This window comes from Ipomoea nil, unplaced genomic scaffold (assembly GCF_001879475.1).
Source record: "Ipomoea nil cultivar Tokyo-kokei standard unplaced genomic scaffold, Asagao_1.1 scaffold2144, whole genome shotgun sequence".
NCBI lineage: Eukaryota > Viridiplantae > Streptophyta > Magnoliopsida > Solanales > Convolvulaceae > Ipomoea > Ipomoea nil.
In genome coordinates, this window is record NW_017618572.1 from 4,754,731 (window position 1) to 4,826,819 (window position 72,089).

General features: G+C 38.2%; 3 protein-coding genes across 3 annotated transcripts; all 3 read left to right on the plus strand.

Annotated features, from left to right (window-relative positions):
• The first annotated feature begins 9,173 nt into the window (after positions 1-9,173).
• Positions 9,174-18,591, plus strand: LOC109148855 (suppressor of mec-8 and unc-52 protein homolog 1). The gene is made up of 16 exons (XM_019296610.1): positions 9,174-9,380; positions 10,634-10,844; positions 11,890-12,042; positions 12,122-12,170; positions 13,207-13,290; positions 13,926-14,029; positions 14,315-14,401; positions 14,491-14,544; positions 15,044-15,139; positions 15,457-15,584; positions 15,767-15,893; positions 15,978-16,037; positions 16,150-16,257; positions 16,826-16,926; positions 17,696-17,747; positions 18,231-18,591. Exons 1-16 carry the CDS (start codon positions 9,349-9,351, stop codon positions 18,327-18,329), a joined length of 1,545 nt encoding a protein of 514 aa, XP_019152155.1. The 5' UTR covers positions 9,174-9,348; the 3' UTR covers positions 18,330-18,591.
• A 9,200-nt stretch (positions 18,592-27,791) lies between these two features.
• Positions 27,792-30,064, plus strand: LOC109148569 (GDSL esterase/lipase At1g71691). The gene is made up of 4 exons (XM_019296304.1): positions 27,792-28,175; positions 28,274-28,401; positions 29,077-29,316; positions 29,448-30,064. The coding sequence occupies exons 1-4, from the start codon at positions 27,887-27,889 to the stop codon at positions 29,916-29,918; spliced, it is 1,128 nt and encodes a 375-aa protein (XP_019151849.1). The 5' UTR covers positions 27,792-27,886; the 3' UTR covers positions 29,919-30,064.
• A 2,820-nt stretch (positions 30,065-32,884) lies between these two features.
• On the plus strand, positions 32,885-35,851 carry LOC109148711 (GDSL esterase/lipase At1g71691-like). The gene is made up of 5 exons (XM_019296447.1): positions 32,885-33,265; positions 33,665-33,792; positions 33,899-34,138; positions 34,685-34,934; positions 35,424-35,851. The coding sequence occupies exons 1-5, from the start codon at positions 32,941-32,943 to the stop codon at positions 35,657-35,659; spliced, it is 1,179 nt and encodes a 392-aa protein (XP_019151992.1). The 5' UTR covers positions 32,885-32,940; the 3' UTR covers positions 35,660-35,851.
• Positions 35,852-72,089: the final 36,238 nt, after the last annotated feature.

Genomic DNA, 72,089 nt, shown 5'->3' on the forward strand with positions numbered 1-72,089 from the left:
AACAGCAGGGCAAGATTTCTTAGAGACATTAACAGTCCCAGACGGAGGCAGAGCAATATTCTCAGAAGCATAAACAACTAGACTTAGTGGATTTGGCTCATTAGAGGACTTTGTTTTCTCATCAGACACATGCAACGCATCAGATTTTTCACCAGCAAAATCAATCACAGGCAAAGATAGAGGATCAACAATCACAGGGGACTTCTCGGAATCCAAAGCAGATAGATTTTCAGGCATAACAGACATAGACGATGGAATAGAAGAATCAACAGGTCTATCAGGAGAAATTTCAATAGGGGTTTCAGAATCATTTACCCGTTGTCGAAGAATCTCCTGTCTGTGTGTTGCCTCTTTTTGAGCAGCTGCAAGATACAGAGGTTGCGCCTCCGCTTGCCTTCGAGAGGCCTCAACCAATTCTAGGGCACGATGTGCAAAGTATTGAAGGAATGCCCCGGCCCGATTTCCATCCAAGGGTTCTGGAATATATACTGGAGAAACTTTATCACTGGCTTCAGAAACCATCATAAGCAGTTCAGTCGCATCATCTTCAGACCATTCTGCATAAAACTCTGGGTAATAGGTCATCATAGTTACTAAAATCTCGTCGCGAAGAAGAGGATCAAGTTTGAGCTTCTTCTTCATAGCAAACTGCAGCAGCGTCTGAATGTGCTTAAGAGCCACCTCCGGAGAATGTGTCTTGCTTCCAAGCTTGATAATGATGTTTCTTACAGGGTCTGCCATTGAAGGTTATGTGCGAGGAAAAGAGCAGATCACTGAAGGCTGATTTGCAAGAGAGATAGAATGTTGAGAGCTGAGGTGTTCAAGGATGATATGTTCTTCTTGACCCGGTATCATATAGGCTTAAGGGTGATGAACCCTAATTAATGCGGCTTGTCAAATATCATGCAAATGCGATTGATTGACACAACGGTACAGCTCCTTTTTAGGAAGGAAACGGAACCCAAGGAAATTTGAAATTCGAAAAAGAGTTAATATCTTTTAAGATATCTCTGAGAAGTATATGGATAAATAATTTTCTTAGCAAAAATAGAGTGGAGTCTTTTAGGAAAAGTCAAATCATAACACTGACCCGTATATACCAACTCCTCTCTGACGGACCAACTGCTTGAATCAGTCAATTCTGCAAATTCCCAGAGCAGATCTGAGAATTTCAAAACGATTAGCATCCAATGGCTTAGTCAGAATGTCCGCCAGTTGTTTGTTAGTCTGAATGTATTCTAACTCAATTTCCTTGGATTCAACCAGGTCTCTGATGTAGTGATGCCTTATGTCAATATGCTTCGTTCTGGAATGTTGAACAGGATTCTTGGAGATGTTAATAGCACTGACATTGTCACAAAAGAGTGTCATTGTTCCTTGTGTAAGACCATAATCCAGAAACATCTCTTTCATCCAAACCAACTGAGTACAGCAACCACCTGCGGCTATGTATTCTGCCTCTGCAGTGCTTAGTGAGATAGAGTTCTGTTTCTTACTTAACCATGATACTAAGTTCTTTCCAACAAAGAAGCATCCTCCAGAAGTACTTTTCCGATCATCAATATTCCCTGCCCAATCAGCATCACAATATGCAACCAGATTCAGTTCACTGTCCTTGGAATACCAGAGTCCATACTGTATCGTTCCTTTCACGTATTTCAGAATGCGTTTTGCAGCTATCAGATGTGATTCCTTTGGGTCAGATTGATACCTTGCACAGATTCCAACACTGAACATTATGTCTGGTCGACTGGCTGTTAGATACAACAGACTGCCTATCAAGCTACGATAGACTGTGTTATCCACTGATATACCAGTTTCATCTTTCGATACTTTTGTAGAAGTGGAGATAGGTGTTTTGGATGGTTTACATGATTCCAAATCAAACTTTTTGACAAGATTCTTAGCATACTTCTCTTGTGAAATAAAGTATCCTTCAGAACTTTGCTTGACTTGTAGACCTAGGAAATATGTCAGTTGACCAACCATGGACATTTCAAACTCTTCCTCCATGACTTTTACCAACTCATCAGTGTATTTCTGCAAGGTTGATCCAAACACAATGTCATCAACATAGATTTGAGCTATGGTTACATGACTTCCAGTCGTTTTGACAAACAGAGTTTTGTCAACACTTCCGCGTTTATACCCGTGCTGGAGCAAATACTGTGTCAGACGTTCATACCAGGCCCGTGGGGCTTGTTTAAGGCCATAGAGAGCTTTTCGAAGCTTATAGACATAAGAAGGACGTTTTGGATCTTCAAAACCTTTAGGTTGAACCACATAGATATCTTCATGGAGATACCCATTCAGAAACGCTGTCTTGACATCCATCTGATATAATGTAAATCCCAAAATGCATGCGACAGCCAGCAAGATTTTGATTGACTCGAGTCTAGCTACAGGAGCAAAAGTCTCGTCATAGTCAATCCCTTCAATCTGTGTATAACCTTGAGCCACCAACCGAGCTTTGTTTCTGGCTATATTCCCTGCTTCATCAGTTTTATTTTTAAAGATCCACTTCGTTCCTATTACGTTAACACCATCAGGTCTTGGTGTAGCTCCTCCTGCATTGCATTTATCCACAGATCATCCTGTAGAGCTTCTTTGACATTTTTGGGTTCTATCTTTGAGGTATAGTAGTAAGATCCAGATATTTCTGTCAGATTATTTCTTATTCTGCTCCTGGTTTTCATTCCATCTGAAGGATCTCCAATAATGTTATCTGATGGATGGTTTTTCTGAGTTCTGGTGGGTTTATCTTTACCAACATCATTCATGAGATTTATCTCTTGTTCCGAACTTTCTTGATCTTCATCTGACGATTCTTGTGGTTTGAGCTGACTGTTGTTATTACTTGCATCTGAATCACTTAGATGAGACTCTATCACAGTTGAGTCTACTGGTTCTTCTGGATTGTCATCGACAACCATGTTTACTGACTCCATCACAGACTGAGTCCTCTTGTTGTAGACTTTGTAGGCACGACTGCTCGGAGAGTATCCAAGAAAGATGCTCTCATCACTTTTGGGTTCGAACTTCCCTCTTTGTTCTCTGTCAGCCAGCACATAGCACTTTGTCCCAAACACATGAAAGTATTTCAGATTTGGCTTCTTTCCCTTCTAGATCTCATATGAAGTTTTCGTAGTTCCTGGTCGAAGATAGATCCTATTGATAGTATGACACGCCGTGTGAACTGCTTCAGCCCAGAAACGTTGTGGCAGATGTGAGGCATGTAGCATAACTCTAGCCATTTCCTGTAACGTTCGATTCTTTCTTTCCACTACTCCATTCTGTTGAGCAGTTCTAGGAGCTGAGAACTCATGTGAAATACCAAGCTCGGAGCAGAAGTCTGAATATAGTGAGTTCTCAAATTCCTTTCCATGATCACTCCTCAATCTCTGGATTTTTATAATAGGCCCATCCTTTTCCTTCTGAACTCTTATGGACAGAGTCTTAAAGGCCTTGAAAGCTTCTGTCTTTTCTCTCAGAAAGTATACCCAGCTGTATCGAGAGAAATCGTCTACACACACAAAAATATATTTCTTTCCTCCAATGCTTTCAGTCTGTGTTGGCCCCATGAGATCTATATGGACAAGATCTAGACATTTCTCAGTGATGATACCTCTTACTGCTTTGTGTGGAGTTCTGATTTGTTTCCCAATAGCACATGCTCCACAAATTTTCTTTGGATCAATTCTGATCTTCGGTACACCTTTTACTGCTTCCAGTTTTATCAACTTATCCATATCTCTGAAATTTATGTGACCCAGTCTTCTATGCCAGAGTTTTGATTCATCAGATTTGGATAGGTGACAAGCAGTTTCATTTGTCAAAACATAACAGTTGTCTGAAGACCGAGTTCCTTCCATGACAAGTTGATTTGCTTTGTCACTCACTCTGCAGCAGTTACGATCGAAGCATACATTCCAATTTTGATCACACGTACAACTGACTGATGCTAATAAGATTCGCTTTCAACCCACTGACTAGCAAGACTTCTTCTAATTGAGGTAAACCTGGTGCATTTAGGATACCTTTCCCAACGATTTTACCCTTTAGTCCAACTCCAAATGTTACAGCTCCACTGCTAGGTTGAACAGCCATCAGACACTTAATGTTTCCTGTCATATGTCTGGAACACCCACTGTCGAAATACCATCTAGCATCAGTTGTAGATGCAGTCAGAACAATGGTGGGATAGCAAATAACTTCTGACTTTCTGACCCAAACCTGTCTAGTGAATGGTGTAATAGTCTTATTCTGATATTTTTCCTTCCTTTGATCTCTGTAGAAAAAATAGCACTCGGGACGTGTATGACCTTTTGTCTGACAGTAGTGACAAATGGGAGTATAATATCTAACTTTGACAATCTTATTTTTGAACCTCGAATAATGAGATTGATGAGTTGATCTGTCCAGGTCAGTGTTAGTACCGTATCTCCTTTCCTTGGTTTGTACTGACTGAGATGACTGTCCTTGTTCATACCTGTGATTGGCTGTGAGCTTAGACATTCCCTCTTTGATGAACTTTGGTGCGTTATTCGAAGATTCTCCTTGTTCAAATCCCAGACCCTTTTTATCATTAGGGTTTCTGCCAGAGTCTAGAATCTTATCTAAGGTAGATGTGGTGTCCATCATCTGTATATTTTTCTTCAAGCTCTCCAACTCCTTGATTAATTTACCTTCTCTGGACTGTATCTGAGTGATGAGATCTTCTGTTATGACCAGTTCAGCATTCAATTTCTTTAGAAGATCATCTCTTTGCTTTAGATTGTCATTCAGATTCTTATTTACTTTCACAAGTTGTTCCCAGCTAGCGACAAGTTTTGCAAATTCTGCCTCAAGTTGAATATGTCTCTCTTCAAAATCATCTGTTGATATGTATGATTCTCCATCTGATTGATCTCCGTCTGATTGAATGTTTGTGGCAGTGAAGAACGCTACAAAGTTTCCTACATTATCATCTGATTGATCATGTGAAGTTTCCTCCTCATCATCACTAAGAGTAGCTATAGACATAGCCTTTTTCCTTTTAAGATATGTTGCACATTCAGCCTGTATGTGACCGTATCCTTCACATTCCCTACACTGCACTGACTAATTGAGGGGTTTTCCTGTGTCTGTGGCACTATTTCTGTTTTGTCTCGATCGCCCAGTCTGAGATTGATTGTTCTGTGAGAAGGGTGCTGTTTCAACCTTTTGATATGAGGGGTTGTTGCCTTTGTATTGTGTTCTTGTAGACTGACCTTGACCATTTCTGTTGAAACCTTTTAAGATTTTCTTGAAGTTTTTAGTTAGGAGAGCTAAGGTTTCATCATCTATGTCGTCTGTGTCAGATTCTCGATCAGCTTCAGCCACAAAAGCTACAGACTTTCCTTTCTTGTTGCTTCCAATATCCTCATCAGCAAGAACTTCCAGTTCATATGTGTGCAAGCTTCCCACGAGTTCTCCAACAGTCTTCTTTTCCCAACCTGTGTGTTCCTGAATAGCCGTTACTTTCATTCGAAAACGTTTAGGTAAGGATCTGAGAATCTTTTTGACCACTCTCTCATCAGTGAATGGTTCCCCAAGAATTGAGGCTCGGTTCATCAAGTTCTGAACCCTACTGTGGAAGGTAGAAATGGTTTCTTCTTTAGTCATTCTAAGAACTTCGAATTCTGACAGAACCATTTGCAACTTTGACTGTTTGACATCACTGGTTCCTTCAAATCTGGTTCCAAGAATCTCCCATACCCGTTTAGCCTCTTTTACCCCTGTAACAAGCGTAAAAACAGATTCATGTAGTGATCCAACAATTGAGTTCAGTGCTTTGTTGTTCAGATCAGAGGCATTCATTTCATCGTCTGTCTAAGTCTCCATGGGTTTTTCTTCAGCAACTCCTTGTGCATTCGGAGTAGTAGGTCGAATCCACCCAGTTAGGATGGTGTGATAAACCCTGGTTCCTTGTGCTTGAAGATATATCTCCATACGAGCCTTCCAGAAAGAGTAGTTGTGACCATCTAGTTCTGGTGGTTTCATACTTGCGTCCATCCTAAAAACAACAACCAGCCAACGAACACACAGACAGACTTCCACAGAAATAGAGAGAATGCAAAACTAAGATAGCCCTTCGGATCAAGTCACTATGTAGACTTAAAAGCTCTGATACCACATGTAATTTTGCATTTCCTCATTTTACGTAAAATATCAGAAATAGTTGGCTGACTTAGAATACTGATTGATTCAGTTAAGCGCCTACTCAGTAATGATAGATCATGAAGAGAACATCAGAGAAATAAAAACAAACACACAGAACGAACACTCACAATGTTTACCCAGTTCGATACGGTGTGTATCTACGTCTGGGGGACGATCACATAGGCGTCCAATCCACTAAATCATAATCCAATGTACAAAGGTAGATATACAATAATCTTACCCAAGTGCCCCACACAAGGTACAAACCCAGTCTACACAGGTTTAGTGGATTGTTGAAGATGGAGAGCCATGCATACAGAAGTCCAATGAAATCCCTTCACTTGGAGAGCCCACTCTGATGCAGTCCACTTCAGTGACGCTCTATAAGGTTGTACCCACAACAGTCTGATCTTAGTGTCCTTTCGTTTAAGCAGCAGTAACTCTTCTCAAGTTCATCATCTTAATCACCGTGAACATGTTGTATTGAGAAGGTGCATGACAATCAAGGATCTAGTATCATAAAGCTGATATGGAGTGTTTCTTCTTCTTATTCGGCGTAACCCTAGTTCCCTTCAAGAACTGGTACTTATAGATCATTCAATAAACACTCTCCATAGATATCTTTGATTGTAGAAGGTAGGACTATAAAAGGGAATGTAATCTTAGCAGATTAGGTCCATTACCTTCTTTGAAGATACGCTGATCGTCTTTCCATACTGGGCTGATAATACCGCGTGAGCCTCTTAAGGAAACTGCTTCCCTAAGTCAGATCTTCAGTGTCAGTTCTTCTGTTGTTGCTTCTGATTGATCAAATATCTGTAGAACCAACCGGACAAACTCTAAACCTATCTTAGTATGCCATAATAATATTGCCAATTATAATATGGGGTTTTTGAACATAAAAACACTAACATACCTAGGACACCTTTTGCCGTAACAATCTCCTAGCTACATCGCATTTTGAGGTTGTTCACTGTTCGCTCAAAGAATGTTCGAACAGTAGATTACGAGAGGTCACCTTTTACTATTTGGAGGTTAACCATTTGTAACACATCTCAGCAACCTTTCGTATTTGACTTTTCTTAGTGAATCATTACACTTCATAAATTAACTTCTCACTTAAGTTGACTTTTTGTGTCCCCTTACTATCCGATTAAGGTTGACCCTTCAACTATTCGGTCAAACAACCTTTTGGTCTCGAACTCTTCGACTCTTCGTCTTTTACTTCTCGCTGTTTGACTCCTCGACTCTTTGTAGCTTGACTCCTTAAAGGTCACAATTCTGACTTCTCTTACGTTTACTTCTCGAATTTATTTGACTTCCTGAATAAATTACTTCCCGGTGGGGTTAGATTCATTCTTAAAGTGACCTTTCAAAGACGGGAAAAATGTTTAAGGCTACTTTTCAGTTGGTTTCATTATCTAAGTGACCCTTTGAACTCCAATTCCTAAGTAAAAATTGGGGACTAAAAACTCATAACACTTTTGGTATCATTAAAATCTAAATTATAATGTTTCTAACACCATTATTAAATTTTCAAGTTTACAATAATTATAAAATAAACTCCGTTCTTAAAATTTTCAATAATTATAAAATTGACCCCGTGTTTTTTTTTTTTAACTAAAACTCTCAACCATTGGTAAACGTTAAAATAATGGTTGAGATTAGTCTTTACTTTGTGGACACATTCACACCTTCCATCTTGAGAAATAAAAGGTTAAAAAACTTTCAAGTTTACAATAATTAACAAATGAACTCAATTCTAAAAAAATGTAATAATTATAAAATTCACCTAATATTTTTTTACAAAACCTCAACGAAATCTATCTTCACTTTTTACCAGAAAACTCTATTATCATTTGAATCCCCTCTATATAAAGTTTATTTGGTAAATAATTATTTTTTCCTTAACCAACAGTTCTTTTTTTTCTTTTTTTTTTTTTTTTTGTTTTTTTGAAAGGAACCAATAGTTCTTTTTAATGTACTATAAACGTAAGTGATAATAATAATAATAATAATAATAATAATAATAATAATAATAATAATAATAATAATAATAATAATAATAATAATAATAATAATAATAATAATAATAATAATAATAATAATAATAATAATAATAATAATAATAATAATGGTGATATTATTATTATATTATTATTATTTAAAATAAAGAGTATTTATATATTTTGAAAGATTTTTTTTTCCACTTCTATTTTTAACCCAATCACATATTAAAATATAAATTTTAAGTTTATTTATTTCACAATGAATATAATTCATATTATATTTCTTATCTAGGCTTATTCTATCCCTATAAAATAATTTTTTTTCTTACCTAGACTTATTTTATATACAAATTATATTGTAGATAAATGTTTATAATACTTAGGATAGATACAAAAATTAGTATAATTGATCAATAATTATTATGTTAATTAAGCTAATAATTACATGAATATTTATATAATTACAATTAAACATGAGTTGTTGGATTTATTTTTATAATAACTACAATTAATTTATTCAGATATGGAGGAGAATGAAAAAAGTAAACACGATATGGTGAAAAGGAATATACATAAGGTATAAAAATATAATTGCACATAATTAGTTTAATTGTATAATAATTATTATGTTAATTAAGCTAAACATGAGTCACTGAATTTATTTTTATAATAATTACAAATAAATTATTTTTTATTTTTTATATTTATTTTAGTAATAATATAATTACATAAATCATATTATATATCGATTTTTTTTTTTAAAATAAGTGCAGACAAACAAATCATATATTATTTGTTTATAATTAATTGAGTAATACTTTACATTTATTTATAATCAAATAAATGTACACTTTCAAATATTAAAATTATTTATAATTTAATCTTTAAATTTATTATCTAAGTATATAATAAAAAAATTTCATCCGTCCCGTCGCACGGGTAAGATACTAGTTCTATATAACATTGGACTTAAGCTCCCAAATAAAACGGGAATCTGATGTTGGTACTTGGTGCGCCCCAGCTAGAATACTAACCCGAACCGAATGCCAAACCCGTATCGAAGAATTGATTACTCTTACTCAGTTAAAATCTGTTTCGTTGAAGAAGACGAGAGCAATTTAGGGTTTTAGTGTTAAAGTCGATTCTCCATCACTCAACTATGTCGTCCACCCTTGAAATAGAAGCTCGAGAGTACGCTTTCTCCCTCTCATATATTTCATATGCTCTATTTATGTGTATATGTAAGTGTATATGCGTAATGCTCTTGTTTCGGGTGAATATTGGGGAAAACCATGATTGTTTGTTGAAAGTTCGAAATATGCATCAGAACTATATTCTTTTCCTTTATGAAAATTTAGTTTTTTCTGTTTACTGAACAAAAAAAAAAAAAAAACGTTTTCTCGACACTTTATAACTAGACTAGAAATAGCTAATGCATATCTGAAGTAAGCTGACAGAGATTCTATAGTATTTTGAAAGTACTTTGAACACTTTTCTGAAACAATTTGAATGGCAATAACTCAAGTATTAAATTTTGTTTGGCTTCTTTTTTCGGTTCTGTGTAAATTCAGAGGAATTTTGTAGCAAAGCTGCAATTTTTACATGGCTACTGTTTTTTGAAGTTATGGAAGCTCAATTAAGTAAATGTGCAAGCATGTAATATGTGTGTGCAGTAGGATGTGTATATTTGACCATCAGGGGTTGCTAACGTGTTCCGATAATAGATCCCAACGATTAAATAACATACATTTCTTAGTTCATCTGCAAATTCTGTGAGAGGGAAGATAATGAGGGAATTTTTAGAAGCTCATATAAATTTGGAAAAAGAAGCATGAATTCTGAAAAAAAAATAAAACCAATTTCAAATTTGCAGCACTATGCCTATGGCTGCCGCCGTTAATTAGGTAAATGGGACTATGAGAGATCTACTTTGTAAGTCATACTACTCAGGGTCAGGTCCAATTAAATTTGAATGGCTAATTCTCTAATTGTACTTTGAGATTTACTTTTTCAACTTCTAATATTTTTGTATTAAAAACTAATTCAGTTCCAAAGTTATTCAATGCAGTCAGAAAGTGAGGACACGTTTGTTTTCTTAAAGAAATTTAAAGAATGCCAATTCTTTTTTTTTTTTTTTTTTTTTTTTTTTTAAGAGAAGCAGAAGAGACCTCTTTTTCTTTTTTCAGTCTTCAGAATCCTAGTACAATCAATTTCTCTTTGGACTATCTTTCTTTTAAAAGAATTGTCCTCTTCTTATCTACTCTTCAGAATCCCAGTAAAATCAATTTCTCTTTAGATCATCTTAAAAAAAATCCTATGCTCTTCTTCTGTTTTAATTTTATCCTGTTTATGTTCTTTGCTTGGGAAATGGTATAAGATTGTGTTATCATGTACTGATATAAAGCGAACAAGAAAACTGATTGTGTGTCTGCTTTGTTGTGCAGTGTAATTAAGATAGTTCTTCAATTCTGCAAAGAAAATTCTTTGCATCAAACTTTCCAAACATTACAAAATGAGTGCCAGGTTTCTCTCAACACAGTGGATAGCCTTGAAACTTTTGTTGCTGATATTAATGGTGGGCGATGGGATGCAGTATTACCTCAGGTCTCACAGCTCAAGCTTCCTAGAAAAATACTCGAGGATTTGTATGAGCAGGTATGCAATCTCTGATAGGGAAAAAAGCTTTAATGCCATGTATTCTCATTTATCATTTACTTGCCAACAATATTTGTGTTTTGCATGTTTCCATTTTTTCCTTTTGAATTCACAATTCAAAACCAAAATTTTCATTATTATTGGCATGGGAAAGAAATGATAATACTGGAATGCTTTTGAGTCTGCTTTGTTAAGTGTTGAACTATGAAACTGTGTATATATCTCACTATGAAAACTGTACAAGATAGAACCTATTTATACATAGGCTAAAGACTACTAGGCCACATAATTCAAAACAGAAATGTAAGACTAAGAGCAACTCTCTCTAACAACCCTTATTCCTCTAACATGCTTGTTATTTTAGTTGGTCATTAGGCTTACAGTAAGGGTGATAAAACCTTTAGTCTACACCGTTTCCTCTTTATTTTCTGTTTCCATTATTAATTAATTTTTCAAATGAAGAAAAGCACAGCGGAATTCCTAAACTCATATGGAGGATTCATTAGTCTTGACCTGCCTTACTCCAAATCATATATATAGAGAGAAATGACAATTGGAGACTAGGGAAATAAAATAAGTTCCAGACAAGTCTTGCAAAAGAAAGAAACTGAAGTGAAAGGACATTTTTGATGATATGTAGGCTCAGCTTTTAAATACACGCACAATTTTGAATATTCTTACTAAAGTATCCATTACAATAAGTGAGAAAAAGTAGACTTAAGGATATATTTTCTGCAAGTTCTTGTGGAAGCCATGATTAAAATGACAAGATCACACACTTGGCCGAATTCAAGCCTGAGATTTACTAGTGTGCATGTTCCCATATATCACCTTGCAATGTATGTGTCTTTTAATATTTGGTTGACATGGACACAGTTGGTTTTACTTTATACTTGAGGATTTAGGTGGTATAGCCAGAGTGTTTATTTCATCTTTTAGTGGTGTATTTTAATGAACTCATAGCTGATGCTGCAATGTTGACTGGATACTTTATGTTCTTACGAATAATGCTTATTCTAATGTATTTTTTTCCCAAACAAATTAGATTGTTTTAGAAATGATAGAACTCCGGGAGATAGATACTGCACGTGCTATTTTGAGGCAAACACAAGTGATGGGTGTCATGAAGCAGGAACAACCAGAGAGATATCTACGACTTGAGCATCTATTAGTTCGGACTTACTTTGACCCGCATGAGGTTAGTGTTCTTATGGTGTGTTATGCATTGTATTATATGTACGCATTCATACTGAATCTGCTCCAAATTATGTGTGCAGGCTTATCAAGATTCAACAAAAGAGAAAAGGCGTGCACAAATAGGCCAAGGTTTCAACCATTCTTGTGGTCTTTGCTTGATAGATTACTTTGATAATGCATATATTGACCCAATAGGGTAATTTGGTATCAACAGTTTTCAGTTGTTTAGAATAAACTGATAGCATTGCCCATTAAGCAATGTTGTAAAAGGCACTATACGCTAGTTGGGCGCCTAGCGCCGCCTAGGCAGCCTAGTAACTATAAAAAAATATATAATAAAAGGCAGCGTTCCAGACTTCCAGTGTAGAAGACAATAAATATAAATCAAGTAGAAGTGCTTTCTATTCTCTGAAACAACATCCAAGGAATTCAACCAAGGGATTTTATAAGAGGAGTAGCCGATGAGGTGCAAGTGAGGCTGATGGTGACGGACGACGACGAGGCGACTCCTTGTGGTGACTGCGGCGATGAGCGGATGAGGAGGCTGAGGAGAATTGTGGCTGTGGTGATTGTGACGGTGGCGCTAAGGCTGAAGGCTCTGTAGTCTTTCGATGCTTTTGACTTTTTTTTTTTTTTTTTTTTTTTTTTTGTTTTTGTTTTTGTTTTTGAGTTTTAGCCATTTAGGGTTGGGCGTCGACTCGGCTGAGTTGGGCGCTGAGGGCGCCTAGTTGGCCGGCCAACTAAAAGCCGCCTAGGGGTGAAATCCCCTCGGCCTAGGGGCGCCTAATCGGCGGCCTAGGCCGATTTTTACAACATTGCCATTAAGTAACCTTTTGGTCGTGCAGATACTTAATGATTTATACCCTACCGTCTTTTTTGTTTGTTTGTTTGTTTGTTTGTTTGTAGTTTGATAAATAAAATACCTGATGGTAGCTTCTACATATTTCTTCCCAAATAAAAAGGTGAAAAATGAATGGGACAGAAATCACAGAATGCTAATGTATGTGTTGCTATTTAAGATTCTGGATGATATTTAATGGGACTAGACAGAATTATGGTGTTATCTTTGTTCACTCACTTTGACTGTATATGATGCTAAGCATATCTGCAGTTGGTAAGCCTCTATCTCATTTCTGTTGATACACTTTCTTTTGCTGCATTTCAGCTCTTGCTACAGAGGTTTCTGTTGTCCCTCCTTCACGACTAATGGCTTTGATCGGTCAAGCTTTGAAGTGGCAGCAGCATCAAGGTGACAAACATGAACTTGCACCTACATATACTCTTTTTTATGCAAACCTTCTTTCAAAAAAAATGCTAAAGACAAATATAAGATATGGTGATTTTCTTAGAGTATGAATTATTGTTCCAGACAATGAATTTATTAAGCAGTCTGGTATTTGTGGGAAAGTATGAGCAGGTAGAATGTGTAGTAAAAGGAGGAGGAACTCTTCAATATAGAGATTTGGGGTTACCTCCAGATCTTTTTGAAATAATCCAGTCAAGAGAGCATTATTTCCTTTGAAGGATTAATTGCTTACAAATGGTAGTGTATTCCTTAATCCTTAATGTCTCAAGTTTTAATAATATGACTTTTGGGCAAATTGGTTTTGGTCTTGATATTATTGTATCATAATATATTGATCTTGCCACTGGCCCTCCACTGCATGTCTATACACAAATTCTTCTTTAAATAAGTGATTGTTAGGTAAAAATGTATAATGCTTATTATTGCAACACCATTATTATATTGCTCATTGAGTGAATATCTTAATATCTACTCTACCAAGTTGCAGTCATTTTTTTTACAATTCATGTAGATGTTGGAATGGATTGTTGCCTGCTACTCTTTTTTTTTTTTTTTAACCACCAGTGTACTCTTTTCAGGATTACTTCCACCTGGAACACAATTTGACTTGTTCCGGGGAACAGCTGCTATGAAACAAGATGAAGAGGATATGTATCCCACAACTCTTGGGCACACTATTAAGGTAAATAAAAAGCTTTGCTTTGACTTAATTTCTTTTATTTGGAAAATGAAGAATTTTTGTGTTGATTTTTTGTTGGCAGTTAATTCTATTGAACAAAACCATATAAACCTGAGATAATGTTGTTCAATAGGCTCCTAATATATTTTCATATACTGAGACCTCAGCTGATTGGATATTTCCTCTTGTAATAGTCTTTCTTTTTCCAACTCACTTAATGTTGTTTGTGGCTTTGAGGGAACCAGATCAAATTTTGAATATCATTTTGATAGTGGTTTGTCTCTGCAGTTTGGGAAGAAAAGCCACCCAGAATGTGCTAGGTTCTCCCCAGATGGACAATTCCTTGTTTCCTGCTCTGTTGATGGATTTATTGAGGTACTGATCCAACTCTCTCTAACATCTCACTGTTTCTTGAGTTTCTAGATTCTTTTTCTTAATCTTCTTTTTCTTTCTCTGGAGTCCAGGTATGGGACCACATAAGTGGAAAATTAAAGAAGGATCTTCAGTATCAGGCTGATGTAAGTTAATTTTTTCAATTTTTGAGTACTTTTTTGTTTGATAAAACTATAACTTCTGGCTATCTTGCTATCATGATAATATAAGTTGTTTCAATATTTTTTGGTAAATTGTTATGATTCCTTTGTCTTTGTCTTATGATTATGCGTGCCTAGTTTTGTGATTCACTATTTTGTCTTCTTGTATTTTGGTGCTCAATACTTTGAAAGAAACCAGATAATATTTGGCAAGTGCAATTGTTATTAGTGTTGTCTATGAAAATGTTTTATGTGCGACTCATTGTTGTTAGATACTTTCAGAATTAAACTATCATTCAAATTTTAGAGATACTGTTTTATGTATTCAAGAAAGAAATTACTGGTCATTTATTCAACTGAATGATGATATACATAAAGTTTTGAGCTATCTAGTTGTCCTTAATATATGTTTTGGCAAGATGGAGTTCTCCATTTATCTGGTTGTTAACCTTGTGTATTTGCTGACATCATTTGAACTTTGTAGGAAACATTTATGATGCATGATGATGCTGTGCTTTGTGTTGATTTTAGCAGAGACTCTGAGATGCTTGCATCTGGATCTCAAGATGGAAAAATAAAGGTAAACTTGTTTTTATTTCTGGGTTTACATGCCAGCATTATCTTGTCCCCTGCCAATTTCTTCCTAGTTTGTATTGGAAGATGGTTGAGTGGATAACTTGAGGAAAGACTTACAGGTTTAGGTTCAAATGATTGCTCTGCAGTCTGTATCTATTCTTTATATGTTATTGTCTACATGGGAGTGGCAATCTGTCGCGCATTTTGCTGTGGAGAAATTAAGAGAGTAAAGAAGAGGGGGAAAGAAATTAGGAACATAGTTTGCTTAACCATACCCTGTGTAGTTTATTCAATTTTATTTTTTATTTTTTTTTATTTTAGGTGTGGCGTATAAGAACTGGTCAGTGCTTGCGCCGTCTTGAACGGGCACATTCTCAGGGTGTCACTAGTCTTGTCTTCTCTAGAGATGGAAGTCAGATCTTGAGCGCATCGTTTGACAGCACTGCCAGGTTTGTTGTGGCTATGCATATATGTGATGACATTTTGTTTTTGAGGGACGGGTACCCATCTTTTAAGGGGCAAAGTCAAATTGAGGTTAAGAGTAGCTTGACTTGTTAAGCAATGATAATTCAATGGCCATTGGGAAACCTTAATTGATCTTTGCTCTTTTTTATTCCTAAATGCATTGTAGAATCCATGGCCTGAAATCGGGGAAATTATTAAAAGAATTCCGTGGCCACACATCTTATGTGAATGATGGTATTTTTACTAATGATGGATCTCGAGTCATCACGGCATCTAGTGATTGCACAGTGAAGGTAAGATTACTTTGTTATTGACTATAGAATCAATGACAGACTTTTCATATTCTATGCAAGTCTCATTTGAAATACCTAAAACAGGTTTGGGATTTGAAGACCACAGACTGTCTACAGACCTTCAAACCTCCACCTCCTTTGAGGGTATTTATCTTTCATGGCCTACAGCTCTAGTTCATGCTTGTTTGTTTTTACAATCATCTTCCAAGGCTTGCTTTCACATAATTGTTTAATTTCCATTACTTTTTCCTTATAGGGAGGCGATGCATCTGTAAATTCTGTTCATCTTTATCCCAAGAATACAGATCATATAGTTGTGTGTAACAAGACATCATCAATATACCTGATGACCCTTCAAGGGCAGGTAAACCTTTGTTTATTTTATTTTATTTTATTTTATTTTATTTTTCTTGTTATGTGATGTGACTACATAACTTGCTATGTGGGGTGATCATTATGGTTAATTTGTTGACTATCCTGAATTGTTTGATATATTCTACTCATGTTTAATTGTTTTACAAGCTCTTTTTATTTCCTTTTTCCTTTTTGCTATTCCTTTAATTAACTGACCCCCCCCCCCCCCCCCCCCCCCCTCCACCAATTCTTCCCCAAATGTTCAGCATACACCTAGTTACTTGCACAATTTGCTAGATTGTGTTTATTCTTCTCTATATTACTCTTGAGAAATCCTGTACTATGTATTCATAAATCATAAGGTCTGTGATGCCCGCTTGTCAATGCAGATTCTGATATTTTCTGAGGTCTAGTCATTCTGTAAAAGATTGGAGAGTTTCAAACTTTATCTACTATTATATTGTATTTAGTGTTCAGAAACATCTTCTACTGAATCAGACACTTTGCGAGTTTTTGAATACTGTAGTTAGGGAGTTGAAAGTTTGTGTTATCATTCTGAGCTTTGCACTGGAATACAGGTTGTGAAAAGTTTCTCATCTGGTAAGAGAGAAGGCGGTGATTTTGTGGCAGCCTGTGTATCGCCCAAAGGAGAATGGATATACTGTGTCGGTGAAGACAGGTATAAATAATTGATTCTCTTTACTGCGCCTTTTGGGCTTGCTCGAGGCTTCCAGTAATAAGACCACTTAAGTATAGATATTGATATTGCAGTTTCTTTTCTCCAGTTTTATGTTAACTGGAGTGAAGGGAAGCAAATGCATTTAACATTTATTTCAAGATCCCTTTCCTTTTTCTATAACCTTGCATTTCTATATCTAATCTAAAATCTAATCTAATCTAAATCTAAAAAATAATAAGTCTCAATCAAAGTTATATCCCTCATTTATGTCCATGTTTTTAATGCTAATCATTTTGTACATTTATGCTTTTAGAGTTGTACTATATAAATTTTTGGACAAAAATACCTCTACCGTTATAACTTCCATTATCTTTTCCATTATTGTTACCATGCACATGCATCCACCATATATTTTTTTATATTCTTTAATAATAATAATATTTGTAGACATTATATATTGGATTATTGTAATAAATAAATTTGATTCATATAGATTTTAATTAGTAGGTATTTGTTACCATGCACATGCATCCACCATATATTTTTTTATATTCTTTAATAATAATAATATTTGTAGACATTATATATTGGATTATTGTAATAAATAAATTTGATTCATATAGATTTTAATTAGTAGGTATTTGTTAGTTATTTTAAAAGATATAAATATTGGGCATATATTTTTGCGCATCGCGCATAGAAAAGACTAGTAAACATTATAAAATGCTTTTCATAAGCACATTCTTATATGCTGGCTCTATTTTGACAGAAACCTGTACTGCTTTAGCTGTCAATCTGGCAAACTGGAACATTTGATGAAGGTAAGCTCTTAAACCTTATTGAAAACTCTTTATTTTTTATTCTTGTAATTTTCCGTTTGGTCACATAAAAAAAAGCCTGCATGTATACAGTGCCGGTCCAAAAAGTCGAGGAATAACCTTGCTAATGAATGAGGATTTTATTCCATTAACATACCATGCTAGCCTTATTGGCCAACCATAATCATAGGACAACGGAAAAGTTGTTTAATATGGGTTCCTTTTCCTCATTTTATTTGAGTCATCTTTTCCATTTGTTCACTCTCTTTATTTCCTTTCACCCATGATTTCCAAAATGTGGCCTTTCAAGCTTCTTTGTATAGGGACATGAAATATGGATTTTCCTCGAGTGGCTTCTAACTCTCGCCTCACCAAAATAAATCTTCTTTGTTGTATTTTCTATTTTATTTTTGGGCATTGTATCTAGCTCTGTTCCTTAACATCACAACACACCGATAATGTTCCATTTTTAACGCTTGCTGGCAGGTGCATGAGAAGGATGTGATTGGTATCACTCACCATCCCCATATAAATCTTGTTGCCACTTACGGTGAAGACTGTACCATGAAATTATGGAAGCCGTAGTTGTCCCTCGCGTTGTGAAGTTGTGGAATGAAATTCTATTTCTAATCCCACCATTTGCTTCTCGACGACCATCTTTGATTATTGTAGTATCAAGTTTATTTTTGTACCAGTGTATACAACCATGGACCACCAACCCAGACTTCTACTCAAAATTGACAAATCAATGTACTAGTTCTGATAGACTAGATACCTGTTTCTGTAAATTAATTCATGTTATTGCTACTTTGGTTTTTGAGTAATATTACACTTGTTTTCTCTCTCTCTCTCCTTCTTGGATTAACATGAATGTTTCTTCTTCTTCTTTTTATTTATTTATTTATTTATTTATTTATTTTTTTTAAAAATACTTTGGATTAACATGAATGTTTTGATTGATTCAAACAAAAAGGGTTTACAGCTTTTGTTGTGTGTTTTGTTTTGTTTTGTTTTGTTTTTTTTGTTTTTTTTTTTGTTTTTTTTTTCTCTTTGCTCTAGAAAAGCTAGTTCTTGCCAAATGGATGACTAAGATGGACTCTTAGTTTTCTTCTGAAACAAATTCACATATGATCATTTTCGTATATGTACATGGACATGTTCAAGTGAGAACAATCTCAACCATCTATTTCTGACCGATTGACAAATTAAAAATTTAAGAAAAAAATATAATGACAATTTTGTAATTATTACGAACTTTAGATGCACATTAAATAAAATTTAATTGTGTATCGATATCTAATAGTGCCTTTAAAATCTACCAATGGTGCACTCAAGTTTGTTGTGTCGTAACATATCAGTGCACCTTATAGTACAAGCATAGTTAAGTGTACTCTTTTTAGAGTTGAGTGCACTTTTAGTTACTAGCAACTGCAATCTTAAATTTGTCCCAATGCATAATAAAAGTTCACAATATTTATGAAAATGTTATCCCCCTTTTTTTTTTTTTTTCTCTAGATATTTAACTTTGTCCATAAGATTAACTCATGTAGATGGATCATATCAGTCCAATTATTTACGAAGAAATTTGTTTTCATTTGAGCTTGAATAAGCTTTGATTATATATATATATATATATATATATATATATATATATATATATATATAGGGTCAGGTTCATGTGAGGTCATATCTTCCCGTGTGGTCAGTGCGGCATACACCATTAGGTATGCATAAATGCACCACACAGTGTTCGTAAATACACCATTATGTGTGGTGTATTTTTTTTGTGTGGTGTATTTTTTGGCATTTTATTCTGGTGTATTTTCGAACACTGTATGGTGTATTTATACATACCTAATGGTGTATGCCACACTGACCGCACGGGAAGACCTGACCTCACAGGAACCAAAATCTATATATATATATATATATATATATATATATATATATATATATATATATATATATATTTGTACCTTACGCGTTTCACTTTTTGCATTTCTCATTTCTTATTTTCCATTATTGTGCAACCTAGGTAGGTAGTCACTTTAATGTTGAGTTCAAACACATGAAAGAGGAATTATATTTTGTTTTAACTTTTTTTTTTTTTTTTTAATTTTCAAGATAATATTTTTCTTAAATTTGCGTGAATATACTGTAACACTTTCCCGTATAATATATTACGGAGTATATATTACGGGTCTTAATTATGTGGTGTAAGTGACCGGACTAGGCCCAATAAGTAGTTTGGTTGGACTGGACATCTAAGTTTAGTCTGTATTTCACCATTATGCATGCCTATATAAAGCCGGTATTGGTAAGATATAATACATACAACATATAACACCTAAAGTTATGGTACTCATACTGCTCAGAAAATACCAATACGCCATGTAGGTTCTGAGTCAAGTATGACACAAAATGACTAACACTTTGCATGTCTAGGCAAAACAACAAAATCCATCAACTATAACTGAAGATCTACATTACTTCCGTTATTACGAGGTTAGACTATATTTAGATCTAACATATATACATATATTATGATTTAAATATTACAGCTTAATATATTGTATTGTCTTTTTGAATGACCCTAATGATTTCCCAAGACGAGGCAATTAAAAGCTTCTTTTGGTCTTGGTAAAGAACTAGAGACAGAATCTTAGCAGTATAGCAGCCATGTAGCTAGCTCAAAGGGTCAGAGCTCTAAATGCAACCCAACTTCTTACCTGCCTCTACATGAAAATATATACAAATGCATTAACTTCCCGGTCAAAATCACAACCAGTACCACACAAATATATAAGTTTTTAGTTGTACTTTTGTATACTTTTTAAGGTAAATTTTACGTAAAAAAAAATACCGTATTCTCAAAATAAAAATCAAGCAAAATATATTTGTAAATTTATACATTATGCAAGTTATGAAACATGCATCACTTTTTTCTTTTTAATAGTATTGCAAGTTGTAAAATTTCTATATTTTGACTCTATTTAATAGAGTTTGTTTTAGAGCTTTTAAATTAAACTCGATCTTATTTAAACTTATTTTTATATACTATGTTAGTATGTTTGATATCATCTAGAAATAAATTCAAGATTTTAAAGTATCTCTCACAATCCTGGATTGTGCTGCAATGTAGAGGTATTTGGAGTGAGAGATTCCCTCTTTTTAAACAATTTTTAATTATTTATTTACTTTTGTCTCACTATATCCTCCCCTCCATTCTACAATACAAAAGGCATTCAAGAAGTTAACATGGGTAGCTCACTTGGTTATATGGGTGAAGTTTGGGAACAATGATTCAGGATTGAGTCTCACTCAGTTGAGTTATCATGATTTACATATTCACAGATGCTCTATTGGGCGCATTCAAGAAATTAAAAATCACTTTCGTCCTTTTTTTTTTCTTTTTATTTTTTCTCCTTTTCCCCCTTTTGTATTATTATTATTATTATTATTATTATTATTATTATTATTATTATTATTATTATTATTATTATATTTTCTTTATTATTATTATTATTATTATTATTATTATTTTATTTTACTATAGTTTGGATAGATAGATCAGTTGAACAAAAATATAGTTCACTAAAACTATTGACTATTCTTATATTGCTTAACATGATTTATTCATTCAATGCAAAGGCTTTAACTATTTTCATTGAAAAGAGACTAAAATGTTACCTTATAAACAATTGAAGGAACAATAATTCTTAGAGTAACAATTGACTGACTGAAATCACTATTTTATTTCTTTGTGTCTTTTTATTTGCTAGGGTTACAAGACAAAATTTACTCATTCTAGTGCATATTTTTAAGTCACAAAGCGAGATTTACTCAATGCACATTCTCGAATCACAAAGAGAGATTTACCTATTGGACATTCTCAAGTCACAAGGGCGAGATTTACCCAATGCGCATTCTCGAGTCACAAGGGCGAGATTTACATTCTTGATAGTTGTTACGATTTTTTCTAATTACTAAAAAAACAACTATTTTAATCCCAAATAGGAGATCATGAGCATCGATAGGAGCATTATTGATTCTTTGTACTTTAGTAGGTGGAGAAAGTATATTGAACATATACTACATTGTAACAAAGTCTAGTTTATTAAAAAAAAAAAAGATGGATTGCCTATATATACATAGTCAATATGGGAGGAAGTGGAAGATCAGACGGTGGTCCATACCCGGCCGCGGACGGCGGAGTAATTTCTTGGGGCAAGCAAAGGCAAATTGAATGAGGGCTGAGAATTCTCATGATGCCCGCCCAGCCCACCTGCAAACGGAGTGAAAATACATAATTACATGCACCGAATAGAAGAAGCTAAGCAGCGCCGCGGCTCAGATCAGATCCTCCGTCCAAACCATCCAATCACTTGTATGCATTTGCCAATATCTCCTTCACACACTAGCTTGATGATCCCAATAAACCCTAAATTTTTGTGTCGTTGACTATATATTTTCCATTATTTTTGTGGAGAATTGAATGGAATCACACTAGTCAACTCTGATGTTTAGAGAAACAAGCTAAGTAGTTAAGATTCAGATTAAAGCATTCCCAATCATCATTATATTTATCCTTCAATTCGTTATATAAAAATAATTAATAGTGATGAACATATACCATCATATTGGAGAAGGAATCAAATGTATTTTCTTTTACATTCAAGAATTCGATCTCATTCTTATGCATGTGCTTCCATGCATACCCCTTTGAGGTTCAAGAAATGAATACATACATTGCTTCTCTTTGAAAATCTACTTCAATAGGACTTGAAATCAACAGGATTTGTTTCATTAAGTTTTATTTTCTAATTAAGTGCTCAAGGACAATTTCCATTTGATCAATGGATAATACTCGCGCGTATTAAGGATAACATATCAGTATATCACTATGGTTACTGTCTTGATGATTTGGGTTATGGTGTTTGCACCAAGTGGGAGAATGTAATATTTTCCTATTAATTATTATTATTATTATTATTATAACATTAGAATAATTTATGATAATATTAAGTGTTTATTATATATAGTACAACACTAATAGCTAGACTTCAACTAGGAGTTTGGTTCGAATTTAGGAGACATAATAATGACATGCATAAAACTACCACATTGATTGCATGTGGTTATTTAAGGTTCCTAGACAATCATTCCCCATACACCATCTAGAGAGAATTGAGCATAAGTGAGAGACAAAACAAGAGCTGCACATGCATGTGAACTCTAAATACAAGCAGTCCAGGATTACTCAATCATCTACAACAGGAAGGAAGCACTATGCTGGAGGTTAGTGTTTATATTATGATATGATCCTGATTATCACATGTTTATATTTTCACTTGACATAATTTGTCTTACATTGATTTCGTAGGATAGAATGTGGGGAGGTGTCCACACCTTTTACAACTACATATGTTCTCACCTGAACACTTCCATATATATATATATATATATATATATATATATATATATATATATATATATATATATATATATATATAGACTTGCACTCGGGTGCGAACGGCTCGTCCAGGCGCGAAATAGGAATATATATAGGGACGCACTCAGGTGCGAATAAGTGCCCAGGAAGGAAATGCAAACGAATCAACGCGCGACACGTGTCCAGATATAATAACTTAAAAAAAAAAAAACGCGGTGGCATTTTCGTAAATAATTGAATATCGAAGTGCAAGTAAAATCTCTTACAAGTGCACATACTTTCACCTATAAGTGCATGTAATTTTGTCTTGTTAGCATTCACTTTCCGCAAACATTCATGCACCTGGGTGTGCTTATAACTATATGTGCAACTATTTATAACTATAGGTGCAACAACTTATAACTATAGGTGCACCTACTTTCACCTATAAGTGCATGTAATTTTGCATTGTTAACATTCATTGATCTGAGTTCAGCGAGTAGTAATACCCCTGAAAACCACTCGCAAACATTCATACACATAGGTGCAACTACTTATAACTATGTGTGCAACTACTTAGAACTATAGGTGCAACTACTTAGAACCATAGGTGCAACTATGTATTGATGCTCAGTGTAAATTTTTACTTGCACCTATAATACATTTTACATGTATTTGTAATACATTTTACTTGCACTTCGATGTTCAATTATTTACGAAAATGCCACCGCGTTTTAAAAAAAAATAAGTATTTCTCATTCATTAGATCTGGACACGTGGACGGATAGAATCCATTCCTATTTCGCGCCTGGGCGAAGTATTCGCACCTGAGTGCGATTCTATATATATATATATATATATATATATATATATATATATTTATTTATTTATTTATTTATATTTATTTATTTATTTATTTTTCAAATGTGAATCAATGCTATCATGTGAACCTGTATACCATTATGCATCATTGACTTGTTCGATCTTGTGATTGATAATGAATTTGATCCGGTAAATATACATCATTGCAGCACTGCACTGCACCAAATGCACCACTCCTTAGATCTTCACCATCCAATCTCACATCTCAAAGGGGCATGGGGGTTTAAGTTCACATGATAACAATAGTTCGATCACACCTGAAACGGACCCTCTATATATATATATATATATATATATATATATATATATATATATATATATATATATATATATATATATATATATATATATTCATAGAGATTATTCAAACTAAGCTTAATGATTATTTGAACGCCTAACCTTACCTAGGATTGTAGTTTCGTAAGTCCAAATTAGATAAGACCTTAATGTTAACTATAATATATATATTATCCAAATAAAGGTTATTTGATACATTCCTTTTTCCTTTAATTTGGGCGTGCATGGGCTAGTGATGGGTAGCTAGCTAGCAACAATTAAGCTTGTACGTATTAAAATCTAGCTAGCTAGCTAGTGAGAAATAATAAATTTGTTGAACAGATAGTAGAAGTGTTTTGATATTTATGATGGGTATGATCTCTTTAAGTGAAGGGTGGCATTAGTTATTCTTGCTTGCATATTGACATTGTAGATAAGGCAAGAAGCAAAGCACCAGCCATATCCCTTATTTATTGATACCGCCTCTCCATCACATATACTTAAAGCACTTGCGGCACTGCACATGCATGCCTTTTCCCTTTCCATATCCAATATATTACTGCGCGTTTGGTTGAAAAGAGGAAATTAGGGAAAAAATTAGAAATAAATTAAGATCTTATTTGGTAATATAGTTAGCTTATTATTCTATTTTGACTTATTTGATCACTATTAGCTGTTTGATTTGATTAAACAATCAATATAAATGTATGATTAATTACCTTTTGTAACAACTTATTGCTCTAAAATAATGCTAAAATTTAAAAAGCAGTTCAAAGTAACTTTTTCGATCAATTTTTTAAGAAGTCATTTGGCATGTGGTCAACTATCAGCTAACATGTAATTTACCATACACTTTTCTACAATCAGCTAATGATATCAACTAGTCAAACTCACCAACCCAATTAGCTAACAACTATTTACCAAATACTCCTTAAAGTGAGAATTTAAATTACATTTGTTGGTAGGAAGGAATAGAATAATTGTGAAGTGAAAGGGAATAAGTGGATAAAGGCTAAAATGCCCTTATATAATATTAATATTAATATTAGTATAATAATAACAAGGGGAAAATAGTAATTCACCTTTAAATTACAATTCATATGGAGACCCTAGCAATTACAATTTCATGATTGGAGATAATTACAGTTCCATAAAATTTTGTAAGAATGGAATTACAATTCTATCACCTCAAAAAACCTTAATGTTGTTGTGTCATTTCAATTAGTTATATCATCAGAACACCACTTAATTTGATATATCAGTATTAATGGCAATATGATATCCTACTTGGTTTATGGCATGGAGCCCGGCCATCTTCGTTCTCCAAGCATTGGATCCAAAGAGGGCATCTTTTTACTTTCATCATATTATAGTGGGTTAAAAATTAAATTAAAGACTCTGAAACTAACCTGTACTTTCAACCTGCTTTTACCAATTCACATATAATCAATACTTATTTAATTTTGATGAGTTTGACAACTATTCTGGTTTCTGAATTTTCTCCAACTCTGACTTTGACTTTTCAAAACACTGCTCAACTTGCCCCATCCGTTTGCAACCCATCCTTTCATCAGAAATGATAAGGGTACTTTAATTCCATGGAATAAAATTCGTATTATATGTTTATTTTTTATTGAGAACAAAAATAAATAAATAAAATAAAAGAATAAAATTATGGCCTACTTTTTTTTTTGTTTTGTTTTGTTTTTTTTTTTTTTTTGTTTTTAATTGAGTCAATCAAAATATTTCAAATTAGTAAAAAATAAAATAATAAGCCAAAAAGAATATATAGTATATATTATGGAGTACTTCATACTTTTATAATGTCATGCATCCATCAACATGTACTAGAGAGCATAGAGGATAGGGGTGTTACCGTCTTAGCAAACATAGTTCTAGTGTTCATGTTTGTGTTCGGTAAACGTTCATTTATGTTTGTTTATTAAGGTAAATGAACATAAATGAATAAATTTTATATATAGCTCGTTTAATAAATAAACAGAGTCTCAATATTTGTATGCTCGTTTGCTAAGAGCTAATGAACGTATTCATTTAAAAATGTTCATGAACATGTTCATTTAATAATGTTCACGAACATACTCGTTTAGTGTTTGTTTAAGACGGTTCACGATCAGACTCATTTAACTGCAATTTATTTATTTTATTTTTTTAAAAAGTTTAAGATACTACTTTGGTTTAGCTTAATTTTTTTTATAGGGGTTATGTTTTTTGTTTGGTTATTGTTTGTAAACATGAACTGTTTCTTGTTCACGAACAAATTATGATCATAAACATGTACATGCGTTTGTTTGTTTACCATTCATGCATGAATGTGTAACGAACACGTTCGTGAATGTTTTCGCGAACATTAATGAACACTAACGAACACTTAACAAACGAACACGAGCATGATTTTAAAAAACTTTGTGCTCAGATGGCATGTAGTGACCTCTCTCATGTGTGAAGTCATTAGATCGAGCCTTAGAGGAAGCGTGTTATTGTAGTAGAGTCAGTAGCATAAACATTTCATAAACGAACACGAACAACCTCCATTCATGAACTTGTTGAGTCATATCCTGCATTTCACTACCTCCACTAATCTCTAATCTCTAGGACAGGAATTATGAGAGCCCTTAAAATTGGGGTGCAATCTTAGCTTTTAAGAGGAATAGAATTGTTTCCAAATTTATGGTTGTGCAGTCGGTGGTGTAATTCATGGGGAAAGTTGATAATTTTTAATGGAGGAGAATGTTAACATGCAGTTTTTAAAGTACTTTTATAAATACTTTTAATATTTTTTTTTATCACTTATTTAAAATGGTAACATATGTGTCATCACACTACATATTAGTTGACAAATACTCTTAATATGTAATACACAACAATCATATGAATCTAAAATAAACCATCCCAGCAAAGTTTGCAAACTAGGAAGGACAAAGTCCTCCTGGAGGTATAATTAAGTTTCAGACCGTACAGTTTAAATGTTAATTAAATCTTATTTACTACTAAACAAAGTAACTTCTTATACTTAAACTCATTATCATTATCAATCTGATTTCAATACTTGAACCAAACACAAAGTTTCTGAGTGTGCATATATATGTTTAAATATTAATTAAAACCTGCACCGTATGTACCCAAAGTTTTAGGTCAAATATATTATAAAATTCAACAAAAATAACATTATATTATTCACAATGAAATTAATATGAATATGAATATAGGTGAAGGAACAGTGCAAGGAATTGAATTGAAACATTACAAAAAATAAAAATAATAATAATAAAAGAAGAAGCTGACATGAAATATGATCGAGGCAGGCCATGCAGAGGAATTCCATCCATCCTCCATTAATACACACATATATATTTACTACATAGAACAGCTTACAGCTGAATCCATTTACTACACACTAACTACCACCTTCAATTCACCCTTCTATTAAATCCTCTCTTTCCCTCTCAATTCTCTCACCCTACATACATACATACATACCTTTCTAAAGTCCTTATCTCTCAAAACCCTTAAACCTCAGCTCTAAAGAAACTTTATGTTGAAAATGGCATCAAATGAAGGTTTAAGGGCTGAAGTGTTGTTTGGGGTTGTTGTGATGATGTTGTTGTTGATTAACCATGGTGTAATAGGCCAAGATGCTGTGGGGAATGAGAGGAAAGCTTTGGTTCCTGCCATGTTCATATTTGGGGACTCTTTGATTGACAATGGCAACAACAACAACCTCCCATCTTTTGCAAAGGCTAACTATTTCCCATATGGGATTGATTTCGATGGCGGCCCCACTGGCCGCTTCTCCAATGCCTTCACCATGGTTGATGAGATCGGTAAGTAATTAATTTATATTATATTATATTGTCAATTCAATAAAATGCATATTGTACTAATTAATACGTGTAACGTTGCTGCATGTATGTACGTCCAGCTCAGTTGCTTGGACTGCCATTGATTCCGGCGTACTCTGAGGCCAACGGCGACCGAGATCGGATGCGCTTCGGAGTTAACTACGCCTCTGCCGCCGCCGGTATTCTTGATATCACCGGTAGAAATTTTGTAAGTACTGCACATATAAGCTTGCTCTAAAGAATAGAATTCACTTATATTTGGATGTTTTTTTTTGGACGGAGGCCGTTAAAGGGTCAAATCCAACTATTGATGGTTAGAGAATTGTTAGGTCAAGGCTTGTGAAAAGTCAAGTCCAACACTCTGACTCTTCAAAATATGATAATAGTATATAAGAAAATAAAGTTGTGCCTTAATTAGATGTGAAACTAGTGCTTACCCTTCTTCCAAAAGGTTGAATCCCAAGTCTAAGAGCTCCTCACACTCTGACCTGACAGAAAATTTGAGAGGATGTAAAATCAAGGTATTTATCCTTCTCCCAAAAGGTTAAATCCCGCCACTCACACCCCGGCCTGAGAGAGTATTTGGGATGATGTAAATCACTCCTTATCCTTCTCCCAAAAGGTTAAATCCCGAATCCCAAAGGCTCCCGGCCTCACAGAACATTTGAGAGGATGTAAATTAGAGTAATGCAATGACCTAGTAAATAGGGCCAAATACTGATGCTTGCACACAAGAACAAATAGGGCCAGATGCTGATGCTCGCACACTAGATATTTGTCCACTTTGATATAATCCCAAAGTAGTAAAAGAGTAAAACCTAAGCCTGGCAGGTGGCTTGAAAATGCCATTTTTTTGGATTGATAAACTAACAAATAATTTCAGGTGGGACGGATTCCATTCAACCAACAAATTACCAACTTCGAGAGCACACTTGACCAGATCACGGCCAGTTTGGGGGCACCGGACGTGTCGCAGGCGTTGTCGCACTGCATTTTCTTCGTCGGAATGGGCAGCAATGACTACCTCAACAACTATCTCCTCCCCAATTATCCCACCAAGAATCAATACAACGCGCAACAATACGCCGACCTCCTCGTCCAAAATTACAACCAACAACTCACGGTAACCAAACCACCTTTAATTCGTTCCACTTAACGTTAATAATCATTGTTGGGCAGAAGCCAATAAAGGGCCAAGTTCAGCACTCTGTTTCTCGAGTTATAGCATACTGATAAACGCTTAATCCTATGCAGAGGCTATACAATCTGGGAGCCCGGAAATTTGTGATTGCGGGGCTGGGAATGATGGGGTGCATCCCGAGCATCCTAGCACAGAGCGAAACCGGGCAGTGCTCGGAGGCGGTGAACGAGCTGGTGGTTCCTTTTACGACCAACGTGAAGACAATGCTGAACAACCTTAACACCAACCTCCCAGGTTCCAAGTTCACGTACATCGACGTCCGCAACCTGTTCCAGGATCTGCTCAAGAACTACGCCCAGTACGGGTTCAGCGTGGTAAACGAAGGGTGCTGTGGGATCGGGAGAAACAGCGGGCAGATTACGTGCTTGCCCTTCCAAATGCCGTGCGCGGCGAGGGATCAGTATGTGTTCTGGGATGCTTTCCATCCCACATCGGCGGTGAATATCTTGTTTGGCAGGAAGGCTTTTAGCGGCGGAACCGACGTTGTTTACCCTATCAATATTCGCCAACTTGCCACTCTTTGATCACTTCAATCTATTTCCCCCCCACGGCTTCGGATCTTTAGTTTTGCCACTTTAATTTGGTATGGTATATGTAGCCTAGCCTTGTTCAATTCTTAAATATTACGAGTATTTCTTTGTTTTATACTTTTTCAATTTTTCACAATTAACTATATTTTAGATCTTCATCACCTTAATCTCACAATTCGGTGTCTCATATAAAATTAATTTTCTATTTGCAAACAAGTGAGGCTACACTCTTAGATTTTTTTATTTTTTATTTTTCAAAATTTCCATTTAATCCTCATCTTATGGACATTTACCTCTCTTAGTACCTAGGTTCCTCACGAATTCACTTCTTGACGAATGACAATAACCTACTCATTGCATATCATTTATTTAGTATAATTTACCTCAGAGGAGCGGAATATATTACTATATATTTTCACAATCTTTAGTTTTGCCACTTTGGTACGGTATATGTAGCTTAGCCTTGTTCAATTCTTAAATATTACAGACTATTTCTCATTTTACTATGTCTTTTATACTTTCTTAGGCCTTGTTTGCTAAATGACTGTTAGCTGATTGTGTTAATTAGAGGGTATAACTAGTTGATAACATTAGCTGTTGTAGAAAAGTGTTTGGTAAATTAGTTGTTAGCTGATAGGTGTTTGGTATAATTTCTTTTCTAAAAAAGTTATTTGGAATAGCTTTTTGAATTCTAGCATTTTGAAGTTGCAAAAAACTAATTAACCAAACATTTACATTGATATTTTAACTAAATCAAACAATTAATAGTGATCAAAAAAGTCAAAATTGACATATAGACTATTTTTTTACCAAACAGGGCCTTAATCTTTTTCAATTCAAAAAATGAATAAGCCCACTACTGAAATCCAATTCTATGACCATCAATTTGAAATGACAATAATTATTGTCTACACCGTGGTCTACATAGTTGTGTGAACTACGATTCAAAATTGACGTCATTTTGCGTAATTTTTTTACACGACTCACTGCAACATACATTTTTATAACTCATAATATATATTATTCTAAAGCATAATGTACATTATTTTATTCTAACTCATAAAGTCATAAAGTACATTATTTTACCCTAGAAATTTCATTATTTTACTCCAAAAGTTTCATTATTCTAACACATAATGTACATTATTCTAACACATAATGTACATCATTTTAACTTATAAAATTCAACAACGTCGTCTTAAACCGTGATCCACACAGCTATATATGTGGACCATGGTCCACACAATAATTATTCACATCCTTAAATAATTAAAACGGGTTTCTCTCTTGAAAAAACATAACCAAATCTTGTTATTTGTCACAAGTTTCTCGGCCGTATAATTGTGTCTCGTAGTGCATAATATTATCGAGGTAGAACACGGCTTTATAATAAATGCAACTTTTGACTTGCATACACGGTAAAAGGAAGAAGAATGAGTATTTATTCGGTCATACTAGAGTTTGGTACATTTTGCAGTAAGCATTGATTTTAACTATCGCTCTCCTTATATAATCCTTTTTTTTTTTTTTTTTTTTTTCTAATAATAAGTTTTTGTAAGAAATTGCAGTTGAATTTTCCCAACTTCGGATACACAATTTAGCATCCTGATGTAAAAAAATAAATAAAAATTGAGGGCAGTGTTCTTTCGTTTCAACAACATTTTTACATTTGGAACTTCCCAAAACAAGTCCGGAAACGTTTGTGTTGTAATATAAAACAAAAGTTTCGAAATACAATTTTTGGACCATTTCGTAATAAAACAAAACTTGAAGTTTTCTATTATAAATATTTATTTAAGTATGACCATTATCTCATGTCACTTACTCCTATTTTAGTGGTGTTTACATTACCCTGTTTGGTAAAATAGCTGTTAGCTGATTGTGTTAATTAGAATGTATAAGTAGTTAATAACATTATTTAGCTGATTGTAGAAAAGTGTTTGGTAAATTAGCTGTTAGCTGAAGCTGTTTGGTATAATTTCTTTACTCAAAAAGCTAATTGAAAAAGTTGTTTGGAGTAGCTTTTTGAATTTTAGCATTTTGGAGTTGCAAAAAGCTAATTAACCAAACATTTATATTGGTATTTTAACTAACTCAAATAATTAATAGTGGTCAAATAAGCTAAAATTGGTCTATAGGCTAATTTTTTACCAGACAAGGCCATCATGTTGTATATATGGCTATTAGTTATTATCATGTTGTATCAGTGAGTTGGTAGAATTTGAGAGTGCATATCCAGCTGATATTCTTTCATAAATTTACTTGCACTTTGGAGACTTGTTTAAATTGTTTGACCTAGGTTAATGTAATTGTTATTAATAATAATAATAATAATAATAATTATTATTATTATTATAATTATTATAATAATAATGTAATGTAATATTCGATCTTTTGATATCATCTTTATTTGTTCATTATTTCACAAATCCATTAATTTGTTTTTTTGAAAATACAAATCCATTAATTATTCCACTAGACAATTAAAATAGATAATAATGATCTGTCACTAACTTCAATTCTTAATTAATTTTTAAAAAGAAGCCCCATTACTTTAAGAAAAATAATGCTACTCATCCTACTATTATCATTACAGTTTCACCCTTACACGGTACGAACTAATTTTAAATACAGAATTAATATAAATTGTTCGAATGTAGTGTATAATTACAATAATCACTCTTAATTATATTAACTGGCATCATTGTTATATTCTAGTTGGTCAAGTCAAAATTATCATAACCAAATGTGAAAATATGACATTCAAGTACATTACAGATTTACAGAGACATAAATCTAAGCAGTCAAAGCGTAATAAACACAAAATAACAAAAAATTAGAAAACTAAAACTAATGGATGGGCTCTTCTTTCCCAGGATGTTTTGATCTTGAATTTCCACTATATATTCTAACTCCTCTCCAATTTCTTGACATCTCAATTCAAACAGCATTTCTATACATCAAGTCCAAAAATCCCACCCACGAAAAGGAAAAAATAAATATTTCCAAACACAAAATGGCTGCGGTGTTCAAATTTTGCACGTTGTTCATTTTGTTGAGCGTTGGTGGCACAGTGTTAGGGATAGGTAGAGTTGTGAATGGAGACGATGTTACAGCTGAAATGGCGCCGGCGCCGGCCCCGGCCCCGGCGCAAACCCCCACAGTTGATGTCGGAGGGTTGGTGCCGGCTATGTTCATATTTGGAGACTCGCTCATTGATAGTGGAAACAACAACAATCTATTGACACTTGCTAAGGCCAATTATCCTCCCTATGGCATTGATTTCACCCAGGGTCCAACCGGTCGTTTCTCTAATGGTTACACCATTGTTGATGCAATTGGTATATATATTACTTCTCCCAATTAATTCATTTTTTGTTTCATAAATATTATTCTCCCTAAAGGTTGAATCCCCAAGGATCCCCACACCCCGGCCCGACAAAATATTTGGAACGATGTAAACCATGGTAACTTAATAGCTCAGTAGACAGTGTCAAATGCTGGTGCGTACAAGGGATTTGTCTACTTTGAATATAATCTCCACACTGCTACTGCCGAAATTCAAACATTGGTCTCTCCCCTCAAATACTGTCTACCGAACCAGTGAGCTAATAAGCCCGTGCGGGCACATGTCATAAATATTGGTTTTGATCTAGTATTTATTCTGATTTTAATTTTAAAATAAAAATTTCAGCCACTTATATTTTAAAAATATTTTGAACGTGGCAATATATGTGTAGGCCAGCAGCTTGGACTACCACTGGCTCCAGCATACTCTACTCCTGATCCCAGCATCGACCAAATGCGTTTTGGAGTAAACTATGCCTCCGCTGCTGCCGGAATTCTTGATATGACAGGCCAAATCTTTGTAAGTCTTATAACCATTTTAGACTTGAGAAATGAACAAGTTTTCAATTTCCTATTTTTTCAGAAAATTCAATCCTCCAATTTTTCATTTTGATTCACGTTTTCAGGTAGAGCGCGTTCCGTTGAAGAATCAGATCACAAATTTTGCGAAGACTTTAGATCAATTATCAGCCAATCTGAGTGCACAAGTGGTGAAAGAAGGGATACCAAAATGCATCTTCTTTGTGGGGATAGGGAGCAATGACTACCTTACTAACTACCTTATGCCGGGTTCCTCTACCAATATAATTTACACTGTTCAGCAGTATGCTGATCTATTGATTCAGCAATATTCCCTGAATCTCCAAGTAAGTAGCTACACAAATTTATTATCTATCCTGTACTATTCGTAACTGTGATGATAGAAACCGTAGTTACTATTTGAGGGTGTGCATTGAATAAACCCCAACTTGTGATCCTAACTGGCAAATGGTCACAAAAAGGTAAATCAGTCTATGTTACCTACAGTTGACCAGCTCAAACCATGAAAGTTAGGATTCAAACTCATGACCTTATGGTTACAAGTTTGTATTCTTAACCAAATTAGCTGGGTTACCCCTTTACTATTCCTAACTTTTTTGGGTGACAATGGAACCTATAGCTACTATCCAAGGATGTGTATGCATTGAGTAAATCCTGGCTTGTGACCTTAGTCGGCAAAGAGTCACAAGAAGGTAAATCAACCTATGTTGTCTATAGTTGACCGGGTCAAACCATGAAGGTTGGAATTTGAACTCGTGACCTTATAGTTACAAGTTTGTATCCTTAACCAAATTGGCTGGGTTACCTGTACTATTCCTAACTTGTCATCTCATATTCGAACAATTTTTTTTTTTTTTGAACAATGATTGTAGAGATTGTACGATCTTGGAGCCAGGAAATTTGTACTCGCTGGGATTGGAGAGCTGGGATGCATTCCAACAATGGTGGCCAGGAGTGAAAATGGGCAGTGCTTAGATGAAGTGAACCAAGTGGTTGATCCATTCAATGCCAATATGAAGCAGATGGTCACCAACTTCAACACCGCCCTCCCTGACGCCAAGTTTGTCTATCTTGACACCCAAAACATGTTCCGGAACATCATTGCCAACTCCAAAACATATGGTACTATACATACAAATTAAATACCCATTCCTATAATTTATGTGATGGATTAAATTGACCAGGGTGGCCCGTATCAAAGATTGGATTGACGTTGGTGTAGTGCTATGACAGTAGATCTAATTATGTCTTAACAAGACAATTAGGTGGATATTTATACTAAATGTCTTATAACCGTCCTCCTAAAAAGAAGAGATTAGTTGTAACTACTTGGACGACCACGCCTGGTCTCGTGGCCGGGCCCGTCTAGGACCGCTGGCTGAAGCCCAAGCCGAGGCCTAGGCCAGCCGCGGCCGGGGACCTAAGCTGAGGCCCAAGCCAAGCATGGTCTGGGGCCTAGGTCGAGGCCCAGGTCAAGCTCGAGCTCGGCCTAGGTGGCCTGGGGTCGAACGCGGGACTCCACCTCGGGATTCTGGGTCCATCTTCAATATATCCATCAGTATGATTACTCTCGGTGATAGATTGACACTCGCATAAAACTTTAATTTTCAGGGTTTAGCGTTGTTGATCGTGGGTGCTGTGGAGTTGGGAAGATGGATGGGGAGATAACATGTGTTCCATTTGAGACGCCATGCCCAAACAGAGAAGAGTACGTATTTTGGGATGCATATCACCCCACATCTGCAGTGAATGTTTTGGTTGGGAAGATGGCTTTCAGTGGAGGCTCGGATCTTGTTTATCCCATCAACATTCAACAGCTTGCCAGGACTGAAACTTGGCCATATTAGAAAGATATATAGATGTGAATCAAATTCCTTTAATTAATTATTATCTTCGTTAAGAATAACGTGTGATGCGTGAGGGTGTGAAGGCCAGAGAGCGTTTGCTATTTATGTTACATTTGATATGACAATTAAATTTTCTTTTACTAGTCCAACCGATTTATTGGTATAATTTTCTTTAATTTATTATTATACTTATATTCACCGTGTGTTTATTTTTATTTTTAAAAAAACCTTTAATTGTAATGTTATTAAATTTGATTTATAATTATCATATTAGTTAAACGGGTATCATTTTTAATTAAATATTTATGAAGGTTAATCATATGTATTTTTAATTTATTTTAAACTCTTTTTTTTTTTTTTTTGAAAGGAAAACTTTTTTTTTAGTACTTACAAACATTAGAGTAATTGAATTAAATAAAACATAAAAAAAAAATCAATTTTATAGAAATATTTTTCATTATTGTACGATACCCGAACACATCACTAGATATTGTACGTATTACAACTTTGAGGACCTATTGTACGATACCCGAACACATCACTTAGATATTCTAGCAGGATATAATATCTATCACCTATATGTGTGTGTATGAGATACAAAAAGTTACTCCCTCCGTCCCCAATTAATTGTCTCATTTGTTTTTTGCATGGTTTTTAATAGAATATAATAAAAGTTACTAACTTTTCAATTTTGCCCATCAAAAGTAGGTGTTATTTGTACAAAGTACAATTATACTTACCTCTAGAAATTTGAAAAGTCAAAAGGATAAATTGGGAAATGTAGAATGATAGTTATGTTCAATTTTGAAAAGATGACACTATTTTGGAACAAACTAAAAAGGAAAGTAAGATAGGTAAAATGAGACGGAGGGAGTATATATCTTTAAAAACGGAGAAGAGAAACTTTTTTTTTAGTACTACTGACTCTGTTACAATGTAGAGAGCCAATAGTCTACCTCTACTAAGGCTCGAACCACAACCTCCCACAGTCCCACATAGGGAAGCAACTTGGTACTAATTGGCTACAAAGTCCTTGGGGAGAAAATAAACTTATAATAATATTAAAAAAAAAAAAAAACATCCACCAAACTTTGCTAACATCATTAGAGGGGGAAAATTAAATTATTGTGTGGACCATGGTCCACATAGCTACGTAGACCGTGAATGCAATATACATTTTTAATATATTAAAAGTACATTATTTATCTACTGAATGTATATTATTTAATAATATATAAATGACTATATGCTCTCAAATAATGTACTTTATGTATACTAATAATGTACTTTTAGTATATTAAAAATATATATTTTATTTATGGTTCACACTGTAGACACTGAAAATTTGAACCCAACAAATGGACTGATAAAATTGTTATTGGGCCGTTGTCGAGATTGATGATTAGGTCAGTTTAATTAATTGGATCATAGAAGTCAATTTAATTTAATTAGCCCAATTAAATTTGATTTGGGCCATTGAATTAATTAATTAATTGGTCCAAGCTCACTTCATATTTGAATTTGAATTATAATTATATTTAAATATAATATAATTTTATTATATTTGAATTAGATAATTATAATTTAATTTGAATTAGATGATAGAATAGTGAACCTAGACTTGATTTTGGTAAGGTTCATTTTATTAGATAATTAATTAATTTAATAAATAATTAGGGAGTTTGTTGAGGGATTTTGGTTAGACTTTCTCCTATAAATAGAGCCCTCATTTCATATTCTAAAACACACAATTGAAAACTTGAAGAACACTTGAAGAATTGAAGAGAAGCTCTTAAGCTAAAGGATTGAAGATCAAGTCAAGCTAGGTTGATTGAAGATCAAATATTTCAACCATTCAAGCTAAGCTAAAGTGGACTGAAGATCAAGCCAACTAAGGATCGAAGGCCCTTCAACGAAGATCAAGCGACAAAGCCATTCTTTGAAGAACAAGTCGCATTCCGGAGGCCCTTCAGCCAAAGTTTTCAAGTCAAGTAAACCAAGTGAAGAATCAGAGGACTTCTTGATAGAGATCTTGTACCCGCACAATTTGAAATGTGAATACATACTGTACAACTTTTCTTGTTTACAGATTTTTTGGACGTGGGAATTCTTGATGCCATTTGGATTCTTGTGAAGAGATGAGAGGTAGAGATGTCCCACTAGGCGTGCCAAAATCTGTAAACAAGAAAAGTTGTACAGTATGTATTCAAATTTCAAAATTGCGCGGGTACAAGATCTCAAGAAGTCCTCTGATTCTTCACTTGGTTTACTTGACTTAAAAACTTTGGCTGAAGGGCCTCCGGAATGCGGCTTGTTCTTCAAAGAGGACTTTGTTGCTGGCTTGTTCTTCAAAGAAGGGCTTTGTTGCTTGATCTTCGTTGAAGGGTCTCCAGTCCTTAGTTGGCCTTAGCTTGAATGGTAGAAATATATGATCTTCAATCCACCTAGCTTGACTTAATCTTCAATCCTCTAGCTTCAAAGCTTCTCTTCAATTCTTCAAGTGTTCTTCAAGTCTTCAATTGCGTGTTTTAGAATATGAAATGAGGGCTCTATTTATAGGAGAAAGTCTAACCAAAATCCCTCAACAAACTCCCTAATTATTTATTAAATTAAATTAATTAATTGTCTAATAAAATGAACCTTGCCAAAATCAAGTCTAGGTTCACTATTCTATTATCTAATTCAAATTTAAATTAAATTATAATTATCTAATTCAAATATAATAAAATTATATTATATTTAAATATAATTATAATTCAAATTCAAATATGAAGTGGGCTTGGACCAATTAATTAATTAATTCAATGGCCCAAATCAAATTTAATTGCAAATTATTGTGCGGACTATGGTCCACACAGTGATGTGTGAACCATAACAAAAAATACATTTTTAATATACTAAATGTACATTATCTGTGTACTAAATGTACATTATATAATATAATGTATACTCAGTACAAAAATAATGTACATCCCCTGAATACAATGTACATTATTTTTGTATTGAATGTACATTATTTTTATATTGAATGTACATTATTTTACACTATACAAAATATGATCCACCCAACTTGTATGGACCATGGTCCATACAATAATGATTGAAATTTAATTGGGCTAATTAAATTAAATTAAATTGACTTCTATGATCCAATTAATTAAATTAGCACAATCATCAATCCCGACATCGACCCAATAACAATTTTATCAGTCCATTTGTTGGGTTCAAATTTTCGGTGTCTACACACACAAATATGTGGAACATAGTCCATAGAATAATGATTGATTAGAGGTACTACAACCATTAACCCTTCCCATAGTCATTATTGTGTGGACCATATTTTGTATACTATAAAATAATGTATATTCAGTACAAAAATAATATACATTCAATACAAAAATAATGTACATTGCATTCAGGAGACGTACATTATTTTTGTACTGAGTGTACATTATATTGTATTTTTTTAAAAAAATTATATCTGCGATGTAGTATTAAATAAACTGAACAATAGAGTCCGGAGGGACAGAGTCCCAATACATAGGTTGTTCCTGATCAAAAGCTAAAGAAGCTAAAGTATATGCATGTAAATTAAGTGTTCTGGAAACATAAGTTAACGAACAATGAGTAAATAAAGACATAGTTGTCCTACATTGGTCCACAATGATCCCAACATAGGACAAAATAGGCGTAGAGCCTGAGTAAAGAGCATTCCGCAGTTCTGAACAATCCGTCAGAAGATCCACCGTTTGGACATCCCGTTCCTTGAGCCATGATAGGGCCTCCTTGCAAGCAAGTGCCTCCGCCATCACAGCCGAGAAGGCTTCGGATAGTTTTCCACTTGTTGCGGCAATAAATATGCCGTGATGAGACAATAATACCGCCCCATATGTTGCTTCCCCAGTTGTGGACCTGTACCCTGCGTCTATATAGCACTTGGGCCGCCCTTCTCCCATTGCCGTAGCAGCTACGGGTGGTTCCGAACCCCGAGCACATTGGTGGACCTGGCGGTAAAGATGCATGGCAGCTGCAGCACGACGAGTTACTTGACCAGGTCGCAGGAGGGCTCGTTCCCAAACAGCAGCGTTGCGGGCATTCCATATATTGTACAGTATAGATACGGCTAGGCCGCACTGCTCCTCTGTTAAAGCATAAAAAATCCTCATAAGCCATGGCATTAAAGAATTTGCCACAACATTTATAACAGGCAACCCCGACATACCCCATATCATTTTCGAATAATCACAAGTAATTAATGCATGCATAACATTCTCATGATGTAAACCACACATTGGGCACACATGATCCACTTCCACACTCCTAACCATTAAATTATTTGTGGTAGGGAGTATATCACATAAAGCTCGCCACAAAAAGGTCTTCCATTTAGGTGGTATCTTCAACTTCCATAATGTAACCCATTTATTAAAAGTCCCTGGGTTATGCTCATAATCACCAACAATCTGTCTATAAGCATTCTTAACCGTGTAAACTCCTTTTGGTTCCTTCAACCAGAACCATGTGTCCTCATAGTCTGGGCTTACTGGAATCATAGAAATACGAGCCACATCCTCCGGGCCCAATAAATCTGACAAAATATGCGGATCCCAGGTTTTGGTTTGTTGGTCAATTAAACCAGAGACATGGGCATCTCTCAACTCCTCAGTCATAATTGTTTGGACCAATGGACTGGAATTATCTGGTAACCAGGGATGGCCCCAGATCAATGTCGTTCTGCCATTACCAATCCTCCTACGCACCCCTGAACATACTATTCCATGCGCAACCATTATACTTCGCCAACAATAACTCGGACAGTTCCCTATTTTTGCATCAATAAAAGTAGTACTAGGATAATAACGCGCCTTATATATTCTTGCAGCCAAAGTAGTGGGATTTGTTAAGAGCCGCCAGGCCTGCTTTCCTAACATTGCCAAATTAAATGCCCTTAAATCCTTAAAGCCCAAGCCACCATACTTCTTAGGGATGCATAACTTGTCACATGCTTTCCAGTGTATACCTCTTTCTGTTCCACTTCCCCACCAATATCTATTCATGATTCTCTCAATAGACATACAAACAGTCTCAGGGAGCAAAAAAACACTCATGGAGAATGTAAGCATAGATTGTGCCACACTTTTCAAGAGTATTTCCCTACCAGCCTGGGATAGTAATTTTTTGTTCCATGAACCAATCCTTTGCCTGATCTTGTCCTCCACATATGACATATGCAAAGACAGTCCTTTTATTCCTCCCTACAAAAGATGGTAGACCGAGATATTTTCCAAAATTTGTTGTCTTCTCCACTTCCAAGCAAGCCGCCACTCCACCCTTATCGCCCCTTGAGTATTTCTGCTAAAACAAATACTAGATTTATTAAAATTCACCATTTTGCCAGATAACTTCTCATACCGGATCATGCATTGTTTAATTACACTGGCCTCCTGGATATTAGCCTTGAAGAATAAGAGACTATCATCCGCAAAAAATAGGTGTGATACCGGGGGTGCTCCTCTAGCAACTCTACAACCGTGTATGGCCCCGTCCGCCTGTGCTCTCTGTAACAACATAGAAAGTCCCTCCGCACATATAATAAATAAATAGGGTGATAGAGGATTTCCTTGTCTGAGTCCACGCGTGGGTGTAACCTGCCCCCCAGCGATAGCGTTCACCATGATCGTGTACTTAACAATTGTCACACACAACATGATGAGCCTAATCCATCGTTGATCAAATCCCATAACACTCAGCATCCTTTCAATAAACGGCCACTCCATTCTGTCATAGGCTTTGGACATATCCAATTTTGGAGCCCCCCATCCTGCCTGTCCGCATTGTTTTCTATTCAAATAATGCCCCACCTCTGCTGCTACCATGATATAATCTATAATTAGTCTTCCCGGAATGAAAGCACTCTAGGATTCCGAGATCAAGTCTCCCATGAGCGGTTTCATCCTATTTGCAATCATCTTGGCCATAATTCTGTAAATAACATTACTAAGTGCAATCGGTCTCATATCAGCCACTGTTTGAGGCACACACTTTTTTGAGATCAAAACAATATTGGTGTCATTCATGTCGTCCGGGAACGCACAAGAATTCAAACAATTCTTTATAAACCCAGAAACATCTCCCCCTACCACATCCAAGAAATGCTGATAGAAACCCGGATTCATTCCATCCGGGCTCGGAGCCTTATCAGGATACATTGAAGTTAGCGCCACTTTCACCTCCTCAGAGCTAAAAGGACGTAACAACGATACATTCTGATCACGAGTCACTCGGGGATTAAAATTATCAAACAAGGGGTCCTCGCCAGAAGAAAAACCATATGCAAAAATAGATTTAAAGTAATCCAAGATGACAGATGGTGAGCTGTCGTAGGCTCCCAAATTAAAACCTTACAAACGTAGTAGCGGGAGTAAGGATCGATCCCACGAGGAGTAACTAGTTTAACTTTTGTGCTCAAGGAAATAACGGGGGGTTTGGAATATATCGAGAATAAATATTAAATAAAAGAGAAATTAAATAAACGAGAAATTTAATCGAACGAATAAACAGTGAAAATAATATATCGAAAACACTTATAATAAGAAAACCTTGGTTAGTAAAGATCCACCACCGGAATTCAACACTGATCATTGATTTATAAAGTAATTAATATGCAGTTGAATATTTGTCGTGAAATTATTTCATTTCCGTTTTCCCTTAGTTGTAGGTAACTAAAGCACACGCGGTTTAATTACCCCTAACTACTAAATAACCTAAGACAAGCGCTATAGATTTAATTTAATAGCAGCAATAGGAACTAGGAAAACCGACAAACTAAATAACACAAGCACAAGCGGTTGCATTTAATTTAGGAAAATATTCTACCCGAGTCCAATTATCACTAAGCCGTCAATAATTAACCCAGTTGCTACTGAATATTAGAGTAATTTGTAGCACAACATTATCTAATATAGCAAATAATTATATCAAATAAATAACTAGTAGGCCTCCCTAGCAATTAAATGACACAATTATTTCAAATAACTTAGAAGAATATTTAATACTCAAATGCATAAAAATTATATAATAAAAATAAATAAACAACCTTACAGCGCAATGAACTCCGGGGCTTCAATTCACTAAACCAAACAAGAAATTAGCCGCGAATGGACATTGATAACAACCTTAAAGAATATTCGAGAGGGGAAGAATGAACATTTTAGAATAGAAATCTTCCACTATTTATACACTTTCCAAAACGAACCTAAGTTATTTTCTACCACTGATTCCCTATTTTTGTGCCATATGTTGAAACTTTCTACTGCTGCCTCGCCATAATCTGCGGACCTATTGATGAAGCTTTCTTTTGGCACACACCTGTACAAAGCTTATTATAATATATATAATACATAGTACGTAGTACGTATTTATATATTATATATTATATATATTATATATTATATATTATATAAGAACATATTATATATTATATATATAAAAAAACTAATTATTAGATAATATTAAATAATTAATGAAAAATTATTATAAAGATGTACCTAAAATATGAGCGTAAAATATGCCCATCAACAGAGCACATAATATCTCCTTCCACCCACACTCCAGCATTATTCTTAATTCTAGAAATAGAATTTTTCCTTTTTCGTGCAGAGGCATACCTGTGGTAAAATTTCGTGTTCGCGTCTGCTCCACGAAGCCAATGCTGCTTCACCCGCTGTCTCCAAAATACATCCTCCTGGGCTTCTAACTGAGTGAGTTGCTCATCAATCTGTTGAATCTCGACCAAAGTAGCCGGATCACGAGTCAGAATATTCTCCACCCCTGCATGCCTATTCACGGCACACCACTCTGTTGTTGCCAGCACTTTATCAAGCCTCTCCTCTATCCAGTTGCTCTTTCCTCTACTTTTTTTCCACGCAAATTGGTGGCCCCTCATTGGTAACTGCATTAGGCCACAGCTATCTAGAGTTTCACCAAACCCGCGTAGGAGACTGGCCGGATGTGGGTTTCCCCCATTCTTCTCACACTGATACAGGAGAATATTAAAATCCCCCGGCTACAACCCATGGTAATGGGGATCTACCACTCAGACTAGTCAACAGATCCCAAGATTCTTGTCTTCTGTTTCGCTGTGGAAAACCATAGAAACACGTCATACGCACTGTTTGTCATTTGTGGTCCTAACCTCCACATCCACATGATTCTTAGAATAGAATAACGTAGCTGTATTATTTTTCTTCCAGAACAACACAAAACCACCACTCAAACCATCATTATCCACATAAAATAAACCTTCATAGCCAATTGTGACACGGAGTTTCTCTGCATGTACTCGCGCCACCATAGTTTCCATTAAGAAAATAAACTCGGGCTTCTTCCGGGACACAAGGTCCACAATTTCTCGAACTGTGCGTGGATTGCCTAAGCCACGACGGTTCCGACTTAGCGTACTCATGAGGACGGGCGAGACTGTGATCCAAGTCCCGCCGTACACAAATTTTTTGACACATCAATCATAGCAACATCAGCACTCCCCGATCCTGCCCGACTCCCCGCCTCTCCGTATAACTGCCGACGTCGCCACCACACCGTCATCGACCGGCCGCCCTTCACCCACGGGATCCCCGCCAACTTCCTCCTCCCCTTGCTCGCTGCCTACCGTGTCTTTCGGCATGAGCAGTGGCTTTCCACCTATCGGCACCAACCAACTTCCACCAACCTCCCTCGGGTTCCCCCGATTCCCTCCCGCTCTCATCTCAGCCCCATACAGATACTTGTTCACCGACATTGCACTTTCTTGTGCCTTGAGACAAAAGGTATACACATGTCCCATGAGCCCACAGAAAAAACAAAACTTGTGTAACCGTTCATATTTAAAGTGCACCCAACACGTTGTCTTGTCTCTCTTTACTAGCTTCATGCGCCTTCGCAAAGGTTTGTCAACCGCAATCGAAACCCGAATACGGTAGAAGGTTAACCATGGACCACCCACAAACCTGTCATCATGTTTCACAAATTTTCCAACAAAATTTCTTGCCTGCTCAAGAACCGTTTGTGACGTGTAACCCATCGGGAGCTCATGCAACTGAACCCACATGTCAACACTATTCAATAACACTTCACATGGTACCGCCCCTCCCCGCACTTCGCGGCACACTAGGGTATTTTTCTCGAACGCCCATGGTCCTCCATCCAAGACGTACTCCACATCCGTTTTGTGGAAGAAAATGAATAGGAATAAGCCCGGCTGGATCTCCGTAACTTGTACACCCCTGACCGGTTGCCACACGGATGCCATGACCTGTCTCATGTATTCTAGCTTGACCACGTTCGCCGTTAGGAACCTCCCCACCACGCCCAAGTCTCCTCCCCATCACCGCCGATCTCGCCGACACCGTCCCCATCCGTCGCAAACTCCTCCCCTTCCTCCTCCAAAGCCATATCGGACCAGCGTTCTGCCAATTCCGCCACACCCTCCGTCTCGCTGCTCGTCGCCATGCTGCTGTAATATTGAAGACTGTCGTCGCGCAGATGAATGAAGACCGACGATCAACCAGAGTAAAGCCAAGAAAAATGATAAACCCTAAGCAAACCCTAGGAGAGATAGCAAAACCCTAGGAATCCTAGATAGAGAATTTTTAATAATATGTTACGACATCCCCAATTAATTCCCTTAATATTGTATAATTTACATTTAATACAAAAATAATGTATATTTAGTATATTAAAAATATACTTTTTGTTATGGTGCACATAATAATTTGTGACCTTCCCAACACAAAACCAAATATAAGAGAGATTTGACCAAGCCCAACAAATATCCTGCAAATACTTAGATCTATGACCAAGTGGCATGAGAAAAGAATTGATTTATGGCCAAAAGGACAAAAACCCTAACCTTTTTTTTTTTTTTTGGGTGTTAACCACGAAATATTTCGAGTCCTTTTTTTTAAAGTCTAAGTCCACCCGATTAATCCTCGATCACTCCAAGAGGCACGAGTTGGAACTGGTCCAGAGGGAATCGTCACTTAGCTTGTGTAAACATCAAACTTGAATTATCTAAAAATTCTTCCCCACAAAGAAAACTCATTTGCCATTTGAGCTACCACATTGGATTACATAAACCCTACTATTTAAATATAAACAGACACTAAAAACCAAATACAACCTAAAATAACTATATTGAGAGATGTGAAAGGATAGAGAATATTTTGTCTCTTTACATTTATCGGATCCCCATTTCTACTCAATAAAAAGTAATAACAAGCGATCAATTATAAATTATAATTTTTATTAATCTCAAATTTCTATCATTAGATCTTTGATGGTTTCACACAATCAATATCCACAAAAAATATTACTTGAAACAAGTGATGGTGCAATGACAAGTGCTTTTATTTTTTCTGGCAGAACAATAACAATCATGAGGATTAGAGAAGCCTATCCAATGACCCTTTGCTTCTTCTTGGCAATCAATGTTGGCGCAACTATTATCAACATCGAAACTTATAGGGCAATCTTGACCAAAATTACCTAAAATTTGAAATCAACAAAGCATGAAAAAAAAAACATATTAAGAAAAAGTTTTATATACAAAGAATTAAGTAATTATTATTTTATGATAACGCATTTACATACCGAAAGCAATATTTGTGAGAATTGCTAGAACAAGAATGGGAAGCACTATGTAGTTCTTCATGACCTTTGGCTGCATATGGATTTGCACGAAAGAATTCTTTTATCTGAATAAAATGGACTGTGTTTTGCCTGAACAAATAGCTCTGTGATATAACATGTGAAATACTCAAAGGCGATGAAGAGGATTATCGAAATCTGTTACTAAATTCGTAAAATCATTATTAAATAGTAATCAATTCATTGCCATTATTAAAAAAGAGCATATTTAGTTAATATAATAGAATACTATAAATGAAAATATGCCTATTCCATTATTTAGGGTGTGTTTGGAAAGCAGAAAAATGACTTCTAGAATATGAGTCATTTTTCAAAAAATATTTTCCTTTCTGGTGTTTGAATTGGTTGCATTCTAAAAAATCGTTTTTGGTGTGTTTGGTTCATTTTCTGAATAATGAGCATAATTATTTTTAATTTTAAATATTTAAAATATACAATGATGGTGGTGGGTGGGGGTGGTCGGTGGTGGCGGTGGCGGGATGATTGGCTGCTCCACTATTGCAAATGGAAAATGACTTCTCCAAAAAAGGAGAAGTCATTCTTCAAAAATTTTCTCAATTTTTCATTGACCACACCCCTATTTTCTATTGATTTACATTTTCCTCTCTAGCCAAATACTGAAAACCCAGAAAATGATTTTCAAAAATCATTTTTGCGTTTTCAAACGCACGCTTAATAAGTATATTTATTCCCAAGATCACCATATTATAAGGGGAATAATTATTATATTTCGTGGGGGCCTGTATTATTAGGTTTTTTTTTTTTTTTTTTTTTTTTTTTTTTTTTTTTTTTTTTTTTTTTGAATTCTTAGGAATATTTTTTTTTGTGCCGCTAATTTTCCCTTATCTATTTTTGTTATGTAAAAAAAGAGTTAATTCCACCAGAGGTCCTTTGTATTTGGTGGCAATCATAAATTTAGTCTCAGATTATTGTTTTTGTCATTTAACATCCCAGACTATTCGTTTTTGGACACTTTTAGTCCTTCTCATGACTTTTCCTATTTTTAATAAGGACATTTTTGTCTTTTCATTTTTTTTTGTTATTTTTCAGTTTCAATTGGTTTAGAACATTAGGTAATTTCTGATTTTTAGTAACCATATTAGTCAATCGATTTTTTGTAAAATCCTAAATCAATTAAACTGGTTGAAATAAAAAAAAAATAACAAAAGAAAAATATGAAGAGACAAAAATGTCCTTAATAAAAATAGGTTAAGTCATAAGAAGGACTAAAAGTGTCCATAAAATAATAGTCTGGGATGTTAAATGGCAAAAACGATAGTCTAGGACTAAATTTGGAATTGCCACTAAAGACAAGGGACCTCTGGTAGAATTAACTCTGTAATGAAATGTATTTTATTTTTTATAATAATAATAATAATAATAATAATTATTATTATTATAATTATAATAATTATAATAATTATAATAATTATAATAATTATTATAATAATAACAATAACAATAACAATAACAATAACAATAACAATAACAATAACAATAACAATAACAATAACAATAACAATAACAATAATAATAATAACAATAATAATAATAATAATAATAATAATAATAATAATAATGGAAAAGGGTCAAATAGGCCTCAAACTTTCCATCAGAAGTCAATTAAGCCCTCCAACATTTCAAAGTGGCAATTAGACACACGAACTTTTAATTCCTGTGCAATGAGGCCCATTGACCGGGTAACCACCTATAACACCCGGTAAAATGCTCTGTAGACGCTGACTAGGCACCATCTTTATACATTTGGCATGCCACTCATCAAAACTTAAATTAAAAACAAAAAGAAACAAAATATTAAATAAAGAAATACGAGGTTCCTTAGGGCTTAGGATATATACGAGGTTCCTCAATATACGCTCCATTCTCTTTCTCCGCGAACCAGTGAACAGCAATCACCAGGTTCCTTAGGGCTTAGGATGTCTTCTTCTTGTTCTTATGTTCTTCTTCTCAGTGTCAAACGTCTCTCTTTTTTTTTTTATGTTCTTGGACTTTGCATCTTCTGGCTGAAATGGTTCACCAATGTCGTCTCCCTCAAAGTTGAGGCCAAATTTACAATATGAGCCGTCTTTATATTGCCGTTGTGGATTGAAATCACCACTATGTGTATCATGAGACAATGGACAACAATTTTTTGGATGTCAACGATGGAAGATACTTTTATTGTTTTCAATTTTTTGTAAATAAAATTTTATGGGTTATTATTTTCAAATTTTCTAGGTTATTGTTTGAAATATGTTTGGGTTTTCAACATTTTTGTTGTTTATAAATTTATGTTTTTCTTGAATGGATGGATTTGTCCAGGAAGGTGGCTGTGGTTTTTTTTTTTTTTTTTTTAGGAAAAGTTTATTATCAAAGGAGGGGAAGCTTGAAGTTCATTTGAATATAAAAATGGAAATTCGACAATTGCGAAGTGATGTTCAGAAGGCTATTCAAGTTGATGAAAGCAAAAAAATGCAGAGAAATATAATAATTAGTTTAGTAATTGTTGTAGTGATAGGTGTGTATGCAATTTTGCACAACAAAAGGGCAATACCATATGGATGTATGCTGCTATTGGTGTACTTTAATATGATGTTTACTTTAATTTTATTGACATATGGCTTTGTGGCTGTGTATTGATAATTTCACTGTAATGTAGTCTTTATTTAGTGGCTTAAAATTTTGAATCCTCTATTTTTAATTGTGCAATATCATATCAATGTTTCTCCACTATTTAGAATCTGCTTCTCTCAAAAAAAAAATTGCACAATCTGCCACTAAAATTAACTCAAATCTGCCTAAGTATAATCTGCCAAAGTATAACAATTACAAAGTTGTATGAAAAAAGCCAATCTGCCCATCATTAAAATGCCAATCTGCCAATCATAAAATGACAATCTGCTAATCATAAAACACAGCCATACATTTTCATTCACATACTTGCCAAATCAGAATTTTTGTCATTGTTTACATGTTGCCAAATCAGATTTTTTGCCACTTTTTACATATTGCCAAAGGCATAATTCAACACCTAAGTAAATAAAACAGTCAAAAAAGATTCTAATGGCAAATAGTACCAAACAAGTTTGTTTGGCAAATAACAAAAAAGTTTCTAACAGTCTGCTTGTCAGTCCATTGGTGCAATATCTTATTGGCCATTCCTATTAGGGCATGTTCTTTTATAATGGCCCGGGTTCTTACAAAGAGAACAATGCATCTGTTTTCCCTTTTTAGATACCATTGTCTTGATACTGCCAATGGTAGTAATAGTGGATGGCTTCTGACGAGTTGGGACTTCATTGCCAATGGTAGTAGTAGTGGATGGCTTCTAACGAGTTGGGACTTCATTGGCCTCACGATTTCTTTTTCTTTTTGGTCTACCTGTCATCTTTTTTGGTATTGGAGCAAGTATCTCCTCAGATTGTATCTTTGGCCAGAATAACTCCCCATTCATAGGCTGAAGTGTATGTGAATATGTCCTTAGATAAATCTCTTTTGAATAGTAGGAGTCAATGTATTCTTCTGGGTCCCTTCCAGTATCAAAGATTGCACAAATTGCATGTGGACATGGTATACCAGAAAGATCCCATGAGTTGCATGAACAGCTTCTACCTGCAAGTTTTACTTTGAATTGTTGTCTTCCTTTCTTAATTTCTTAACCATCATCTCCATTGAAATCAACCTAGTATAATATAATAATCAAGTCAGAAACTAAAAATTATAATAAAGTGATATTGGCAGCATAGACGAAGCCAGAGGGGGGGGGGGGGGCAGGGGGTCAGCTGCCCCCTCACCCCACCCCTACCCTATATTGTATATAATATGTATATATAGTACAGTATTCATATAAGTATTATAAAACAGATTATGTAAACAAAAATTGTGATAGACAAGGTGATAGCTAACGTGTATGAGTTTCGGAATAGCCTGTGTTCAAGTCTTTACATTGACAATGTCACAGTCTTCTTCAAAAAATTAACACAATTAAATTTTGGCATGATATATATAACTTTCTTTATATTAATAATGGAATGTGTAATTTATAATGTGTTTTATATTCGAATTGTTTTATCAAATTAATTATGTTTCATATTTTGTTATAAATATTTTTATAAAGTTTTAATATGTTTTATTTTTCGCTATATCCAACAATATTTATTGTTATACTTTTTAAGTATTTCATTTTTTTAAACTTTCTCTTTTATTTTAATTTTTTTCCCTCACTAAAAAAAAATTCTGAATCCGCCATTGAATCCATCCTTACTTCTTTGCCCCCCTCAACATATTTTCTGGCTCCGTCCCTGATTGGCAGTAAACTTTCACTTGGAGTGAGGTTTACTAGCAGTGGCAGTGGAAAGGGATAGTGGTAGAAATATAATTACCTTCCATCCCATACTTTCACCTATATTTGCATTTAGTTTCTTCATTATCAGGGGTCCATAATTTCCTGTCCACCTTTCAACATCTTTCCTTTTTTTTGCAATCCTCTTCATCATCCATATTCTTATGTCTTCCAACATAGGGATAATGGGCTTCACTCTTGCTTTCACCAAAGTGCCATTAAAAGCCTCACACAAATTGTTATCTACAACATCGCACTTAACAAATGTCTTAAAGAAAGCCTTGCAACACAACCTTGGAGGGTACCTTAACACACATTGACACATATAACTTAATACATAGATGTCCTAAAACAATACACACAATGAAACATTGACACTTTATATGCATTAGAAATATGAAACAGTTTACCTTTCTAAGTCAGCTTTTGCAGTATGGTCCATCTTTTCTAAACACTTAAGTTGTTCTTGGAATTGAGCTTCAGTTGTAGCTTTGGCACACACCCAAAAGTGTTTCTTCAACAATTTTCCTCTATGTAGCTTACTCCAATTAGCATGCACATGTCTAGCACAATTTCGATGCTCGGAGTCGGGAAACAACTCTTGAATCACACATGTTAAACCCTACAAAAGATATAGAATAGAATATATTAGATAATTATTCCAGTAAAATGCATAAGTGGTATTTTATTATTTTTGTTTTACCTTCTGTTGATCACTGATTATTGTCCATGGATAAGTATTGGTGATGCCCAAATCTGTTTTCAATAACCCTAGAAACCAGCTCCAAGAATCAGTGTTCTCTATCTCTACGACTGCCCACGCTATTGGGTACATTTGGTTGTTAGAATCTCTACCAACTGCACTTAAGATTTCACCTTTCAAAAGTCCTTTTAGAAAGCACCCATCCAGCCCAATCACTTTCCTACACCCTTCTAAAAACCCTAACTTTAAAACCGCTAAGCAAACATAAAATCGTTGAAACACACAAGGACTATTAGGGGTAGTTTTATTAGTTTGTACCAATGCTTTTGTTCCAGGATTTGAGTTCATACATTCAGTAGCATAATCCCGGATTCTGCGAAATTGATCCTGAAAACCAGCATTTATTTTCTTTAGTATGGCCCTCACTGCTCTTCTCAGCACAGAGATGCCCAGATTGAGTTTCAATTCAGATTAGATGTACCTTTTCAATTCTGATGGTCCAATTGTAGGGTCATCTCTTACCTTATCCTCATACCTATCTTCAATCCACTGTTGGTTCACAATTGCCAAGCTGTATTTTAGATTACATTTGTGTACTGCAGTTAGTGTTTTAAGCTGAAAGCACTTTAGAGTTTCATCCCATGAACCAGTAGCTTGAAATGGGCATGGTTTTACACATGCAACTGAAACTCTCTTTGGTTCATTTTTCACATAGTAAATGTTTCTCTTTGCGTAGACCGCATAATTTATCATCGCCTTCTTGAATTGTTTCCCATCATCATATAGAGTTCCCAATTCAAGCTCAATTAATTCAACATTGGGATTATATGAAGGGTTTCTAAATCTACTTGTTGACTTCTTGGATTGCTGAAATGATGTTTCTTCATCATCCTGTTCAGATTGATAACTTGGGGGGTCTTTAGAGTCATAATATTGACTTTCCACTTCTTCATTCACATTTTCAACTACATTTTCAGGTTCAACCTCTACCTTTCTAGCCTCTCTATTGTCCTCATCATCATTAGATGAGGCGGCATGACATTCAACATCCACAAGGTCATCATCTTCATCACTGTTTTTGGTTTCTTCCCCTACTAAATCATTACCCAAGAACTGCTCTTCATCACCCTCTTCCCCTTCTAAATCATCACTCAAGAACTGTTTTTCATCACCATGCTTTTCAGTTGGAGCATGTTCACTCTCTGGTTGTGTAACAACCCCAGGATCATATTCAGCTTCTAACACAGCACCATCTCGAACTACCTCATTTACATGTGTGGGTAATGCTAACTCTGGAACTAGGACCGTTCCAATCAAAATTGGGGTCCTGTGCAATATTAAAACGTGGACCCCCTTTTTCAAGTAATTTTTATATTAGTTATAGAGAAAATTTCAATTTTGGTCATATGATTATAGGAGTTTCGTTAATTTCAACACCTAATTTTTAAAAGTGTCAATTTAGTACCTTGAGTATGTAATTTTTGTCAATTTTGGTCACTCTGGTCAAATTGCCAGTCAAATTTCACCGGAAAATTTTAATAGTTGAAATAATGAGGGTATTTTAGCCAAAATTGACATATATCTTGTGTAAAATGCTGATGAAAATTTTCTAGAGAATTTATCTTTGGAACCTTTATTTATTGATAAATCTCTTTTAGGATCATTTTTTCACACGAATATCTATTAATTTAGAATCAAGGGCATCTCAATTTCTTGGATCATAAAAGTCAAATAAAAGCGAATCATTTAGTTTATCACTGTGACCAACATCATCTAAACAACTACGAACATTCTTATTATTTTCATTGTCACAGTGATACCTATCTCGTTGTGCACAGTATCATTTAGATTTTAGATTTTTCCAATCTCACAATCATCTTGATCTTCTATATGAAGATTAGCATCTAACAATTTTTTCTTGGCATCATCTTTTTGCTCCTCTATTTGACTTTTTCATCTAACAATTTTTTTTTTTTTTTTTTTTTTTTTTTTTTTTTTTGTAATGAATTTTTCAAGAACTCCCTTTTGAGATTGAGTTAGTTGCTCAATTCTTCTTTTCTTTTTACGCTTCTCAAACCCAGATGAATATTTTCTAGAAGACATAAAATTCTAAGGAAAAATAAAAATTTATTTAGAAACTCTATGAATAAATAATCAATCAAGAAACAAATTCTTGAATATATTATTCTGAAATCAAAATTATTAAGTCATGTAAATAACACAATAAACAAAAATTGTAAAACAATACGTAATTTTAATTACGTGTCAAGAGAATTGAAGAACTTTAGAATTTGTATGATAAAAAAAAAGAATTGAAGAATCAGTAGCACACGAGTTGAATCTCGTCTTTGCTACTGCCTGGACAAAGAATAAAATTAAATTATATAATGCCTGCAAATTATCATCTTTAATAACTTATTTAGTGAATTGAGAATTCCCAAATTGACAAATTAAATTTACAATTTTGCATAATCAATTAGTAACTCAAAAAGAGCACTACTCAAATACTGAAATTATAAATAACACTCAAATTAAAGTGGAGGATGAACAAATACTCAGAGAGCTGTAGCAACCTCCTTCACACACGTCATCTGCTCCAAAGATTGGATATATATTAACTCTGCAAAAGTAATAAACAAATACCTAGACAATTTGTTGTAGAAATATCTCGTGAATCGTGATTATCCTCTGTCCGTCCACTCCGTCGTAATTCGAACGCTACATTAAAGACTTAGGGAATAGGTTAGTTGGCTTCGCAAAGTTCGCATGCTGAATCGCTATTCGTTGCTATATATATATATATATATATATATATATATATATATATATATATATATATATATATATATATATATATATATATATATATATATATATATATATATATTATAATTTTGTTTTAAATAAGGGGCCCCCAAAATTTGGGGGCCCTGTGCGCCGGCCCTGGGCAGACTTGCCCAGGGATGACCCTGTCTGGAACTACCTCTGCATCGTCTATACCATGCTCAACAAATAAATCAACTTGACCACACAGACACGCAAAATGAACAAGGTCAAGTGTACTTCTGTCGTTATTGAGCATATGTAGGTTCTCCATACGCTCATGAGGTAATTTATACGACAGAGATTGAATTTGACCATACATGTCCTCTTTAATATATTTCAGCAAATAATGATACGATAAATAATCTGGGTCCATTATAACCTCTTCAACCTCACCATTTACATAATTCATAATAGGGTGTTGAACAAAACTGCCACCATGATGAATTCTTATACATACAGTGGAATGCATCCTAAAAAAACAAACAAAGACCTATATTTAAGCAATACATAGACCTATGTAAATTAAAGCAATACAAAGACCTATATAGATTTAAGCAATACAAATCCCAGATTTAAAATATATCTCGATTTAAGCAATACAAAGAATACAAAGACCTATATAGATTTAAGCAATACAAATCCTAGATTTAAAATGCTTATATTTCAATACAGTGTAGGTCATTGTATACATTTAAGTACTCTATATAGTTAACATATACCTAAAACAAACACCGTGTGTAGGGGGACCACAACAAGTCAAAAAAATCAACTGCCAAACACTAAAGAAAAATGCTGGACTACACCTACCCAAGTTTGTCTCCATTATTAACTACATTGTAGCGGACCCATATCACAAAGCAATCCAAATTCACACCAAGTCAAAAAAAAAAAAAATCAACTGCCAAAACTATTTAATATACAAATACCCATATCTATGCCGGTAAATATACAAAATCCATATTTTTGCCTTCAAATATACAAAACTCATATCTTTGCCTTCAAATATACAAACCCACTATACATTTTTTCTTTGCTAATATGAAATCTTCAGTTGAATAAGGGTTAGGTTTATTACCTCTGTTCAAGGTCTGTTATCGTTTGTTATAGTCGTTCACCGTCCGTGGAAGAAGTTCGCCCAACTGCTACAACTTCGTCTTCAAGCTCCACTGCTACAAACTCGTCCGACTTCTCCTACTCCTTTACTGCCAATAACTTCGTCTTCAAGCTCCAGTCAGCAACAATAGCCTTCGTCTTGTTGTTAGCATGTAATGTTCCTTCGTAAATTTCAATTTTGGGTGAATGGAGTTGGAGATTGAAGGGAAAATTGATTTTGATGGTAAGATTAAGGTCTTAGGGTTATGGAGTTTCGTTCCCTTCTTTCAATCTGAATAGCAAAGTTAATTTCCCCTTTACTATTTTTGTATTTCGTATTTTTATATTTAATTTAATATTTTGTTTCTTTTTTTTTTTTAATTTAATTTTTGATGAGTGGCATGCCAAATATATAAAGATGGTGCCTAGTCAGCGTCTACAGAGCATTTTACTGGGTGTTATAGGTGGTTACCCGGTCAGTGGGCCTCATTGCATAGGAATTTAAAGTTCGTGTGTCTAATTGCCACTTTGAAATGTTAGAGGGCTTAATTGAGGGCCTAATAATAATAATAATAATAATAATAATAATAATAATAATAATAATAATAATAATAATAATAATAATAATAATAATAATAATAAATCAAGAATATTGGAACTAGATGACTCAACACGTGGCCGTGGGAATCGGACAGATGAACAGTAATTACAACTGTACAGATTGAGGGAATATATACAAGAGAGAATAATAGGAAGACTAGGATAGGGAGTCATAATGTGACTCAAATACAAAGAGTCCTAATACTAGTCCTAATACCCGGGTCCAAAACGACGCCATCTGAATTTAAACAAAAATGTGCTTCCTTCCTTGACGTTAACTTGTCATTTCTCTTCAGAATTCGTTCCTCTATATTCACAATTTTTGAACTCTATATTCACAATTTTAGAACTGAATATTCACAATTTTAGATATCAATATACAAAATTACATAACTCAATATTCGCAATTGCAAAACTCTATATTCACAATTGCAGAACTCTATATTTACAATTTTAGAACTGAATATTCACACTTTAGATATCAATATACAAAATTACAAAACTCAATATTCACAATTGCAGAACTCTATATTCACAATTTTTGAACTCTATATTCACAATTTTTGAACTCTATATTCACAATTTCATAACTCTATATTCACAATTAAAGAACTCTATATTCACAATTACATAACTGAATATTCACTCGCTGAGTTGTTTTCAATAATTTAAAAAAAAAAATAATAAAAATCATTGGCTGAGGAATGTCATTAACGACACCGTTATTTTCACACGTTCAAACTGCGTCGTTTTGGATATGGGTCCACCTTAACTTGCAACCTGGGTCCATGGCATAACAATTGGTTGAGATCTTATTCTCTTTCATCTAATCTTCTTGATCTCCTAACCTTTCAATAATAATAATAATAATAATAATAATAATAATAATAATAATAATAATAATAATAATAATAATAATAATAATAGCAATAATAGCAATAATAGCAATAACAACAACAACAACAACAACAATAATAATAATAATAATAATAATAATAATAATAATTGTTGGTTTTTGGGTTTTCAGGCCCAAGGAGGTCCAACACAACCTTAGTTGGTGGATTCACCTTTCACACAAAATTGCAAAGAAATGGCAGAACTCGTAATAACTTTCAGTGTGTCTCCCCTCTCTCTTGGGATGAACTTGTCCAGATTACAAGGGTGGTGGAGCCTTTATATAGCAGGCTTCCCTCCTGCCGACTTGAAGGCCATTAATGGCTGACTTCAAGGCTAGTTACAACTATCGAGTCGTTGGGTGCCGTTACTGGATCGGCCAACGGCTCTTTGGATCCGTAACAATCTGACCGAGTCCTGCCTTAAATGCCTCCAACGGCTCCGGGGCCGGGTCTTCTTAAATGAGGCCTCTCGACGCTCGCCTAACGGCTCTGAGCCGTCCTCGACTTGGGCCTGGGCCGACTCCTGGACTCGGCCCAAGTCCCCGCTGGGCTTCTTTCACTGCTAGCCCACGTTCCTTATCTTGGATTCCCTTCTTGGGCCAACCCATCTTGGGCCGGGGTTCTCACCGCATCAACTAGTCCCTCACTTTTCCACATCCGGTCTGCTAATCCGGATTTGGAAAAGTAGTAACCGATCGTCTTCCTCAATCTCCGGCCGCGAGGCAAGTTTGATTCTATCGTCCGGCCGGCCGGGCCACCGTCCGGCGTTACTGTGGCGGACCTGGACATGGCCCGCTTTCTACTTGGGCCCTCAGCCTTAGTTTTTGCCCCGGAGGGCCGGCCCATTCATGACCCACCGGAGGGTTGTGTGGGTATTCACCTGCACTCGGTTGCCTTCGGCTTCCGAGTTCCTCCGTGTCCCTTTCTCTCCCTCTTCTTTCGCCACTACAATTTGGTTCCGGGTCAACTAGTGCCCAATTCTCATCGCCTCCTCACCTGCTTCATAAATCTCTGCCACTGGTGGATGTGTGAGCCGGATCTGGACCTGTTTCGGTATCTTTTTACCGTGAACAAGGTTGGCTTGCATTCGCCGGGCTTTGTTCAAGTTGCCGCCCGTCCGGGGCGACAGCTTTTCGAGGGGTTGTCCGATTCCATCTAGGACTGGAAGCCCCTCTACTTCTTCGTTCGCCCCGCTCTTTCTTCCTTCACGTTTCCGACCTTGTGGCCGACTGATTTATTTAAGCCCTGTTCTCGGCGCGCCGTCTTCTCTCAAGATGCGATCCAGGGTGGCGAGTTCTTGAGGGGCTTTGGGCCGTACTCTGTTAAGTACTGGTCTCGGGTCCGAGCTATGGCCAAACGAGGCTTGCTGCCAGACGGCGCGGCCACCTTAGGTAGTTCTCCCATGCCTTTCCTTTTCCTTTCTTTTCTTGTCCGATTGTTGACACTAACCTTTCTTCTTTATAGGCCCTTACGACTCCGACTCCACCAGTTCCGACGAGGCTGCCGCTCCGACTCCAGAGATGGTCGACAGAGCTGAAAAGATGAGGCGCCGACTGACTCAACGCGCCATCGGCGCTGCTGCTGCCTCTTCCTCCCAACCGTCGCCGACTCCAAGGTCGACTCCTCCACCACCACGTACCGTGGTCGACTTAACGCCATCGCCTGTCGTCTCGCCTACTCGACAGCCGCCTCCTCCGCCATCTGAGAGTCCAAGCAACAAGCGGCCGGTCGAGTAGTCGGATGCGCCGGTTCCAAAGAGGATCCGGTTGAGTCACGAGGATGCCCAGATCTAGCAAGGCACCTCCTCCGTCCGCTCTTGGGCTGAACATGTCCTTCTTCCTAAGGACATGGAGGCGACTGGCGCCATGCCGGAACAGTACATCATCGAGGCCTCTCTTCGCCAATCCTACCGCGTGAGTGTTTCCGACCTACCCTTTTTTCAGCTATTTTTCTTCTCGTTATCTGACTTCCTGTCACTTTGCAGAACCTCACTTTCCAGATGGAAATGCGTAGGCGACTGAGGGAGTATAAGAACAGGCTGCAGTATCTGGCCCTTCGGGTGCGCCAAACTAAGGAGGCTTTCCTGGCAGAGCAGGCTAAGCATGCCAAGTCGGTAGAGGTGCACACCGCCGAGATGCTAAGGGTCACCCGCCAGTGGGACGAGGAGGTGCACAAGGTCGCGACTATCGCTGCGACTTCAGTGGAGGACTACAAGAAGTCGGCGGCCTTCGAAGCGGACGTGAAGGCGGCGGCGGAGACTTATGCCGCTCTGCTGGCTCGTGATTCTGCCTTCACTCCCGAGAGCTGGGGCCTCAAGCCACTGCTGGACCTTCTTACGGCGACTGATCAGCTTGCATCAACTGTGGATCCGGCCGCTCTCCCTGTGGTGGAGTCCGCAGATCCGACAACTCTCCCGGTGGCGGAGCCCTCAGAGCTTGCAGAGCCGCCTCCTCAGGCGGAAGACTCCTCACTCGTTCCTCCAGCTGGACCAACGGCAGGAGGGAAAGTTGAGAGGGTCGACGTCGACACTCCCCCCAGTAGCTTAGGGCTAGTCTTTTTTAGATAGCCTTCTTTTGTATGGGCTGGCCTCCCTCTCGGGCCTTTATTATTAATGAAATCTTCCTTTGCTTCCTTTGATTGTCGTCCTCTCTTGAATTTTCTTAAAATAATTTAAGGCCTCGGGTTCCTTCATTCTGTTGGACTTTCTTAGTCAAGGATTCGGTCTCGCCGAGTCCCTTGGTCAAGGCGACTTCTCTGTGCCTTCTTCACGGAAACGACTAAGGGTCTGGGCCCTTGTTTCCTATCTCTCTCGCCGAGTCCCTCAGTCGAGGCGACTCCTAAGGCTTTTTCTATACTTAGAAATAGTTAAGGGTCATTGCCCCGTTGTTTCTTGATATGCTCGCCGAGTCCCTCAGTCGAGGCGACTCCTTTTGGCTTTTTTTCTCGGGAACGACTAAGGGTCTGGGCCCTTGTTTCCTATCTCTCTTGCCGAGTCCCTTAGTCGAGGCGACTCCTTAGGGTTTTTCTTTACTTAGAAACAGTTAAGGGTCAGTGCCCCGTTGTTTCTTGATATACTCGCCGAGTCCCTCAGTCGAGGCGACTCCTTTTGGCTTTTTCTCGGAAACGACTAAGGGTCTGGGCCCTTGTTTCCTATCTCTCTTGCCGTGTTCCTCAGTCAAGGCGACTCCTTAGGCTTTTTCTTTACTTAGAAACAGTTAAGGGTCAGTGCCCCGTTGTTTCTTGATATACTCGCCGAGTCCCTCAGTCGAGGCGACTCCTTTTGGCTTTTTCTCGGAAACGACTAAGGGTCTGGGCCCTTGTTTCCTATCTCTCTTGCCGAGTCCCTCAGTCGAGGCGACTCCTTAGGCCTTTTCTTTACTTAGAAACGGTTTTGGGCTTCAAATGGATGACGTTCCAGATCCGGTCTATGGGCTTGCCCTCCAAGGTTTCAAGCCTGTAAGTGCCGGCTTGGACCACCGCGGAAATACGGTATGGTCCCTCCCATTTGACTGCGAACTTGCCCCCTTCCGTGGGTTGACTCGCCTGCCGGTCTCGTAGCACGAGATCTCCAACTTGGAAGGTTTGTGGGCGGATCATTCGATCTTGATACCTTTTCACGGCTTGTTGGTATTCAACCATCCGGGCACCCGCGGCTTCCCTTCTTTCTTCTCGGAAATTCTTCTCAATTCGAAGGTTCTCTTCGTTCTCTTCATCGGAGTAATTACGGACTCGATGAGTGGGCTCTACAACTTCTATCGAAACTTTGGCCTCGAAGCCATATGCCAGGGAGAACGGGCTCTCGCCGGTCGCTCGTCATTGCGTAGTGCGATAAGCCCATAAGACTCGGTCAAGCTCATCCGCCCAATTCCCTCCGATGTCCTCTAACTTCTTTCGGATCCCGTCCACTATGGTCCGATTCGCGTTCTCGACTTGTCCGTTGGCCTGGGGGTATGCCACGGATACCTTGGTGTGACGGATGTCGTGTCCGCGACAAAAGTCGGCAAACGCTTGACTGTCGAACTGTCGACCGTTGTCGCTAACAATATGCTCGGGCAGGCCAAAACGGCAAATCACCTTCTTCCAAAGGAAGCGTCGACACTGATATTCGGTGATGGTGGCTAGCGGCTCGGCCTCGATCCACTTGGTGAAGTAATCGATGGCCACCACGCAAAACTTCAAGCTTCCCGGGGCGACTGGCAGCGGTCCCAATAAGACGATTCCCCATTTAGCAAAAAGGAATGGCCGTGGTGACCGGGGTGTAAAAGGTGGCTGGCCGCGTGTCCTTCCTGGCGAAGGCTTGGCACACGCCACACTTCGCTATCCACTCGATGCAATCCCGCATCATGGTCAGCCAGTAGTATCCTTGGATGACTAGTTTTCGGGCGAGTGTGTGGGCACCCTGGTGGGCGGCGCAGATGCCTCTATGGGCTTCGTCCATTATCTTCTCGGCCTCGGGCCTGAGCAGACATTTCAAAAGAGGACCTCCGAATGACCGCTTGTATAGTTGCCCATCGAGGATTTGGAACGAAGGGGCTTTCCGTCGAACCCTAGCGGCGACTCCCGGGTCTTCGGGCAATTCGCCTGTTTCCTTAAACCGTCGGATATCTTCGATCCAAAACATCTCGGGGTTCTTTTCCCGATCCCATTCTACGCGGATCACCTGCTGGACTTCCAACGGCGTTTCCTCGATACTCGGCCGACTCAGCTCCTCCTTTTGGCAAATCTTAACGAGGTGGTTCGGCACTCCTTCCAATGCGATCTTGGACAGTATGTCGGCTTCCACGTTGTCGGCCCGAGAGATATATTCTATTTCGTAGGCCCTGAACTCTTTTAGCATCTCCACCGCCTTTTCTTTGTAAAGGGTCATCCGGGCATTCCTAGCCTCACACGTGCCGGAGATCTGCCCAACCACTAATCTAGAGTCGGTTTTAATCCTCAATCGTTCGACTCCCAGTGCCTTGACGAGTCAAAGAAAATATCCGACGGTTTTTATCCGGAGTCGGCGGCCTTCGAAGCGGACGTGAAGGCAGCGGTGGCAGCTCGACAGAAGGAGATCTCCCAGGAGTGGCTGGCGACACCGGAGGGGGATGACTACCTCCTGGATCTGGGCGAGCGTGACTATCGCCTTGGTTTCAGTGAAGCTCAGTCGGAGACTTATGCCGCTCTGCTGGCTCGTGATTCTGCCTTCACTCCCGAGAGCTGGGGCCTCAAGCCACTACTGGACCTTCTTACGACGACTGATCAGCCTGCCTCGACTGTGGATCCGGCCGCTCTCCCTGTGGTGGAGTCCGCAGATCCGACAGCTCTCCCGATGGTGGAGCCCTCAGAGCTTGCAGAGCCGCCTCCTCAGGCGGAAGACTCCTCACTCGTTCCTCCAGCTGGACCAACGGCAGGAGGGCAAGTTGAGAGGGTCGACGTCGACACTCCCCCCCCCCCCCAGTAGCTTAGGGCTAGTCTTCTTTTGTATGGGCTGGCCTCCCTCTCGGGACTTTATTATTAATGAAATCTTCCTTTGCTTCCTTTGATTGTCTTCCTCTCTTTTCCGCTCTTGAATTTTCTTAAAATAGTTTAAGGCCTCGAGCTCCTTCATTCTGTTGGACTTTCTTAGTCAAGGATTCGGTCTCGCCGAGTCCCTTGGTCAAGGCGACTTCTCTGTGCCTTCTTCGCGGAAACGACTAAGGGTCTGGGCCCTTGTTTCCTATCTCTCTCGCCGAGTCCCTCAGTCGAGGCGGCTCCTTAGGCTTTTTCTTTACTTAGAAACAGTTAAGGGTCAGTGCCCCGTTGTTTCTTGATATGCTCGCCGAGTCCCTCAGTTGAGGCGACTCCTTTTGGCTTTTTTCTCGGGAACGACTAAGGGTCTGGGCCCTTGTTTCCTATCTCTCTTACCGAGTCCCTCAGTCGAGGCAACTCCTTAGGCTTTTTCTTTACTTAGAAACAGTTAAGGGTCAGTGCCCCGTTGTTTCTTGATATACTCGCCGAGTCCCTCAGTCGAGGCGACTCCTTTTGGCTTTTTCTCGGAAACGACTAAGGGTCTGGGCCCTTGTTTCCTATCTCTCTTGCCGAGTCCCTCAGTCGAGGTGAATCCTTAGGCTTTTTCTTTTCTTAGAAACAGTTAAGGGTCAGTGCCCGGTTGATTCTTGATATACTTGCCGAGTCCCTCAGTCGAGGCGTCTCCTTTTGGCTTTTTCTCGGAAACGACTAAGGGTCTGGGCCTTTGTTTCCTATCTCTCTTATCGAGTCCCTAAGTCGAGGCGACTCCTTAGGCTTTTTCTTTACTTAGAAATAGTTAAGGGTCAGTGCCCCGTTGTTTCTTGATATACTCGCCGAGTCCCTCAGTCGAGGCGACTCCTTTTGGCTTTTTCTCGGAAACGACTAAGGGTCTGGACCCTTGTTTCCTATCTCTCTTGCCGAGTCCCTCAGTCGAGGCGACTCCTTAGGCTTTTTCTTTACTTAGAAACAGTTAAGGGTCAGTGCCCCATTGTTTCTTGATATACTCGCCGAGTCCCTCAGTCGAGGCGTCTCCATTTGGCTTTTTCTCGGAAACGACTAAGGGTCTGGGCCCTTGTTTCCTATCTCTCTTGCCGAGTCCCTCAGTCGAGGCGACTCCTTAGGCTTTTTCTTTACTTAGAAACAGTTAAGGGTCAGTGCCCCGTTGTTTCTTGATATACTCGCCGAGTCCCTCAGTCGAGGCGTCTCCTTTTGGCTTTTTCTCGGAAATGACTAAGGGTCTGGGCCCTTGTTTCCTATCTCTCTTGCCAAGTCCCTCAGTCGAGGCGACTCCTTAGGCTTTTTCTTTACTTAGAAACGGTTAATGGTCAGTGCCCCGTTGTTTCTTGATATACTCGCCGAGTCCCACAGTCGACGCGACTCTTTTTGGCTTTTTCTCGGAAACGACTAAGGGTCTGGGCCCTTGTTTCCTATCTCTCTTGCCGGGTCCCTCGGTCGAGGCGACTCCTTAGACTTTTTCTTTACTTAGAAACAGTTAAGGGTTAGTGCCCTGTTGTTTTTTGATATACTCGCCGAGTTCCTCAGTCGAGGCGACTCCTTTTGGCTTTTTCTCGGAAACGACTAAGGGTCTGGGCCCTTGTTTCCTATCTCTCTTGCCGAGTCCCTCAGTCGAGGCGAATCCTTAGGCTTTTTCTTTTCTTAGAAACAGTTAAGGGTCAGTGCCCGGTTGTTTCTTGATATACTCGCCGAGTCCCTCAGTCGAGGCGTCTCCTTTTGGCTTTTTCTCGGAAACGACTAAGGGTCTGGGCCTTTGTTTCCTATCTCTCTTGTCGAGTCCCTCAGTCGAGGCGACTCCTTAGGCTTTTTCTTTACTTAGAAACAGTTAAGGGTCAGTGCCCCGTTGTTTCTTGATATACTCGCCGAGTCCCTCAGTCGAGGCGACTCCTTTTGGCTTTTTCTCGGAAACGACTAAGGGTCTGGGCCCTTGTTTCCTATCTCTCTTGCCGAGTCCCTCAGTCGAGGCGACTCCTTAGGCTTTTTCTTTACTTAGAAATAGTTAAGGGTCAGTGCCCCGTTGTTTCTTGATATACTCGCCGAGTCCCTCAGTCGAGGCGTCTCCTTTTGGCTTTTTCTCGGAAATGACTAAGGGTCTGGGCCCTTGTTTCCTATCTCTCTTGCCGGGTCCCTCGGTCGAGGCGACTCCTTAGACTTTTTCTTTACTTAGAAACAGTTAAGGGTTAGTGCCCTGTTGTTTTTTGATATACTCGCCGAGTTCCTCAGTCGAGGCGACTCCTTTTGGCTTTTTCTCGGAAACGACTAAGGGTCTGGGCCCTTGTTTCCTATCTCTCTTGCCGAGTCCCTCAGTCGAGGCGAATCCTTAGGCTTTTTCTTTTCTTAGAAACAGTTAAGGGTCAGTGCCCGGTTGTTTCTTGATATACTCGCCGAGTCCCTCAGTCGAGGCGTCTCCTTTTGGCTTTTTCTCGGAAACGACTAAGGGTCTGGGCCTTTGTTTCCTATCTCTCTTGTCGAGTCCCTCAGTCGAGGCGACTCCTTAGGCTTTTTCTTTACTTAGAAACAGTTAAGGGTCAGTGCCCCGTTGTTTCTTGATATACTCGCCGAGTCCCTCAGTCGAGGCGACTCCTTTTGGCTTTTTCTCGGAAACGACTAAGGGTCTGGGCCCTTGTTTCCTATCTCTCTTGCCGAGTCCCTCAGTCGAGGCGACTCCTTAGGCTTTTTCTTTACTTAGAAATAGTTAAGGGTCAGTGCCCCGTTGTTTCTTGATATACTCGCCGAGTCCCTCAGTCGAGGCGTCTCCTTTTGGCTTTTTCTCGGAAACGACTAAGGGTCTGGGCCCTTGTTTCCTATCTCTCTTGCCGAGTCCCTCAGTCGATGCGACTCCTTAGGCTTTTTCTTTACTTAGAAACGGTTAATGATCAGTGCCCCGTTGTTTCTTGATATACTCGCCGAGTCCCTCAGTCGACGCGACTGTTTTTGGCTTTTTCTTGGAAACGACTAAGGGTCTGGGCCCTTGCTTCCTATCTCTCTTGCCGGGTCCCTCAGTCGAGGCGACTCCTTAGGCTTTTTCTTTACTTAGAAACAGTTAAGGGTCAGTGCCCTGTTGTTTCTTGATATACTCGCCGAGTTCCTCAGTCGAGGCGACTCCTTTTGGCTTTTTCTCGGAAACGACTAAGGGTCTGGGCCCTTGTTTCCTATCTCTCTTGCCGAGTCCCTACGGAATTTGGCCGTAATTCGTGCTTTTTTATTCAAGTTTTAAAACTTAGGTGCGTGTACATGGCTAACCTCTTTCTACTGGTAGAATTTCTTGAAATGGATGACGTTCCAGATCCGGTCTACGGGCTTGCCCTCCAAGGCTTCTAGCTTGTAAGTGCCGGCTTGGACCACCGTGGCAATACGGATGGTCCCTCCCATTTGACTGCGAACTTGCCCCCTTCCGTGGGTTTACTCGCCTGCCGGTCTCGTAGCACGAGATCTCCAACTTGGAAGGTTCGTGGGCGGATCCTTCGATCTCGATACCTTTTCACGGCTTGTTGGTATTCAACCATCCGGGCACCCGCGGCTTCCCTTCTTTCTTCTAGGAAATTACGGACTCGATGAGTGGGCTCTGCAACTTCTATCGAAACTTTGGCCTCGAAGCCATATGCCACGGAGAACGGGCTCTCGCCGGTCGATCGTCGTTGCGTAGTGCGATAAGCCCATAGGACTCGGTCAAGCTCATCCGCCCAATTCCCTATGATGTCCTCTAACTTCTTTCGGATCCCGTCCACTATGGTACGATTCGCGTTCTCGACTTGTCCGTTGGCCTGGGGTATGCCACGGATACCTTGGTGTGACGGATGTCGTGTCGGCGACAAAAGTCAGCGAACGCTTGACAGTCGAACTGTCGACCGTTGTTGCTAACAATATGCTCGGGCAGGCCAAAACGGAAAATCACCTTCTTCCATAGGAAGCGTCGACATTGATATTCGGTGATGGTGACTAGCGGCTCAGCCTCGATCCACTTGGTGAAGTAATCGATGGCCACCACGCAAAACTTCAAGCTTCCCGGGGCGACTGGCAGCGGTCCCAATAAATCGATTCCCCATTTAGCAAAAGGAATGGCCATGGTGACCGGGGTGTAAAAGGTGGCTGGCCGCGTGTCCTTCCTGGCGAAGGCTTGGCATACGCCACACTTCGCTATCCACTCGATGCAATCCCGCATCATGGTTGGCCATTAGTATCCTTGGACGACTAGTTTTCGGGCGAGTGTGTGGGCACCCTGGTGGGCGGCGCAGATGCCTCTATGGGCTTCGTCCATTATCTTCTTGGCCTCGGGCCTGAGTAGACATTTCAAAAGAGGACCTCCGAATGACCGCTTGTATAATTGCCCATCGAGGATTTGGAACGAAGGGGCTTTCCGTCGAACCCTTGCGGCGACTCCCGGGTCTTCGGGCAATTCGCCCGTTTCCTTAAACCGTCGGATATCTTCGATCCAAAACATCTCGGGGTTCTTTTCCCGATCCCATTCTACGCGGATCACCTGCTGGACTTCCAACGGCGTTTCCTCGATACTCGGCCGACTCAGCTCCTCCTTCTGGCAAATCTTAACGAGGTGGTCCGGCACTCCTTCCAATGCGATCTTGGACAGTATGTCGGCTTCCACGTTGTCGGCCCGAGAGATATATTCTATTTCGTAGGCCTTGAACTCTTTTAGCATCTCCACCGCCTTTTCTTTGTAAAGGGTCATCCGGGCATTCCTAGCCTCACACGTGCCGGAGATCTGCCCAACCACTAATCTAGAGTCGGTTTTGATCCACAATCGTTCGACTCCCAGTGCCTTGACGAGTCAAAGAAAATATCCGACGGTTTTTATCCGAAGTCGGCGGCCTTCGAAGCGGACGTGATATCCCCCGTTGTTTCTTGATATGCTCGCCGAGTCCCTCAGTTGAGGCGACTCCTTTTGGCTTTTTTCTCGGGAACGACTAAGGGTCTGGGCCCTTGTTTCCTATCTTTCTTACCGAGTCCCTCAGTCGAGGTGACTCCTTAGGGTTTTTCTTTACTTAGAAACAGTTAAGGGTCAGTGCCCCGTTGTTTCTTGATATACACGCCGAGTCCCTCAGTCGAGGCGACACCTTTTGGCTTTTTCTCGGAAACGACTAAGGGTCTGGGCCCTTGTTTCCTATCTCTCTTGCCGAGTCCCTCAATCGAGGCGAATCCTTAGGCTTTTTCTTTTCTTAGAAACAGTTAAGGGTCAGTGCCCGGTTGTTTCTTGATATACTCGCCGAGTCCCTCAGTCGAGGCGTCTCCTTTTCGCTTTTTCTCGGAAACGACTAATGGTCTGGGCCTTTGTTTCCTATCTCTCTTGTCGAGTCCCTCAGTCGAGGCGACTCCTTAGTCTTTTTCTTTACTTAGAAACAGTTAAGGGTCAGTGCCCCGTTGTTTCTTGATATACTCGCCGAGTCCCTCAGTCGAGGCGACTCCTTTTGGCTTTTTCTCGGAAACGACTAAGGGTCTGGGCCCTTGTTTCCTATCTCTCTTGCCGAGTCCCTCAGTCGAGGCGAATCCTTAGGGTTTTTTCTTTTCTTAGAAACAGTTAAGGGTCAGTGCCCGGTTGTTTCTTGATATACTCGCCGAGTCCCTCAGTCGAGGCGTCTCCTTTTGGCTTTTTCTCGGAAACGACTAAGGGTCTGGGCCTTTGTTTCCTATCTCTCTTGTCGAGTCCCTCAGTCGAAGCGACTCCTTAGGCTTTTTCTTTACTTAGAAACAGTTAAGGGTCAGTGCCCTGTTGTTTTTTGATATACTCGCCGAGTTCCTCAGTCAAGGCGACTCCTTTTGGCTTTTTCTCGGAAACGACTAAGGGTCTGGGCCCTTGTTTCCTATCTCTCTTGCCGAGTCCTTACGGACTTTGGCCGTAATTCGTGCTTTTTTATTCACGTTTTGAAACTTAGGTGCGTGTACATGGCTAACCTCTTTCTACTGGTAGAATTTCTTGAAATGGATGACGTTCCAGATCCGGTCTACGGGCTTGCCCTCCAAGGCTTCAAGCCTGTAAGTGCCGGCTTGGACCACCGTGGCAATATGATATGGTCCCTCCCATTTGACTGCGAACTTGACCCCTTCCGTGGGTTTACTCGCCTGCCGATCTCGTAGCACGAGATCTCCAACTTGGAAGGTTCGTGGGCGGATCCTTCGATCTCGATACCTTTTCACGGCTTGTTGGTATTCAACCATCCGAGCACCCGCGACTTCCCTTCTTTCTTCTAGGAAATTACGGACTCGATGAGTGGGCTCTACAACTTCTATCGAAACTTTGGCCTCGAAGCCATATGCCAGGGAGAACGGGCTCTCGCCGGTCGCTCGTCGTTGCGTAGTGCGATAAGCCCATAGGACTCGGTCAAGCTCATCCGCCCAATTCCCTCTGATGTCCTCTAACTTCTTTCGGATCCCGTCCACTATGGTACGATTCGCGTTCTCGACTTGTCCGTTGGCCTGGGGTATGCCACGGATACCTTGGTGTGACGGATGTCGTGTCGGCGACAAAAGTCGGCGAACGCTTGACAGTCAAACTGTCGACCGTTGTTGCTAACAATATGCTCGGGCTGGCCAAAACGGCAAATCATCTTCTTCCATAGGAAGCGTCGACATTGATATTCGGTGATGGTGACTAGCGGCTCAGCCTCGATCCACTTGGTGAAGTAATCGATGGCCACCACGCAAAACTTCAAGCTTCCCGGGGCGACTGGCAGCGGTCCCAATAAATTGATTCCCCATTTAGCAAAAGGAATGGCCGTGGTGACCGGGGTGTAAAAGGTGGCTGGCCGCGTGTCCTTCATGGCGAAGGCTTGGCACACGCCACACTTCGCTATCCACTCGATGCAATCCCGCATCATGGTCGGCTAGTAGTATCCTTGGACGACTAGTTTTCGGGCGAGTGTGTGGGCACCCTGGTGGGCGGCGTAGATGCCTCTATGGGCTTCGTCCATTATCTTCTTGGCCTCGGGCTTGAGTAGACATTTCAAAAGAGGACCTCCGAATGACCGCTTGTATAGTTGCCCATCGAGGATTTGGAACGAAGGGGCTTTCCGTCGAACCCTAGCGGCGACTCCCGGGTCTTCGGGCAATTCGCCTGTTTCCTTAAACCGTCGGATATCTTCGATCCAAAACATCTCGGGGTTCTTTTCCCGATCCCATTCTACGCGGATCACCTGCTGGACTTCCAACGGCGTTTCCTCGATACTCGGCCGACTCAGCTCCTCCTTCTGGCAAATCTTAACGATGTGGTCCGACACTCCTTCCAATGCGATCTTGGACAGTATGTCGGCTTCCACGTTGTCGGCCCGAGAGATATATTCTATTTCGTAGGCCCGTCTTTTAGCATCTCCACCGCCTTTTCTTTGTAAAGGGTCATCCGGGCATTCCTAGCCTCACACGTGCCGGAGATCTGCCCAACCACTAATCTAGAGTCGGTTTTGATCCGCAATCGTTCGACTCCCAGTGCCTTGACGAGTCGAAGACCATTCAGCACTGCCTCATATTCGGCCTCGTTGTTGGACGTTGGGTACAAATAGCTCAGGGCGTAATACAGTCGGAATCCTTCTGGTGTGATTAGCATGTCTCCACCCTCGCAATGTTGTTGACTAGCGGCTCCATCCGCGTGCATCTCCCACCATTCGCCGAAGTCATCTTCCGAAGTGCGTACCTTTTCTTCTTCACTTGCTGTGCATTCGACCAAGAAGTCGGCCAAGGCTTGGCCTTTTATGGAAGGCCGTGGCTGGTACTCGATCCCGTACTGGGTTAATTCCACGGTCTACTTCACCAGGCGACCGGACGACGAGGGGTTCCACAAGACGCTCCCCAAAGGTTGATCAGTCAGTACTTGGACAGTGTGGGCTTGGAAATAAGGCGCTAACTTGCGTATGGTGATCACCAGCGCATAAACTATCTTTTCCAAGGCCGTGTACCGGGTCTCGGCGGCTTTCAAGGAGCGGCTCACATAATACACCGGGTGCTGTGCACGTTCCTCTTCTCGGACCAGCACAAAGCTCACCACCTTTTGGGAGGCGGCCAAGTATAAATACAGAGGTTCACCCACCTTGGGGGTGGACAATACGGGAGGCGTAGAAAGGTACCGCTTCAATTCCTCGAACGACTGCTGGCACTCGACCGTCTAAGCGAAGCCCTCCTTCTTCTTCATGGCTTCGAAGAAGGGTGTAGTTTTATCCGCCGCCTTGCTCAGGAAGCGACTAAGGGCAGCCACTCGGCCAGTTAACCGCTGCAGGTCTTTGACGGTGCTGGGAGGCTGCATGTCGACAATAGCTTGAACCTTCTCGGGGTTAGGCTCAATGCCTCGTTTAGTAACCATATATCCTAAGAACTTTCCGTCTTGCACTGCAAAGGCACATTTCTTAGGATTCAGTCGGAGATTATACCGTATCATTACTTTGAAGCAGTCGGTCAGATCTCTTGCATGCTCGCCCTCCTCTTGGCTCTTGACGAGCATGTCGTCTACGTACGTGGCCATGGATTTTCCCAGCAGATCTTGGAACAGCCGGGCCACCATCCGGGTATAAGTAGCTCCGGCATTCTTAAGTCCGAAGGGCATGACTCGATAACAATACACTCCGTCCTGTGTCAGAAATGCGATCTTTTCCTCATCTGCCGGGTGCATGAAATTTGATGGTACCCTCTGAAGGCGTCCATAAAGCTTAACAGGGCCGACCCGGCGGTTTCGTCGACTAGTTGATCAATCCGAGGCAAGGGAAACGGATCCTTCTGGCAAGCCTTGTTGAGGTCGGTGTAATCAACGCATATCCGCCAAGCCGGGGGCTTGGGTACGAGAACTATGTTTGCCAACCATTCGGGGTATTTAACCTCTCGAATGTGGCCCGCAGCCAGCAGTCAGCAGTGTTAGGAATAAAGTTTAATGGTTTTGATATGCCAAAAATGTATTTGTAGATCCCCCAATTTTATTTTATAGGTCTAGTAGAGTCTTAGACCATGATCGGGAAATTATTTAAATATGAAAAGAGAAAAACAGAGGAAGATGGATGAAAGTAGAAGAAGAAGATATAATGCCTAAAATCAAGAATTTGTCTGGAGAAAATGACAAATTGAAGAAGAAGATGAATGATACAATATTCACGTCAATGCTACTACTCAAAGAAGATATCCCACAAGAATTTTCGTGAAGAAAATTAATATTGGAAGAATGCATGAAATTGACTTGGAGATCAAGCATCTATGGAAAGAAAGGAGTACATCAAAGAATATTGGAGATTTAACAAATAAGCTGTACGGACGAAGTGGATGATGCTTGATATGTTATACAAAATGACTCAAGTTCGAAATTCATCATCAAGCCAAATTAAATTAATCTGATGGAGTTGGGCGCTAGTTTAAGCTTTGGGCGCCAATTACAAGTGGAAATTGGGAAGCATAGCCAGCCAATTGAGGTTGTAGTATGGGATGCAATTTCAAAGTTAGGGGAAATTGGGAAGCATAGCCAGCCAATTGTAGTATGGGATGCAATTTCAAAGTTGGGGACCGATTAAAAGAAGACATGGAGATCAAATTGAATTGAGATGAAATTCAATACCAGGAGAAGTCTGGGAGCCAATTTCGAAGTCAAAGTCAACAATTCAAATTTGGAATTCAAATTGGGAAGCAATTGAAAGCACCAATTCAAATTGGAGATCAAATTGAATTGAGATGAAATTCAATACCAGGAGAAGTCTGGGAGCCAATTTCGAAGTCAAAGTTAACAATTCAAATTGGGAAGCAATTGAAAGCACCAATTCAAATTGGGAAGCAATTGAAAGCACC

Coding starts and splice junctions, on each gene's coding strand:
- LOC109148855 (XM_019296610.1), top strand. CDS start 9,349: ATGTCGTCCACCCTTGAAATAGAAGCTCGAGA. Junction 12,043..12,121: donor CTTACTTTGACCCGCATGAG/GTTAGTGTTCTT, acceptor TTATGTGTGCAG/GCTTATCAAGATTCAACAAA. Junction 14,545..15,043: donor ATCTTCAGTATCAGGCTGAT/GTAAGTTAATTT, acceptor TGAACTTTGTAG/GAAACATTTATGATGCATGA.
- LOC109148569 (XM_019296304.1), top strand. CDS start 27,887: ATGTTGAAAATGGCATCAAATGAAGGTTTAAGGGCTGAAGTGTTGTTT. Junction 28,176..28,273: donor CACCATGGTTGATGAGATCG/GTAAGTAATTAA, acceptor ATGTACGTCCAG/CTCAGTTGCTTGGACTGCCA. Junction 28,402..29,076: donor ATATCACCGGTAGAAATTTT/GTAAGTACTGCA, acceptor AAATAATTTCAG/GTGGGACGGATTCCATTCAA.
- LOC109148711 (XM_019296447.1), top strand. CDS start 32,941: ATGGCTGCGGTGTTCAAATTTTGCACGTTGTTCATTTTGTTGAGCGTT. Junction 33,266..33,664: donor CACCATTGTTGATGCAATTG/GTATATATATTA, acceptor ATATATGTGTAG/GCCAGCAGCTTGGACTACCA. Junction 33,793..33,898: donor ATATGACAGGCCAAATCTTT/GTAAGTCTTATA, acceptor TCACGTTTTCAG/GTAGAGCGCGTTCCGTTGAA.